The 55,661-nt window shown below is 35.3% G+C and overlaps 5 protein-coding genes across 6 annotated transcripts in view; 3 read left to right on the forward strand and 2 right to left on the reverse strand.

Moving 5' to 3' along the window:
* The window catches only part of LOC116021031, a 9,888-nt gene extending 9,050 nt beyond the window's left edge, over positions 1 to 838 (forward strand). For both annotated transcript variants that reach the window (XM_031261627.1, XM_031261628.1), the window contains one exon: positions 588 to 838. In XM_031261627.1, coding sequence (XP_031117487.1) covers positions 588 to 642 — 55 coding nt within the window. In that variant the 3' untranslated portion in view covers positions 643 to 838. The remainder of the gene's footprint in view (positions 1 to 587) is intronic.
* A 1,926-nt stretch (positions 839 to 2,764) lies between these two features.
* Positions 2,765 to 6,552, forward strand: LOC116018787 (probable ATP synthase 24 kDa subunit, mitochondrial). The gene is made up of 7 exons (XM_031258786.1): positions 2,765 to 2,920; positions 3,997 to 4,093; positions 4,217 to 4,361; positions 4,985 to 5,095; positions 5,547 to 5,693; positions 5,879 to 6,001; positions 6,178 to 6,552. The coding sequence occupies exons 1-7, from the start codon at positions 2,879 to 2,881 to the stop codon at positions 6,239 to 6,241; spliced, it is 729 nt and encodes a 242-aa protein (XP_031114646.1). The 5' UTR covers positions 2,765 to 2,878; the 3' UTR covers positions 6,242 to 6,552.
* A 934-nt stretch (positions 6,553 to 7,486) lies between these two features.
* On the reverse strand, positions 7,487 to 9,583 carry LOC116021064. Its single transcript, XM_031261668.1, has 3 exons — positions 9,132 to 9,583; positions 8,534 to 8,698; positions 7,487 to 8,129 (listed from the first exon to the last, which is right to left on the reverse strand). Exons 1-3 carry the CDS (start codon positions 9,490 to 9,492, stop codon positions 7,792 to 7,794), a joined length of 864 nt encoding a protein of 287 aa, XP_031117528.1. The 5' UTR covers positions 9,493 to 9,583; the 3' UTR covers positions 7,487 to 7,791.
* Positions 9,584 to 21,503: 11,920 nt separating this feature from the next.
* Positions 21,504 to 29,046, forward strand: LOC116020348. The gene is made up of 11 exons (XM_031260827.1): positions 21,504 to 21,570; positions 23,847 to 23,966; positions 24,094 to 24,201; positions 24,297 to 24,386; positions 24,467 to 24,601; positions 24,660 to 24,693; positions 25,296 to 26,035; positions 26,102 to 26,221; positions 26,300 to 27,062; positions 27,297 to 27,517; positions 27,608 to 29,046. The coding sequence occupies exons 1-11, from the start codon at positions 21,504 to 21,506 to the stop codon at positions 29,044 to 29,046; spliced, it is 3,837 nt and encodes a 1,278-aa protein (XP_031116687.1).
* A 22,609-nt stretch (positions 29,047 to 51,655) lies between these two features.
* On the reverse strand, positions 51,656 to 53,390 carry LOC116021094 (3-ketoacyl-CoA synthase 17-like). The gene has a single exon (XM_031261702.1). The coding sequence runs from the start codon at positions 53,192 to 53,194 to the stop codon at positions 51,800 to 51,802; it is 1,395 nt and encodes a 464-aa protein (XP_031117562.1). The 5' UTR covers positions 53,195 to 53,390; the 3' UTR covers positions 51,656 to 51,799.
* Between the last annotated feature and the right edge of the window lie 2,271 nt (positions 53,391 to 55,661).

Here is a 55,661-nt window from a genome sequence, read left to right on the forward strand (position 1 = left end):
TTTTTTTTTTTTTTTTTTTTTTTTTTTTGCGCAGTGGAGAGAAATTTAGAACAAGATATTCTTCTTTTCAACACATTCTACTACTTGCTTATTAGTTATAGTATATTTTTTAAAAAACGGTTAGTATATATCATGTATCATAATGCACATTGTAATGTGTATGGAAATATGTATCGTAATATGTTACATTTTGAAAAAATAAAATAAAAAACAATGTTGTAAGCTCAGTTGGTACTCAAGCAGTAGATTATGGGCAATCCTACATGATTGAGATAGCCAATGTGCAAGTTGCACCTAATGTGGTGAGCTCTTCTGTGGACACTCAACATTGGTTCTCCCACTTAAGAGGCCTCTAATTAAGTCATCGTGATTTGCCTTCCGTCATACTGTTGGGTCAGGTGTGGGAGCTTTTGAGGCAAAAAATTTTACTTTTGTGGGTAATTTTAACAAATTACTACCGGAAATTCATGGTGCAATTAAATAACATATTTATTTGATTTGATAGTGACATTATCATGGTTTATGTTTGTGTTTTCTACTTTATTTTTAGTAGTGGAAGGTTGAGAGTTTGCTTGTTGTTATGGTAGGGCAAAAGAAGGGTATGAAGGAACACTACAAGAAGATCTCGTAGATGATTGCTAAAGAAAAGCTTTTGGTTTTGGACTGATTTGTTTTTAAAAATTGTTACCGTTCTAGTGAAAGTATCGTTAGATGAGAAATAAGATGAAATTGTATTTGTAGATTGAGTTCAGATCAAGGGTTCAAATTTGAGGTTTTTTTTAAAAAAAAAAAAACGCAGTGGCATTATTATAATTTTGTGTTAGTAAGTTTTTTTTTTGTCTTCCAGTGCACATTTTTCCTTCTTCCAGTGCATATTTTATGTCATATAGTTCACATTTTCCCTTCTTCTAGTGCACATTGTTATGCAATACAGTGTACATTATGCCATATAGTGCACATTGTTATGCCATATAGTGCACATTGTTATGCCATATAGTGCACATTTTTTATTCTTCCAGTGCACATTTTTATGCCATGCAGTGTACATTGTTTCTTCTTCCAGTGCACATTGTTCATTCTACCAGAGCACATTGTTGTGCCATACAGTGCACATTGTTCTTTCATCCAGTGCACATTTTTATGCCATACAGTGCACATTGTTGTGCCTTCTAGAGTTTTTTTTTTTTTTTTCAATTGTAGATGACGAATTTTTTTTAAAAGATCAATTAATCTTGATTACTAATTACTAATTTGAGTTGAATATTGTTTGTTTGTTTGTTATTTATGGTCGTTTAATCTTGTGGTCTAGTGGCATCCGGTGTCCCGGTTAACACTCCCACATGGATGATGGGAGTGGGTTCGAGCCTCAGTAGAGGCAACTATTGACTCTTTGTGCTTCATTAGGTTGAGAAAGTACGAGCCTCCTCCTCAGTGGAGGAAGTAGCTATGAACAGTTGAGAAAGAATGATGATCCTATATTAAATTTAATTTTTTAGGTTAAGAAAGTAGTTATGAACAGTTGACTCTTTGTTCTTCATTAGGTTGAGAAAGATGATCCTATATTAAATTTAATTTTTTAGGTTGAGAAAGTAGCTACGAACATTTGACTCTTTGTGCTTCATTAGGTTGAAAAAGAATGATGATCCTATATTAAATTTAATTTTTAATAATTGTTTCACATCTTTGTGCCTCCAGTGCGTATTTTTTGCCTTCTAGTGCATATTTTCTCTTCTTCCAGTGCACATTCTTGAAGTTCGTAGGTGACTATTTTTTTTTTATCTACGGCTGAAATTCTATCTCACTTCTCACCCGGGGCTTCTATCTCACCCGAACCCCTTCATATTATATTTGAATGGATATATGTAATGTCCTTTAGACGTTTGTATCTATTCAATTGTATGGGTCCTAACTCACAGGAATTAACCAACGCTGGACACACAATATCTTATCATGTTTTATAACTTATTATTTATTAATTATTATTTTATTAGTGAATATAATAACAACTCCAATTTAAAATTTGATTATAATTTTTTTTTTAAATCGCATTCAAACCTCCTAAAGTAAAGTATATTGTATTGCAATTACAATTAAATACTCCGTAATTATTACTTTAACTCTCGATAGAATAAGGTTGTAACAAAATATAATCGATAATCTATCAATATACATTAAAGTTAGAATAAAGTTACTATATATAAAAAGTCCAATGTTTCAGCACGAGATGTGTACATACACATTGCCTATTAGTTGAGCAATTATTTGCTCAAATTTAAGCAAGGATAACATCAGAAAACATAATCGATTCAATCCATTTATTCAATTGCACTATATAATATTTGATGTTGTAATTTATATAATTGTATATTGATCCAAATATTTTTAAAATATTACAACAAATCCATTCCGTGCATTGCACGGGTGAAAATACTAGTACAATTAATGAATATTTCCACTTGAATAAGTAAACATAATACATCAAAAAATTAGGAAAAAGTTAGTTATACTAAATGACAAAAATAGGCCAATGAAATTAAACTCAAGAAGTTTTCAAAAAAAAAAATTAAACTCAAGAAGGAATACTTTGATATTTAAGAAAATTTCAAAACTTTATTTTTCGAAAAAAAAAAAGAAGTTATTTGGCTTGAATATTGGACTGGTGGAAACTACAAAATTAGATTGAATTATGCTTATTAAGTGATTTTTTATTTGTTATCCTGAAAATAAGGGGCTTTAGATCCAATTTTACAGCATGAATACGTCGTCGTTTATTATGTCATTTTAAAGGATGCTAGGTCAGAAAGGGCAAACGAAAGTGTTTCAGCTCCGACGCAGAGAGTGATAGACGACGATCCTAAGCAGCTATCCTTCCTTCGCAATGGCTTTCGCTTCTCGATTCCTTTCCAGATCTACCCGTCAGGTTATTCTTCATCTTCATCATCTTTTTCTGTTCAGGGAAACTGTGATCCATCTTTAGATTCGATGCGATTAATGTTTGAATTATTTCATTTCACTGCTTTTGTTTTTTCTTTTCATGTTCCTCATCGGCGTATGTTTTTTAATAGAATTTGGATTTATCCGCTTGGGTTGGATCCGGTTCCGTTACTTGACCTTGAGGGGTTTGTGAATTGGACTTGTGTATTGGTAACGGTTGGATTGGAATACGGTATAGTAATTGGTATAATGAATGAGGTTTAGGTGTGATTGGATTTCTGATTTGAGTGGTTTCGTTTTGATTTTGTGGGGCGAGGGTTAGAGAGTGTGAGTTCTAATGCTGCGAGCGGAGAGACTCAGAAACCAGGAAATATTGATTTGAGGATGTGATGAAAGGTGCATTTGACCAAAATAAATGCCCATCCATCACAAGATTCGTAATGGAATTCTTTTATTAGAAATCTTTGTCATGAGAAGCTCCTGGTTGAAAATAAACTTTCTTTCACAATCTTGTGTTTGTGACCTGCTACATGTTTTTGATGCTGGTATAGTGGCAATAGATGTTTCTGTGTAAATTTTGGCATTTTGTTTTGTTGGGATACCTCACTAGTTGGGCTTATTTGCCCCATAAAGATGATTTTTTGCTGAAAGGGGAAGGTGTTTATGCTCACAATTTTGCTTGATTGGCATTATTTGAATAAAGTATTTTTGCTAAGAAACAAGGTATTTATTTTCTTATATACATGAGGCCTGCTGGGCTCATAAAATGTTGTGTTTTAGGTTAAGTGTCCTTGTGCTCAGTGTTATGTGGAAAATTTGAAAAAAAAAAAAGTGTTCTTTTAATTAATTTCATGGACAGATTCTATTTGTGGAGGGTTTTATCTGTCATGCCACCATATCCTCAATGGTGAACAAGCTAACATTTGTTGACAATGCAATCATTTATTCATTTGGGATATTCATGACAAACATTATTACTATTTTTTGTATAAACATTACATCATTTTGCCCATTGATTGATTCTTTTGAATGTGGTGAATAAATACCTTTCTACTTCTTCAGTTATATAGTAGCCAGATGATCATGCGACCAGATAGTGCCATTCCAATTCGTTCCTTTGCCAAAGGAGCTGGTGCTCCAGCAGCACTTAAGGGTGATGGTAAGTTGAACTATGGAGATCATTAGTAGATTCTTTTTTACCAGCTGATTTATCTCCTTTAATTAAATGCTTGTCTCTTACCATTATAATCGTCATGACTAATTTTCTTGTGTCCATCTGAAGAAATGTTGAAGAATGTCTTTCTTGAGGTCAAGAAGAAATTTGAGACTGCAGTTGGGATCCTCCGTAAGGAGAAGATCACCATAGACCCTGAAGACCCTGCTGCTGTGACTCAATATGCAAAAGTCATGAAGACTGTAAGGGAAAAGTAAGATTTCTAATCAATTTATGAGTCTTCATTTTTATAATATTGGTAGTTGCTTGTAAGGTACTGTAGCTAGCAAATTGTATGGGTGATGGTACAGTTTTTATCTATGATTCTGTGCCAATAATTTGTTTTGTCGGAGCAAGTTTGATGAACATTCTTATAGTAAAGTTTTCATTTCCTTTTTTTTTTTTTTGAAGTTTTCCTGGAACTGTAAATTCTTTACCTAGTTAGGGCATTATGTTACTCCGAATGTTTTGAAAGTGCTATTGATCCCTATGATGTCAGTAATACAAGCTAAGTTACAAGCATGCTTTACTAACTCCTATGGTATTTGAGTCATTAATGTGAAGGCTGTTGTTGATGAATATGATTTGTATGCTTTCAACATTCTGCATTTTGTGCAACACCACTACTTTATTTGCCGAGATTCTCTGTGCGCTATATCTAGCCGAAATTACTCTGTTTTTGCTATTGTACCTTAGAAGGGAGAACCCTCCTTGGTTGGTATTTCTTTTTGATAGAATGGCTCTGTCAAAGTGCATTTTCTCCTAATTTTATATTATGTTATGTCTGTTACTGGCCATTGGATTCATTTAAATTATGTTGTCTTCCAATATCTGCAGGGCAAATCTCCAATCAGAGTCTGAAAAGATCAAGGAAGCTATTGATACACAAACAAATGAGATTCCAGATGCTCGAACTTATCTGTTGACACTGAAGGAGATTCGGATTAAGTATGCTTATTTATGTGCTTTTTTGTTAATCTCTCATGTCCCCAATAATCTTGTCTCTATGGATTCTGGCTCTCAATGTTTTAGGAAAATTATTGTTTTATGGGTAGTAAATGAAAAACCTAAAGTATTCGTTACTTTGAAAGTGGGTTGTTGATTTCGTTTCACTTTGAAGTAATAGACGGGTAAAGTAGGGAAGTTACTGGACAAAGTATAAATCTGCCTCTTTCCCTCATTGAGTTGATACTACCTTCACATGGCCTTTAGGTTGCTTAAAGAAATAAAATGATATTTTGTACTTTTTAGAAATACATACTTGATATTTTTAGCTACGTACATCTCTTTATCTTTTATTTTGTTCAGTCACTCTGTTTCTCTTTCTGCAGTCTGTAAGGCCAGTTACTCCTAGACCATGTCTCTGTGTGGATGCTAACAGCATATTTCTTTTTGGCAGGAGTGGCCTTCCTGATGAGCATGGCGTTGAGGAAAAGATGATGAATGCTTTGGATAAGGTAGAGAAAGAACTCAAGAAGCCACTACTGAGGAATGACAAAAAGGGAATCGCACTCCTCACAGCAGAGTTTGATAAGATCAACCAGAAGTGAGCTTCGGGCTATAACCTGATAATTTCTCTTTTCTTCCAAATTGCTAAATTGCTTGCTGTCCAATCAGTGAAAAAACACTAAGAAATTCATCAGATTTGTCTTCATAATAGCAATTTTAAGTATGGTCTTGGTTGGAAGGTAGTTGACCTTCATCTTGCTTTTTCTTGTCACCATCATCTAGATTTGGCATCCGCCGAGAAGACCTGCCCAAGTATGAAGAAGAATTGGAAATGAAGGTTGCTAAAGCTCAATTAGAAGAATTGAAAAAGGATGCCCTTGAGGCAATGGAAACTCAGAAGAAGAGGTATTTGATAAGCCCAAGGCTGTCATCTTCATCATCTTCTTTTTTCCCCTTTTTGTTTTGGTTACAATCAACTGAGATTCATTTCCTTAGTCTTTCTCCATCCTTTCTCCTTAAATTTCCATGAGAATACCTTTGCCTTTCTTTTATTACATTCTTAAGCATTCTCTTATTTGCAGGGAGGAGTTCAATGATGAGGAAATGCCCGATGTGAAGTCTTTGGACATTAGAAACTTTCTCTAAGAACCTTTGGTGGAAGACTTTTTCTTTGCGCTTTTCTTTCACCTTGGCATAATGAGTTCACAAATCACAAGTGATCTCTGCTACATTTGAAACAATACCATCCTGCTGATATGTTTTCAGGTGCTGGATTTTTTTTGTATTTTTAATAAAAGTAATGACCAGGGAATTGAATGCTATATGTGCTTTAGTCCAGAAGAGAATATACTGCCTGCATTTGTTCAGTGGTTTTGTAATTGAAATGCAATTTAACCTTGATGCTACAAAATTTTAATGGTTGTGATGTGCCGGATCCGGAATCTTGTCATTCAGAATTCTGTTTGTGTACATGATGTGAATGCTGGGATTGTTAACAGCACAGATATCTGATTTCATTTGGGCTCTTCCAATTTGCCCTTTTGTTTGTTGTACCTCAATAGTTATACCATGGACTCGGGTCCACTTGCAAGGTAGACACGTCACAATTTACATATTGAATGTTAACAATTCAAATTGTAAACATTTAATATGTAAATTGTGAATTGAACATTCAGTATGTAAATTGTGTATTTTGAATCTGGGTCTATCTTAAGGTAGACTCGGTCCACAATCCACTTTTGACCACCTGTACAATGGCAAAGTATTCTAACTAATTCTCCATTTAAATGCGACAGATGCTTATGCTAAAATGTAACGGACTAATAAAAATTTTGTAGATTTTATGCGTCCTGCTCTCAACTTGTTTTTTCACCTTAGAATTTAGACAAGACCGGAAAAGCATATCCATTTGTGTTGCGCACCGAAAAGTTTCTATATACAGTGCTAGTTTTGTTAAAAAATAAAAAATAAAAACGATTTGCATATTGACCCGTGAAAGGATGACTACGGTTCAAATCAAACTAGACACTGTAGCAACTAAATTGAAACCAGAACCATTGGGAGGGTTTTGATTATAGATTCTGGTTTTAGTTTATTATATTATATTTTGGATCCGTGAACCGATGGTTTGGAATCATAACTGAAGTGCAATCATATTTACACGACTATTCATGATTTGACATCATTTTAATCCGATGAAATTAGTTTTGCAAAATTGTACACATGATAGTTTACATTTTCTCCAATCCACCCCGCAAGTTAGGTTTGAAGGTAAACATTTCACCTATGGTGAGTCAGGTTCTGGTTGTCCTTGCTCTTGCTTCATCTATTCCTTCTAAATTTCTATTTGTTTCATTGTTAATATAACAGAACATGGAGTGATAAGAAATCTTGATGTTTGCAAGTTTGCAATTAGATAAAAGTAATGCTTACTTCTAACTTATTTAACGGCATTCTTGGTAGGCTTCCATATAGTAAAACAAAGCTCTGATGAATGATGAGTAGAGCATTATTTTGAAATTCATTGGCTATTTAAGAGTGAGTTCTTCTCTTACTGACCAATTGCCACGTTCAACTTCTCAACTTGTATTGGCAATTCCAGCCAGCCAAAATTCTTCAGCATATTCTAAACACTGCACAACATTTGGAATTCCAGAGCTTTGGGGGCAAATCTTTCATAAAGCAAATATAGGCACTCACATAAAATCAGGATGGATATCCTCATCTACCTTGTGATCCTTGATTGGGTTCTCAAGTGCAATGTTGTTCCATCTATCTTTACCACTGGTAAGCCATCCCCCACTTTCAAGCTCCAAGTTATCATCATCATCATCATCTGCATCTGCTGTCATGTATTCACTCCACTTTGACATCCCCTTTGATGTTGTTAGCAGACTCCCCTGTGTAGGTTCTTTGCTTACAAGCTTCTTGTCATTTGCTTTGGCATCCCTGTTTTTAGACCAAGATGGAACATCTTGAGATCCTACTGTGAAATCTTCCCTGTCAGGACCCTCCTTTGCCATCATCCCAATATCTGCATAGTTAACATTGATTAAATTTTGCTCGGAAAAGTGTCAAATAGGCCTTTGGGCTTTACTTGAAAGTGCAATTAGGCCTTTGAACTTTTAAAAAGTGCAATTAAACACTTGAACTTGTTATTTTAGTTCATCTAAACCCAATAGCCAGTTATCCACCTGGAATAATCGGTCATTAGGGTTCCGGTGACTAAAAAATTCCGGCTACCGTAGCCTATCGTCTTCTCCAGTGGAGAAGGCGTCTGGTCTGGTCTAGTCGTCTTCTCCAGTAAACCGGACTTATTTGACAAGTTCAAGAGTTTAATTACACTTTCGAGTAATGTTCAAGGGAGTACCATTTTCCCAATTTTGCTCCTTGACATAAACCATTAAACCAGATGCTTTTCTTCTCAGTTAGTACTACCTTTGCCCTGGAATGTGCTTTGTTTTCTTGTACCCCTTTTCGTAAAAGTTGGCCGGAAACGCTTATTGCTGTCAGATTCAGACTCTGCAGAATAATTGCTGAGCTTAGGCCTTTTGAACACTGCCTTGGGAAGCTTTGTCACAATCCTAGTCTCCAATCCATCCCCTGTGCATTATTCAAACACTTGACAGTTTCATATTACTGCCTTGTATGAAATATCAATATACAATATGCACATCTTCATCAATATCTTACGTTTTTGGTACTCAAATCAAATTTAGGCAAGGCTATATAATATGCCCATTTTCATTTTCCTTGTATAAAATATCAATATTATTATCAAATAGAACTCATGAGAATAATCAAATCGAATTAGGTCATATAAAATTCATAAATTTCTAGTCTACAACTTTCCATATTCTAATTACTAAATTAATCCTTTTTAGATTGTTATCAAATTCTCCTCATGATAAATGCATACAAATCAAATCAAATCAAACTGATGAAGTTCATAAATTTCTACTCGATATATGTTGATCACTCACTAGTTCACTTGATTATCAAAGTCTTGTTATTAATTGAGAGACAAAGAGATGACCTGTTGATTGTTCATCTTCTTTTTCGACCGATTCATCCTCAAAATCGAGGTACTCGGTCCAATCGGTTCTCTTGTTGTTGCGATTGGTGGGGAACCGGTCTTCTTCTTCTTCTGCAGGGTCTAGGGTTTGAGGTTGTTGGTGTTGAGCGAGATCGGAGAATTGGCGAGACATGTTGAAATTCTGGACGAAAATTCGAACATCCTTGGCCATGAAGCCTTGAGCGAAGACTTGGCGTACGGACTGCTTCTGGTTGCACACCACGCAGATCCACTTGTTGCTGCTCTTCTTCCGCTGCTTCACCTGCATGGTGGAGCATTGGCAGCACTGAACGGCGATGAAAACCGCTTGCATTGGTGCCATCTCAGAGTGTCCAGTGAGAGAGAGGGGGAGAGATTGAGAGATCCCTTCCCTGTTGACGAATAAATGGCGGGAAATGAATATTTAAATTTGGTTGGAGATGTTTTTCAAGAATACTAAAATAATACTATGGCTGCAGGGTTTATTTAAGAGTTTATTGCTTATTTTAAATTACTAATACACTATAAGCTCTGTTTGGTAATGTTTTTAAAATAAGCTAGTAGTTTAAAAAGTTTATTTTGAAAAGGTAGTTTTTTAAAAATAAACTAGTAGTTTCTTAACTTACATCATTTACTCATCTCAATTAAAATCCTTTTGGCCTTTTATCATCAATACTAGTTTTATACTCGCATTGCGCGAATGGGTTAATGCCCAATGTTTATATTTAAATAAATATTTGAAAGTATATCAATGCAAGATTATATAGGAGATATTTATACATGGGTAATTGAATGTCGAATTTTTTTATTTAAATATCTAACTCAAAGTATATGAATCCAAGATAATATAGAAAATTCATTATAAATATTACTAAAATAAATGTTTGCAACCTTGTAAAATCGATAGTCTAAATATTTGGTCTAAAAATGATAGTCTAAATAAATACTATTTTTAATTTAAATTTTTATAAGTGTTCTTAATTCTGTTTTGAGTAACATTGTCATTGTCTTCATCTTTACTATTTGTTATCTTCCTTTTTGTTGGTAGTGTGTTATTTGCAATTCGGTTATTTTTGGTAGCATAGATGACAACGTCATGCAATGAAATTATGATATAGGAGTTATGGACTTTCATTTAGGTGTTTTGCTTGGGGTTCATTTGGTTCAACCATTATTGTTGAATGAGTTATCGTGGATAAAGAAATCCCTAGTTTAAGAAAAAAAAATTAAATTAATTAATAAAAATTAAAAAATTTAAAATATTATATATTTCAAAGATATTAAAAGATAGTTTCTCGCTTCAATTTGATGGATAAGGGGTTATTTGAATACTTTCATTGTCAACAAATCCCCCAAGTAGTTAATATGATTCGTTTCAAACTTTTCTTTTTTTTTTTTTTGGTATTAAAGAAATACATATGTATCATTTTTTGGTGTAACTACTAATTTATTTAAGTCAATAAGAGTAAAATATAGTGATTCCGCTTCAATTTGTTGGGTTATTTGAGTACTCTCTTTGTCAACCAATCCCCAAGTAGTTAATATAATTAGGTTCAAATTATTTTAATTTTTTTTCATAGTATTAATAAAATACTTGGTAAATAAATATATAACATTATTTTGTACTATAACTTTGATATTTAATTACAAGATATTGTAAAAATAAGATAATGGACAATGTAATGAATATCAATTGATAAATTTGAATATAAAGAATCTTTGCATGAGAGAAAATAAAGACAATATAACTAATGAAATTATTTCTCTTATTTAATTTAATTTTTTGATAATGAATAATTTTTTCAAATAAAGGTATTGTAGACACATAATTCTAAATTAAAAAAATACATATGTATCATTTTTTGTTGTAGCTACTAATTAATTTAATTTAATAAGAGTAAAATAGAGTGAGAAACTTGATTATGTCAAATTTGATTGAGATGCGGTTCGAACCTAAGACCTTTTTATAGAAATTAATGGGTAAGTTAAAAGTTAACGGAATATTAACGGAGAAGAAAATATTTAACGGAAAAATTAACGGATAATCATAAAAGTAAGGTTAAGTTAGGTAATCTCTATTAATAATATTAATCTGAATTATCTTAACTATATATTTGATTAAATAATTCATTTGAACCATCCATTTGATTAAATAATTTGACCGCCATTTTTTCTACCCATTTTAGGTATCACTCTCTTTGGCTCTTATTAGTATAGTAGATGTTTGGTTGTAATTTCAATTTGACATTGCGCTTGAACATTAATTTTTGTATGAACTAATTTTATGAATTATAAACATTTTTTTTTACTTTATATATTTTCAAATATATGTTCTTACTTTCTAAATCAACACTCTACTCTGTCATGTGCTCAATCTCCAATTCTGAGTTTCTATCTGTGAGCTTGAATTCACAAATTCTATTCTTAGCCTTTTGTATTATGCCTTCCCCCCTCTCCCAGCCAAAAAGCTTCACTCAGTATGTATGTTAGAAATATTTGTAATAAGATTTTGATGAGTCAAAATGTACTTTTGTTGAAAAATTAGAATCCCCGAAATTTCATTTTATGTATTAGTGTCTAGGAGTGGTTTAGAAAGCAAGCTACATGTATTATGAACCCCCAACAATTACCAATAAGTTATATTGGAGCATTGGTCGAGGTTATGCAATATTATCCAGAGGTCAAAGGTTAATGAGGAGATAAATTAAAGAGTCGAAGAGGCAGTAGAGATGTGATTTATGAAGAAGCAAATTAATGAGGAGATAAATTAATAAATTAAGAAGCAGTAGAAGTTGGAGTAGATAGGGATGTCAACGAGGCGGGGTGGGAGCGAGGGGCATACCCACATCCCCGCCCCCGACTTTGTCCCAGTCCCCGTCCCCTTTCCCCACGGGGATTATCCGGGGACGGGGAATCCCTGACCTCATTCTAAATTTATAAACAAATAAACAATATATATACTCGCCAAAGACCTTGTGGTCTAGTGGCACTGATACCTATGATTTTATACTATTATCTGCCACACAATTGAGTTGGTTTTGTTGCTTATTTTCTTTACCTTGGTGAATTTGAGACTCGTTTGTGTGTTACATTTGCTTAAGCTTAATTTATTCACGAACGGGAAGCAAAGGAAGGATTTTTGGACATCTTGGACAAGTTTCGGAAGCATAGGAATCTACCCAAGGACGGAAAGGAGCAGCGGAGCACAAAAGAAGTCAAAAGGCAAAAGGAGAGGGCACCACACGGCCGGCTCACGACCATGTGGATGCCCGTGAGCCCCATCGCGGACAGCAGCAAGGCATTGCACCTCACGGCCACGATCACGGTCGTGCCCCTTGCTGTTGTCCAGTATTTAATGACGCGGTTTTGCTATTTTTTTTGAGAGTACGCGGTTTTGCTATTTTTTGGGTATTCCGAGCCCTAATTTAGTTTAGCACATTTTTCCTTCTCTTGAGAATTTTCCATAGCATAGAATAGCTCAGATTTACACACTTTAATTCGTTTGCAAGCTTGGAATCGTGGATTGGATTGGAATTACTCTTCAAGATTGTTAGTAAAGTCTTTCAATACTTCATTCTTGCTTTGCTTTGATTACTTTAATGATGAGTGAGTAGTTCGTTAATGGGTTTAGATTAGGGATCTATTGATAATCTTGATATTCAATTTGTGATTAGTGCATAAAGGGATTGAATTATTCACCTAGGGTTTATGTTGAATTGGGGATTGAATTCTACTTGTTATTAATTGATGGTCACAATTGATTGCTAGTTTAGGAGAAGGATTCATTACAACGAAAGTTGGGTGAAGAACTCGAGCCTTACCAATTTCAACCTGATTTTTCCTACTATGAGAATAGGGGTAATTTGGGGGCTTACAATGTCTTAGTGCTTAAGACTATGATTGATGCATCACGAAAGTGAGGCAATCTTAGCCTAATTCTATTTATTGATTACGAAAGTAGCTGAATTGAATTTTTGTGTGCATTGCCCATAATTCCCCAGGTTAATTCTTCATTCCCTAATTCTGGTTGTTAGAACATCAAGATTGCAATACCCCTAATCTGACCCATGCCATTATCATACAATTTATTCACTAGTTAATATGCTTTTCTTTTATTTTCCCATTTAGCTATCATTTACTTGGATTATGGTAAATTCAATTACTTCAGTGCCTAGAATTTTTTAGTTCACACAAATACGTGTCATAGCCCCAATCCTCAGCGGAACGACATTTTCACCCTCATATTTACCATCACCACCATACACATCAGGCACCCGGTTGTGCCCCCACATAGGAAGGGGTGGGTTCAAGCCTCAGTGGAGGCGATATTAGTGCGGGAGCTAAGGTTGCAGTAGAGATGAGATTACAATTAATTCAAAGGGATGGGATTGCAATCAAATTAAATCAAGAAGCAATAGTCGTATGCATATTCAAAGGGAGATGAAATTTGAGCTCAAACTATTATTGGTTTCATCAGACTATTTTGCATGAAGATCATTTTGGAGCTCGGATTTCTACTGAAACTTTTAATGTCTCACGCCACATTAAAAGTGAGATAAAGCCTATTTTAAACTGAAAAAACTACAAGCCTAGCTAACAAGAAATCAAATTTGAGATTGTCATTTTCCAACGGACAAAGTCTCAAATGCCTATAAAAGGATGAAGATCTATCTGAAGATGCAAGACAACGAACCAATCTTACAACACAAGAGAGACACGAAGCGCTTTTCATATCTAACAATTGGTTTAGAGCTTACAAAGAAATATTCAAGTGTAGTAATCTTCATTTGAGAGAGACTTGATCTACATTGAAGAATCTACTGAAGAGTCTCAAAGTTGGAAGCAAGGAAAATATTGTTTTGACAAACAAGTGGTTTCTCTACCGGAGTATAGATAGGGGATTGTCACAAAGGAGTGTAAAATTCTGGTGCAGTGCTGGAGGCACTGGTTGATGCGTAACTAGTGTGGGCTTGGTGATCAAAGAACTAGGTTATGGAGATAGTGTTATAGGCACTGGTTGGGGAGTGATTAGTGTGGGCTTGGTGATCAAAGCACTAGATCATAGAAATTCATTGTATCTTGTAACCAAGGAGTGGTGGATATAGTGAATTCCCCCGGAAGATAGGAGAGAGTGTAATAGGAGGATTACACACCTCCGAACCACCATAAATTTCTTATGTTCTTTATTGCTTTACATTATTTATTTATGCTTGCTTGATTCACACGTGAAACGCACACTACACATTATTTTTATTTCGCCGTGCACAAGATACTAACAAAAGTACATTTTTGCTCATCAAAATCTTATTACAAATATTCCTAACAATTTCTCCCTTTTTTATGATGCCAAAATCTATACTAGTCATTTGGCTTAGTCTTTGAAAAATATAAAGTTCAAAATTTTCATTTTATTTCGACTAGCCATAGATGAGTTTAACAATGATTTTTTACTTAGAAGAATTGTTTTTTAGACAAAAAAATTCCTACATGCATTTTTGAGACTACTATTTTAATTCATTTTGAAATATCTCTCAATCATGCATTTATACAAACTAAGTCAAAAACAATTCTTGATACTAAAATTAAAATGAATTCTACTAAAAAATAAACTAAATAACTGTCAACTTCTTCCCCCTTTTTATGTCCAGTATAAAATAAAATCATAGAGCAAAGATATCAAGTGTTTACCTGTTTCCAGTTTGCGATTTGTGCACCAAGTGACTGTCATTTCTTTTCCCCCCTTTTTGGCAGCATCAAATAAACAACAGATATCAATAGAGTTCTTGTTATGTATGTCATCCATGAGATATGTTTCCCCCTTTTAAACTGTCAATGCCGGTGACAACAGATCTCATTTCATTATGAAGATCTCTTATTTGATTTTATTGTTGAAGAATAATTTTGAGAGGTTTCATGCTCTGTTGCATGAAAAATCTTTCTGTATGATGTCTTTTTCTTCTAGTGGCTTCAACGAATATACATATGAGAATCCAAATTTCTCTTAGATTTCTGAGTGATTTTACCTTGTAAGCCACATTGTTTGTCCACCAACTGTCTTAATTTCTTGTAGATAGAGTTATCAGTGTCAACTAGTTCTTTATGGATAGTAAAAACTTTTCCTTCATCATCATACGACTGCTTTTGGTTCATTAGTTTCTTTAATGCTTAACTCTATTTGGGTTGGAGTTTAGTACATCATTTGTTGGACTTGGTGGTTGATTTTTTTTGGAATTAGATACTACTAGTGGTTGGAACATCAACCTTTTATTCTTTTGCCTTGCATTACGTTTAGACATTTTCTTCTTAAAATCCAAAAAGAATTATGAGGTACGAAGGCACATTTCGGCACTAATTATGAGATATGTCACCATAAGTGGTATTACATGCTATGAAGTCAAGAATAGTTGGGGACTTAGTTTGGCAACTCAGGATTTGACGCGCTATGTTCAAAACACTTGTAATAAGACTTCTAGGTAACACTAATAATTTATTAGCTTCTTTTAAATTATACTATTACTATGAAATATACTATCTATCATCTCTTTGTTATTTCGTATTACAAGAAAAATATAAGAAAATATAAAGTTAATCTTAACACTTCATATTAGTATATGAGCATAGAAAATATAAGAAAATATAAAGTTAATGTTACAATTAGTATTTGAATAGTAAGCTAAATATATTAAAATCAAGCTTATCCTAAAAATTAGTATCAGAGCAAAAAAAAAAAAAAGTATAAGAAAATAAAAAGTTAATCTTGTCATTTGTCAATAGATATTAGTATCATATATTTGGTTCATTATTTTTATTAAATAATATTGCTATATCGACCTTTGAGGCGTTGTGAGCACTCTGCGTTGTCGATAAATAAGTTTTTGAGAATTTGGCCACACGCACTTCAAATGGGGATGCATCAAATTATATTCGAGACTTTAACATTTCGAGTCCGTTTGGGAAGCAGGAAAATGACTTCTAAAACATTTTCCTTTCCCGTGTTTGGTTAATTTTCTGGAAAATGAGCATTATTATTATTATTATTATTATTATTATTATTATTATTATTATCCTATATATAAAAAAGCTAGATGTTTTTGGCCAAAATTTTTGGCTCCAATTCCCGCTCAAAAGATGCTACGTCGTTTTAGTGATAGCATNATTTTAGTATGCTGGGACTCTTCGTTTGGATAAATGTTTAGTTTAAATAAATAAAAAGTCGTGTCCATTACTTATCAAAACCTGAGCATTAATGAACCTAATTCAATCGGCAGCCGTAAAATTTCTTAGATATCTAAACGTCGGCCTTAATGCTTTTATTTCATTATTAAGTTACATTAATAGGACTCTAAATGATGGCCTATAAAAGGAGAGAAAGTTCAGTTCATGTATGCCATTGGAATTTTACATACATACAAACACATTCACTAGAGATTGTAGGATACAAAATGCCGCCGATGTACGTCTTGGCCACTGATATATCACCAATGAGAACAACCTGTGCATTGAAGGTAAGATGCATTCGAACGTATGAAGTGAAGGAACGTAGGTCCACTGAAGTTGTGAAATGTCGAGAATGTGTCTTCCATGATAGCGAGGTAATCTTCTGACCTGAAAAATGCATCATAAATATCAAGTTTTATAGGAAAAGTGTCTATATACAGCACATTCAATTGATAGCACTATAATTTTTGTTTATTTTTCATTGTAGGGTAATGTTTTACATGCTCACATCCCACGCGAGCATGTTAAATTTCAAAACCAGTTTGTTGAAGGCAAAGTTTATTGTCTAAAAAACTTTCTTGTGGTCACTAATTTTTATACTTATAAGACGAGCCCAAACAAATTTATGGTCAAGTTTAATTACTCTACGATTGTGAAACAGTACAAGAATTTAAATTTTCCTAGGCACATGTTTCGTCTGAGAAGTTTTAAATCTTTGAAAGAGTCTGAGAAGATTGATGACAAAAAACTCATTGGTAAATTATCAAACTCATTTTCTATTCTATTCTATTCATTTAGTACACTGTTTATATGCTCTATTTGAATTTTTTTTTAAGATGTGATTGGAAGGATCGTTGAGATTTATTCTCCTATAGAAAAGATTGTAGGTGGAAGGCCTTCTCGGTTGATTGACTTCCTCATGATTGTAGGTGGAAGGCCTTCTCGGTTGATTGACTTCCTCATAGAGGATGAAAGGTAAAGTATGCTGGGTTATTTCCATTGTTCTGAGGATGAAAGGTAAAGTATGCTGGGTTATTTCCATTGTTCTTTGGATGAAAGGTAAAGTATGCTGGGTTATTTCCATTGTTCTTTTTTTTTTTTTAATACAAGGTTGTCTTTTGGGTTTTACAGTGTAATCTATTTTTATAACTGCAGTGGTGATGAAATGAAATGCACATTATGTGACAATCATGTCGATAAGGTCGACTCTTGGTACAAAAAAAGTACCGATGTTAATGTCATTATTTTGATGCAATTCTGTAGGGTCAAAAGTGGTTACAATGGTATTTTGATGCAATTCTGTAGGGTCAAAAGTGGTTACAATGGTAAGTACACAAAACAGATCTATGTAAAAAGTGGTTACAATGGTAAGTACACAAAACAGATCTATGTATAGTTTTTTTTTTATGGTAAGTACACAAAACAGATCTATGTATAGTTTTTTTTTTACCAAACAGTCTACATGCTTCAATAATATTAGTTTTTTTTTTACCAAACAGTCTACATGCTTCAATAATATTTTTTTTTTCTTTGTGTTATTTTCAAAAGCTGGGGAAACTAAGCTTTCAAGCTCCTATGATGCCACCCAGTTATTTATCAATGAACCAATTCCTGAAATTATCGAGTTTAGGGATAGGTAAAAACTACACTGTCATATACTTTATATTAAGACCTATAAACATTACTAATCTCTCATTTAAATTCCAAAATTGTTTTATCTCTATTATAGAATATGTGGTGAGAAGACTCCTATGCGTAGTATTTGTTCTATCTCAAGTATGTCTGCTGCAAATACTTTTGACACATTCAACACTGGTTCTATGATTATGACTACCATTAGTGAGGTGTATGAGAAGAAACAGGTAGTTTTCTTAAAATAATTTGATAAAGTGTTATGTCTAAATTGTTTTTAATATATGTTAAGTTTTGTCCAGTACGGCGATTATTGGGTGGTGGCTAAGATCGTTGGTATAGAAGGTGCTTTGGACTGGTGTTATAACTCATGTAAAACACAAGGTTGTAGCAAAAAACTAACCCTAAATACCAAGGGCCTCTATGACTGTTACAAGTGTAATAAGACATGGGCAGAAGGAATTTTGAGATATAGGATTAAGGTGAGAGTTGTTGATAGGAATGGTAATGCACCATTCCTTTTATGAGACCGGGAATGCAAAGAGTTGATTGGCATGTCTGCTGTGGAACTGAGAGACAAATATCCACAGGTAATGCACAATTACTCTGAAAATGACTTTGCTTAACAAGTATAAACTTTAATTTCTAATATATCTAATCTCTAATTTATAGGATAATCAACTTCTGCCCAATGAGATTTTATCCTTGTGTTCTATGACACTAATATGGAAGATTGCTGTGAGGAAAGAACAGTTTGATAACCTTCATAATGCATTCGCTGCTATGAAGGTTATTAACGATCCTAAATTGGTTGATTCCTACTGTCCTGAATTATTGGAAAGCTTTGATAATGATCCTACTTCTAAGCTTCAGTCCAATGACTGTTTTGAATTAGATGAGGTAAAATTTATATACTGTTTAAAAGTGGTGATATCTATGCTGTATTAAAACTAATGATGTCTGTTGTTTTTTAGGAGTTTCTTTCTGAAGGTGAGGCTGAAAGTCCTCTAGCCATAACTGGAAATGCAAAGGATGTAGAGGTTTTAGACTCCGGTGCTGTTAAGCGATGTCTTCTGGATCAGTTTTCCTCAACAAAGACCTCTTCAAAGAAACTTCTCTTGGAAGTCAAGTTGGAGAAGACAACTGATGATGCAGCTTAAGACTTAAAAATATATTGCATGTTTTAAAGATGTTTTGTAGACATTGTTTTGGTCATTTGGGACTGCTACTTTTAAAGGACTTTTTTGTCATGTGTTTGGCTTTTTTGGGGCAAGAAACTTATCTAAGGACTTTTTAATGATCTGTTTTGTGTTCCCTGAAATCCTAAAATTTCAACTTGATTGTTCTATATCTCAATTTCAACTAGAGTTTTGCCTACCATTAAATACAGGTCAAGATGAAGGAGTTAAAAAGGTGGCATTATAAGCTACATGACTGCATAATGTGTTATATTACATGGTATGATTTCTTTTCAATTTACACTTACTATAGGTTACTTATGCACTAATCCTTTTCAAACATTTATTTTGCAGGTCAACAAGGTATAAAGAAACAAAGCATGACCACGTAGATCATAAACTATGAAGGCAGTCGAAACTGTGTAGCATATTAAAATTGTATTTCAATTTTACTTTAACAATACAATGTAATTTACCCAAGTTGACAATATTAATGAATGTTTGAGTTCTTTAAGCACTACAGAAATAAGTATTAATGAATGTTTGAGTTCTTTAAGCACTACAGAAATAAGTACACATGCAATAAATGTATGCCAAATTCACTCAGAAATAAGTACACATGCAATAAATGTATGCCAAATTCACTAAGATATCACATGCAATATGACCCAAAAAATTCTACCAAGTTACTCAAATAACATGTAAAAACAGTATCATATAATAAAAGCTCAAAGATACACTATCATGTATCTAACTTGCAAAAAAAAAAGCCTTTTATCCTAAAGGAAAACTGCTATGTCAGTTAAGGAACAAATCAAAATATGCTGCAATTAACTTTTAGATGAAAGCTAATTCAACAGTAATAAAACTAACCTTTGAAGTCATATCCCATAAGAAAATATGCACACAATTTCGACAGAGACAAAGTCCAGAGGTCCAGAGTCCATTGTCATCATCTTGTCATTTTCCAATAAAATATGGAAAAGATCAGCTTATTCAAGTCCAGCTAAGTCTACTAGAAATGGAAGGGGCCAAAAAAATTGTCCATAAAGTAGTAAATAAAAAAGCAGCAGGACAATTCATTCATGTGAGATATAATTAATTCCATCAATTTTCATACTGACCAACAAGGGAGAAAAAACTCAGCACTTTAACAGAACTAAAAAAAACAAGGGAGAAAAAACTCAGCACTTTAACAGAACTAAAAAATAAACAACCAAACCATGTACAGTGTTTAACAGAACTAAAAAATAAACAACCAAACCATGTACAGTGCTGTAAATTGCTAGCAAAAAGGAAAGTTTGTCCAGTACAGTGCTGTAAATTGCTAGCAAAAAGGAAAGTTTGTCCAACTACAAGCTACAGAAGGTATTTAAGAAAGATCTAAATAACGAATTGAGTCCATTAATGCTAAATTACTTGAGAAGGTTAAGTCCATAAAGTTATTCTCCCATGGAAATTACCAATGAGAAGAGTACGAGGACATGAAGTAGGGCACCATTCAATAAATTGAACCGAGTCATGAGGTGAAGTAGGGCACCATTCAATAAATTGAACCGAGTCATGAGGTGAATCTGTAAAATTGTAAAAAAAAAGAACCGAGTCATGAGGTGAATCTGTAAAATTGTAAAAAAAAAATCCAAAGCAGCCTATTAAGTTGAGTTGTAAACTAACAACAAATATTAGAGTCACTGCAATATCAACATACTAAACACAAAAGAATCATTAATCATAACTTCAAACAAAGTTCATTTGAAGCCAATGGTAATAAAAACAAAGTAGCTATTTCAAGTTTATGGACCAATACATCAAGCCAAAACCCGTTTAACAATTTCTCATTACAGAATGTTCAATTCCAAAGCCAGTTATTTAATGAATGTTTTCATACAAGTAACTCTGAAGAACTGGAATCTTCTAATCTTCCATGTAAGTTAAGACCCCAAATAGTTAACCTGTGTATAAAAATTGATGGTTCATGAAGCTAACATCATCATCTAACCTGTTTATATATACGATTATACAAAATCTAATTTGGCAGTGGTAATGTAAGTTAAATACACAAGCATACTAAACCTGTTTAAAAAATTCATTTGAAAAAAAAAAAACTTAAGGATCTATGTAAAATGCACTAAATATATACCTTGCAGACTTTAAGATATGAGCTGCCAAAAAATTTAATGTTGGTTGGGATATGTGAAGACATAATTTAGAAACTTTACAGTCCCCAATATGAAAAATTAACACATATATAAGAACATCACTCAATCAACAGAATTTAAATATGATTCTAAATTTTGTTCTCTAAGGTATACAAGATTTCGATGAAATGAAGAAACTGTCAAGTTCTACAGTCATTGGAAATAAGAGGAAGCTACCATACTCAGCTAGCCAAGGTTAGTGAACACTTTCCAGTATATACAAATTATATAACTGTTCTTCATTACACAAATCAGTTAGGGTAATTAGGTGAGCATAGAATTTCACAAAAATAAAATAAAATAACTCCACATATATTACATTCATGAATTCAGCATTCCATATATATTCATAGAACTGAAGTTTCACTGCCTTAGAAACCCTAACTACACATATATTCATAGAATTGAACTTCGATTGCCATAGAACAGAACTTCCACTTCCACTAAACACAAACTAAATCCAAAAGCCTTAATCCACAATGCATAGATAAGAATAAGAATTCACTAATTAAAAATCAAAATTAAAAAGCCCTAATGCAAACTTAGCTTTTTTAGATCTACAAGCTTGACCGCCCTTCTCATTCCTTCTTAGATTTTCGGATCTGAACAAACATATAGTAATCCCGTCTGCCAAGATTCGGGGAATTTAGTAGATTGGCCACAATTTCCATTTCAACATAGGTAAATCACGATTGGCTTGAAAATCGAACAAAGATGTTCTTCGATTTCTATAAACAGCTACCAAGTTCACTTCTAGACTCATAAAGTTGTCGCTGAAGAGAATCAAAGAAGAAAGTGAACTGGAAATGGGAAGAATGAGATGAAGCAATGAAGTGTGAAATGGGTGGAGGAGATGAGGCGTGGTTTCTAGAATAAACCACGCCTATCTCTCATTTACGGACAGTAATATTATATATATATATATATATATAAATTAACATAGAAAACCTCATATTAAAATATTAAATATATGTTATATATTTAATTAATTTTATTTGTGGAAATAATTATATGATGGTTATTTAATTTTAATATGAGGTTTTCTATGTTAATTTATATATATATATATATATATATATATATATATATATATATATATATATATATATAAATATAAATTAACATAGAAAACCTCATATTAAAATTAAATAACCATCATATAATTATTTCCACAAATAAAATTAATTAAATATATAACATATATTTAATATTTTAATATGAGGTTTTCTATGTTAATTTATATATATATATATATATATAATATTACTGTCCGTAAATGAGAGATAGGCGTGGTTTATTCTAGAAACCACGCCTCATCTCCTCCACCCATTTCACACTTCATTGCTTCATCTCATTCTTCCCATTTCCAGTTCACTTTCTTCTTTGATTCTCTTCAGCGACAACTTTATGAGTCTAGAAGTGAACTTGGTAGCTGTTTATAGAAATCGAAGAACATCTTTGTTCGATTTTCAAGCCAATCGTGATTTACCTATGTTGAAATGGAAATTGTGGCCAATCTACTAAATTCCCCGAATCTTGGCAGACGGGATTACTATATGTTTGTTCAGATCCGAAAATCTAAGAAGGAATGAGAAGGGCGGTCAAGCTTGTAGATCTAAAAAAGCTAAGTTTGCATTAGGGCTTTTTAATTTTGATTTTTAATTAGTGAATTCTTATTCTTATCTATGCATTGTGGATTAAGGCTTTTGGATTTAGTTTGTGTTTAGTGGAAGTGGAAGTTCTGTTCTATGGCAATCGAAGTTCAATTCTATGAATATATGTGTAGTTAGGGTTTCTAAGGCAGTGAAACTTCAGTTCTATGAATATATATGGAATGCTGAATTCATGAATGTAATATATGTGGAGTTATTTTATTTTATTTTTGTGAAATTCTATGCTCACCTAATTACCCTAACTGATTTGTGTAATGAAGAACAGTTATATAATTTGTATATACTGGAAAGTGTTCACTAACCTTGGCTAGCTGAGTATGGTAGCTTCCTCTTATTTCCAATGACTGTAGAACTTGACAGTTTCTTCATTTCATCGAAATCTTGTATACCTTAGAGAACAAAATTTAGAATCATATTTAAATTCTGTTGATTGAGTGATGTTCTTATATATGTGTTAATTTTTCATATTGGGGACTGTAAAGTTTCTAAATTATGTCTTCACATATCCCAACCAACATTAAATTTTTTGGCAGCTCATATCTTAAAGTCTGCAAGGTATATATTTAGTGCATTTTACATAGATCCTTAAGTTTTTTTTTTTTCAAATGAATTTTTTAAACAGGTTTAGTATGCTTGTGTATTTAACTTACATTACCACTGCCAAATTAGATTTTGTATAATCGTATATATAAACAGGNCTTTGTCTGTGTTGAATAACGGTTAGTATTTTTTTTTTTTTGTAATTACACATTAAAAACTAACCGTATATAAGATCTAATTATATTTTTATTATTTTAGATGGAAATGTTGTTAATACGACTATTCGTAACACGGCGGAAGATTATATGATGGGCCAGACATCTGATAATCGTACTGATAAAGGCACTACATGCAACACTAATTACAAACAACTAACAGGTTAGTAGTCTTTTAATAAGTTAGCCAACTTACATTAAATTATTTACTTACCTATTATGTACATATACTATTTTTAGTGTAACTTTTACTTTTAAGATGCATTAAAATAAAATTACCTTCTTAGCAGGAAGTGAAAATTCAACGTATATTGGAACGATTACAGGTACTCCAAAAAATCGTTTCAATGTTACATTGAGATCCAAAAATTCTCTACCTTTGAGTGATATTACAAATTGTAAGTATATCAATGTAATAGTTGTTAATTATTTTTCCCCGGCAATTGGTGGTTTTAAATTTGTAGTTATCTATCGTACAATTATCAAACTACAGGTAACAGGACAATTCGAAGTAAGAAGATCAAAGGTTCATTGACGTTGACGGAAGTATCAACAATAGACAATAATGTGAATGCACATAAATGTATGTATTTAAATATTTTAGTTTATTAAACTTTAATTTCTAGGATATTCAAAATTCGGATTATTTCATTTCTTTTAAAGGGAGTGAGCGTAGCCAATCATACTCCTTGGGCATTTCTCGGCCAAATATTACTCAAGAATCGGATCCACAAGTTGTAATTTGTCGAGATTTAAGTCAAGATTTTGATGAAGTTATGGAGAGTGAAGTTCAATCTGGTAATTAATTGATGTTATCAAATTTCTTTTAATATAAATTAATATTTTTGTTTTTCAGTGTATCTTAACTTACAACGTATTCTTTTCAAACGGTATTGCAGTTCAATATGATGATTGTGGTGACCCTTTATATAGTTGTGAACATTGTTCGACAACATTTTGGTATAATGAGCGTCTTAGTCAGTCTAGATTGAAATCATTGCCAAAATATTCAGTTTGTTGCGCACATGGGAAAATTAACCTTCCGCAGATGTCCACCCCACCGAAACAGTTGTATGATTTGTTCTTTGAGCACGGAGAGAAGAGGACGTGTTTCCTGGAAAACATTAGGTCATACAATAGTATGTTTAGTTTCACGTCTATGGGTGGTAAGATTGACCACTCAATTAATTGCGGTGGTGCCCCGCCAATTTTTCGCATCAACGGACAAAATTTTCATTCAATTGGTAGTTTGTTACCCACCGAGGGTAGTCAACCAAAATTTGCTCAATTGTACATACACGACACATATAATGAAATTAATAACCGTATTTGTTCTGTAAGGTATGTAATTTTTTATTTACTACAAATGTAAATAATGTCATTTAAAGTTACTACTTTTAGTTATTTTTTTTGTTTATTTATTTTTTTGAGAATAGTTTTATTTTATTCTTTTAGTTATTTTAAATACAATAATTTTAAATGTTAATTGTAGGAAGAACAATGACAAAGATAGCATTCATGTTGAAGTTGTCTCTGATATTAAAAAAGTTTTGGACGAGAACAATGTGTTAGTACAATCCTTCCGCAATGCAAAGACACATATTCAAGCAAATCCACGGGTAGAAATCAAGATGAGACTAATTGGCAAACGTAACAAAGATGCCCGAACATATAACCTCCCAACAGCGTCTGAGGTTGCAGCACTCATTGTAGGAGACTTGGAACCAACAATGGGTCAACGTGACATATTGGTCGAGACTAGATCTGGTCTCTTGAAAAGGATTAGTGAGTTGCACCCATCGTACTTACCGTTGCAATACCCACTCTTATTTCCATATGGAGAAGATGGCTATAGAGAGGATATACAGCGATGTAAAGATTCCAACAACAAATCTAACAGTAGGGTCCGCATAACAGCGAGGGAATTCTTCTCTTTTCGGATGCATGAACGACCCGGAGAGCTCTCGACTTTGTTATTTTCCAAAAGGTTGTTTCAACAGTTCTTGGTAGACGCTTACACCATGGTGGAAACTAGAAGGCTCATATACATAAGGAACAATCAAAAGTCATTAAGATGTGAAGCTTACAAAGGGTTGTCAGATGCACTAACCCGTGGTGAGATTGATCCTAGCACACAAGGGAAGCGTATTATTCTACCATCTAGCTTCACGGGCGGTGCTAGGTATATGGTTCAGAACTACCAGGATGCTATGGCCATATGTCGTTGGATAGGTTATCCAAATCTATTCATCACATTTACTTGCAATCCTAAGTGGCCATAAATTGAACGGTACTTAGGTAAGCGTGATTTGAAAGCTGAAGACAAGCCCGATATTGTTTGCCAAATTTTTAAGATGAAGTTGGATGATCTAATAAAAGGCCTTCGAACTGGAGAATTGTTTGGTACAGTTAGAGCAGGTGAAGTAATGCAAGTATATAAAAAATTCGTTTAAATTTATTTTTTTAAATTACTAATATTTACATTTTTTTTTGTAGTCATTTACACTATTGAGTTCCAAAAGCGTGGTCTACCGCATGCTCACATTCTACTCTTCTTAGCAAACAATGATCGGAATGCGGGGTGCAATTTTATTGACAAAATGATCGCAGCAGAAATACCAGATAAAGAAGTTGATCAAGAGTACTACAAATGTGTTGAAGAATTTATGGTCCATGGTCCTTGTCGAAATGTAAGAAAGCAATCTCCGTGTATGGTGAATGGAAGGTGTTCGAAGCATTTTCCAAAGAAGTTTGTTGACTCATCGACTTTTGATGAAGATGGTTACCCAATATATAGACAGAGAGATGATGGTAGGTTTGTTATGAAAAGTGGTATTCAATTGGACAATAGATTTGTTGTACCACACAATAGGTATTTGCTGCTTAAATATAGGGCTCATATGAATGTGGAATGGTGTAATCAATCAAGATCAATCAAATATTTATTCAAATATGTTAATAAAGGGAATGACAGGGTCACAGCTGAGTTCTATAAAAGTACCTCTGACAGTAATGGGAATGAAGTCATCGATGAGATTAACATGTATTACGACTGTAGGTACATATCAGCTTGTGAGGCTACTTGGCGGCTATTTAGCTTTGAGGTACAGTTTAGAACTCCAGCGGTGGAGAGATTGAGCTTTCACCTACCAGACTGCCAAACAATAATTTTTGAAGATGACGATCCAGTTGACAACGTATTGATGAGGGAGACAATTGGTCAAAGTATGTTTAATGGTTGGTTTGAAGCGAACAAAAGGTTTCCCGAGGCTAAGTTATTGACTTATATTGAGATGCCAACTAAATTTGTTTGGAAAAAGGATATTCGAGAATAGAGTCCAAGAAAGAAAGGTTTTGTCATAGGTCGTATTTTCTATGTACCACCGGGTACGGGAGAGTTGTACTACTTGAGATGCCTTCTAAACATAGTTCGCGGGCCTACAAGCTTTGGGGAAATTCGGTTTTTTAATGGTATACAATATACTTCATTTAGAGATGCATGTTATGCCCGTGGTCTATTGGATGATGATAAGGAGTATATTGATGCCATTAAAGAAGCAAGTTATTGGTCATCTGCTCATTCTATGAGAAAACTTTTTGTGACATTGTTGACATCAAATTCATTTAATAGGCCTGAAACTGTATGGAAGGAGGTGTTGGATTACCTGTCTGAAGATGTGCAATACAATCAACGCATATTCTTATCAATTCCAGGTAAGCGTTCAATAAGTATTTATTTTAAGCACATCTCTTTCATTCGTAAATAATAATTTAAATATATTAATTATTGCTATATCATTACAGATTTAGTTTTAACAAATGAGGAGAAAGAGAATCTAACTCTAATAGAGTTAGAAAAATTGTTGCAAGTATACAACAAATCATTAAAAGACTTTCCTCCCATGCCCACACCACGAGTTGCTTCTACAAGGTTAAATGGAAATCGTTTGTTGTTTGAAGAGTTGTCATATGATCGTGTAGTTCTTGCAGATGAAAGCGATAGGTTTGTTAGCCAACTCACTGAAGAGCAACGTGGTGTTTACGATACAATAATTGGAGACGTGTCATCTAACAAAGGTGGATTGTTTTTTGTTTATGGTTATGGAGGAACAGGGAAAACATTCTTATGGAAGACCCTATCTGCCACATTGCGATCTCAAGGTGAAATTGTTATCAATGTAGCTTCAAGTGGAATTGCTTCACTATTGTTGCCAGGTGGCAGGACGGCACACTTAAGGTTTGCTATACCAATTAACATTAATGAGGACTCCACCTGCAATATTAAACCCGGTAGCGACCTTGCTGAGTTGATTTCAAAGGCAAACTTAATCATTTGGGATGAAGCTCCAATGATGCACAAACGCTGCTTTGAGGCACTAGACAGAACTATGCGAGACTTGCTTCGTTTCACTAATCCTGCAAGTGAGAGATATACGTTTGGTGGTAAGACTGTAGTACTTGGTGGTGATTTTAGGCAGATTTTACCAGTTATACCGAAGGGCTCTAGGCAAGATATTGTTTCTTCAACCATCAATTCATCGTACTTATGGGAAAGTTGTACGGTTCTAAGGTTGACAAAAAATCTACGTTTGGAAAATATGGAAAATGCTGAAGAAAAACAACAAGTAGAACAATTTGCAAAGTGGATAGCTTCTATTGGGGATGGTACAGCAGGTGCATCTAACGAAGATTGTCCAGAGGTTGTGATTCCAAATGAGATGTTGTTGTCATCAAATGGCGACCCAATTACCACTATTGTTGAAAGTACATTTCCCATGTTCCAAAATGGTTCATGTGATAACAGTTTTCTTGAGAGTAGGGCAATTTTGGCACCAACATTGGATGTTGTGAACGCTGTTAATGATTACATGAGTAGCATGCACGAAGCTGAGAGTCGAACATATCTTAGTTGTGATTCTGTATGTAAAACGGATAATGGTAGTGGAGTTCTTGCAGATGTTCACACACCTGAGTTTCTTAATGGCCTTAAGGCATCAGGTATACCAAACCATTCTTTGACATTGAAGGTTGGTTCACCGGTGATGTTGTTAAGAAACATTGATCACTCTCTCGGCTTATGTAATGGCACTAGACTGGTTGTAACAAGACTTTCTGAGCATGTAATTGAAGCTAAGATAATGTCAGGCAATCATTCTGGTACAAGGGTGTTGGTCCCTAGGTTGAGTATGACGCCTTCAGATCCAAGATTGCCATTTAAGTTAGTAGAAGACAATTTCCTTTGATGCTTTCATATGCTATGACCATTAACAAGAGTCAAGGTCAAACACTATCTCATGTGGGTCTGTTATTAAAGAATCAAGGTCAAACACTATCTCATGTGGGTCTGTTATTAAAGAAACCGGTGTTTGTACTATCTCATGTGGGTCTGTTATTAAAGAAACCGGTGTTTGTGCATGGTCAATTGTGTCTGTTATTAAAGAAACCGGTGTTTGTGCATGGTCAATTGTATGTTGCTGCTTCAAGAGTTAGTAATCCAACTGGTCAATTGTATGTTGCTGCTTCAAGAGTTAGTAATCCAACTGGACTCAAGATTTTACTTTGTAGTGAGTTAGAAAGTTGTTGTAAGAAAACAACTAATGTTGTTTACAAAGAAGTTTTCAATAATTTGTAATTTAGATTTATTGTTTACAAAGAAGTTTTCAATAATTTGTAATTTAGATTTATATGAACTCTTTAAAACCAATTTAACATTCTACTTTGATTTATATGAACTCTTTAAAACCAATTTAACATTCTACTTTAATTTATATGAACTCTTTAAAACCAATTTAACATTCTACTTTACAACTATATTGTTCAAATTTTTTATTTCTCCGAACAAAATTTCTCCTAATATAATCGTATATTAGAATTCTACTATAGCAATTCAATTATTTAGTTCTTTGTTAGCATCCTTATATACAAAAACAAATCATTATAATTATATAACATTGAAGACAACGAAATATCAATAACTCATTTAATTATAACATTTATTTTTATACTTCACATTCCGTGCATGCACGGGTGAAATACTAGTTATTATTAAAAAGCCCACACTCCATATTGTGTACTCAAACCAAGGCGTCAAAATTCCTATACAAAATTTTCCCTTGCATCAATGACGAATATTATACAATGGTGATGGCTGGTTGTGAAACAATAGTGGCTTAATAATGACGACGATGACGGGAGCAACGACGATGACAATGATGGTAGCTACGGGGGGCAACGACCCTCAACCTCCGTCTCCCTCTTTCTTTCTTTTTTCAACCAGACGCAGTGGTAGGCGGCGGTGATCGGACATAGTGGTTGGGCAGAGCAGTGGAAGTGGCTAGGCAGAGTAGCGGACATAGGGTTTACCTTGGGTACGTTGTTCATTTTCTGGTGAATTCCTTCTGGTTTTTTTTGGGGGAGCACAGTCGTTTCTGCATTTGGTGTCTATTCACAGGCAGAAGAACTTTAGTATAACTTGGTTCATGCTAGCAGACGGTGAATATTTTAATCGACGGAGATGGCGAACGAAGGCCATCGGTGATTGATTCGCGGTTTCAGGTGTGCATTTTTTGGTAGAAATTTTCAGAGGGGAGGAATGGAGGAGAGGAGTCAGAATCGATGGGATAGGGTTTCTAGGGGCAGTGAGAGCGTGTATTGCATCACTTTTCTTTGACGATAGAAAAATCGTTCAAAGATAAACGATGGACTGTGAATTTTTCAATCAACGGAGATCGGGAACGAAAGCCATCGTCGATTGAGTTTGTGGTTTGAGCTGCGCACTTTGGGGTGGAAATCTCCAGAAGGTCGGAACGACGCAGATGAGTAAGAGGGATGAGATAATGTTTGTAAGTAAAGTGAGTGCGTTTGTGTGTTTAGATGTTTAGGTTAAAAATTTTATTTTTTCTTTATGTTTACAGGTTTTTATTGTTTGGGCTTTGTAAATTATAGTTTGATAGCTTAGGTTTAGAGTTTTGGGCTTTGGTTCTTTAGATCTGGGCTTCTAATTTTGTTTTTTTTTCTTAACTATATATATAATATATGTATTTATTTACATACGTTTTTATTATATTATATAAATATATAATTAAAATTCATATAAATATATCATTATATATTTGCGTATATAGAGGTGTAGTTGTGTTTGTTTGTTTATGTATTTAAATATATCTTTAAAAGTTCATAAAGATGTTTATAAATTTTGGGTTTAAGAATCGTTAAAATTTAATCATTCATATCACTATGAATGTCGTTCCAAATATATTGAATATCTACGATTATATATATAGATATGATATATTCAGATATATGTATAAAATATATAAATATGAATTTGGATATATAACCAAATATGTACAGCCACATAACTACATAAAGACACACACACATATATATACTGTGCAACGCACGGGTGGAGTACTAGTATAAATAAGGAACCTACTGATCATGAAGAACACACTATTTTTTAGATCAAAACCGGAGGGGGACCCCGAGGGCTAGACTAAACTAGGAGGTCTCCCTCACTCTTCGACACTGCGTGGCACGCATGAGGTCCTTGTTGAAGGCCTCANTAATTTAGATTTATATGAACTCTTTAAAACCAATTTAACATTCTACTTTACAACTATATTGTTCAAATTTTTTATTTCTCCGAACAAAATTTCTCCTAATATAATCGTATATTAGAATTCTACTATAGCAATTCAATTATTTAGTTCTTTGTTAGCATCCTTATATACAAAAACAAATCATTATAATTATATAACATTGAAGACAACGAAATATCAATAACTCATTTAATTATAACATTTATTTTTATACTTCACATTCCGTGCATGCACGGGTGAAATACTAGTTATTATTAAAAAGCCCACACTCCATATTGTGTACTCAAACCAAGGCGTCAAAATTCCTATACAAAATTTTCCCTTGCATCAATGACGAATATTATACAATGGTGATGGCTGGTTGTGAAACAATAGTGGCTTAATAATGACGACGATGACGGGAGCAACGACGATGACAATGATGGTAGCTACGGGGGGCAACGACCCTCAACCTCCGTCTCCCTCTTTCTTTCTTTTTTCAACCAGACGCAGTGGTAGGCGGCGGTGATCGGACATAGTGGTTGGGCAGAGCAGTGGAAGTGGCTAGGCAGAGTAGCGGACATAGGGTTTACCTTGGGTACGTTGTTCATTTTCTGGTGAATTCCTTCTGGTTTTTTTTGGGGGAGCACAGTCGTTTCTGCATTTGGTGTCTATTCACAGGCAGAAGAACTTTAGTATAACTTGGTTCATGCTAGCAGACGGTGAATATTTTAATCGACGGAGATGGCGAACGAAGGCCATCGGTGATTGATTCGCGGTTTCAGGTGTGCATTTTTTGGTAGAAATTTTCAGAGGGGAGGAATGGAGGAGAGGAGTCAGAATCGATGGGATAGGGTTTCTAGGGGCAGTGAGAGCGTGTATTGCATCACTTTTCTTTGACGATAGAAAAATCGTTCAAAGATAAACGATGGACTGTGAATTTTTCAATCAACGGAGATCGGGAACGAAAGCCATCGTCGATTGAGTTTGTGGTTTGAGCTGCGCACTTTGGGGTGGAAATCTCCAGAAGGTCGGAACGACGCAGATGAGTAAGAGGGATGAGATAATGTTTGTAAGTAAAGTGAGTGCGTTTGTGTGTTTAGATGTTTAGGTTAAAAATTTTATTTTTTCTTTATGTTTACAGGTTTTTATTGTTTGGGCTTTGTAAATTATAGTTTGATAGCTTAGGTTTAGAGTTTTGGGCTTTGGTTCTTTAGATCTGGGCTTCTAATTTTGTTTTTTTTTCTTAACTATATATATAATATATGTATTTATTTACATACGTTTTTATTATATTATATAAATATATAATTAAAATTCATATAAATATATCATTATATATTTGCGTATATAGAGGTGTAGTTGTGTTTGTTTGTTTATGTATTTAAATATATCTTTAAAAGTTCATAAAGATGTTTATAAATTTTGGGTTTAAGAATCGTTAAAATTTAATCATTCATATCACTATGAATGTCGTTCCAAATATATTGAATATCTACGATTATATATATAGATATGATATATTCAGATATATGTATAAAATATATAAATATGAATTTGGATATATAACCAAATATGTACAGCCACATAACTACATAAAGACACACACACATATATATACTGTGCAACGCACGGGTGGAGTACTAGTATAAATAAGGAACCTACTGATCATGAAGAACACACTATTTTTTAGATCAAAACCGGAGGGGGACCCCGAGGGCTAGACTAAACTAGGAGGTCTCCCTCACTCTTCGACACTGCGTGGCACGCATGAGGTCCTTGTTGAAGGCCTCATCACACTCTGGCGGGTAAGAAGAAAACTCCTTCCAGTCCACCGCTTGGGTATTGCCCATTAAGGCTAACGCATCCGCGCTCCTGCTCTCGATAGATAGTACGAATGGAGATGCTCCAGTCCTTCTCACACCAACTAACCGCTTCGTTCACAAGATCTCGAGCAATGCCTCGAAGGTCTTCTTTCTCACGAATCCACCTAACGACCTCTTTAGCATCGGTCTGTATTTCCAAATCCCTTATACCTTTTTCCCAGGCCCATTGCATGGCCTTAGCGATCGCACGCACCTCTGTAATAGTTGGGTCCGTGGCAACAGTTAAGCCAACGAAACCTCCCTTCCACCGGCCATCAGCGCTCCTGAGAATACCACCAATACCAGCAGTCCTTGTTGTTGCTTTCACGCTTCCATCCACATTCAGCGTAAGTCTATGATTTGTGGAGGGTTTCCAACTCAGCTGTAAAATCTTCTCGGACACTGCTCTAGTTCCCATGTCTGACTCACGCTCAAAGGCCCGACTAATCTCCTTATCAGCTTCGCGTATCCAAGCAGCTTTTCTGAATTGAAAATGCGATCGTTACGCCATCTCCACAGCCACCAGTTGGTAATTGCAAACACTCTCGGCCACTCGTGTTGTTCCTCAGTTTGCGTCCTCTTCATCATGTTCTGATCCATCCATTGGCGCAGGTTCAAATGTCTCCATCTTCTCTAGCACGCTCTGCCCATCAACGTAACCCAGACTTCCTCGGCATGTTTGCAATCCCGCAGGATGTGGATCGTAGTTTCCTCCTCATCGTGGCACACCTCGCAGTCACCATTCATGGTGAACCCTCTTCTTTTGCGTTCTGCATTACCAAGAAATCTTCCATGTCGAGCAGTCCACATGAACAACCTCATCTTGCTTGGCACTTTGAGCTTCCATACGTTCACCCACCCTGGTTCCTGCATATTTGTTCCAACACCTGTGATAATATTATAAGCAGAGTTCATAGTGAACTTACCAGAAGCCTCCCCTTGCCAGGTTGGTTCATCACAATTTTCAGTCTCTTCGAGAGATAGCAGTTCCATGGACTGACGAATATCACTTGGAAAAACGTGGATTGCACTCCAGTCCCACCCGTTGCTGCCTCTCCAATAGTCTCTAATTGTCATGCTCTTGTCAGCGTCATTCCCGCCAACCGGATGGTATCTCGCAAGAGGTTTCTCATTAATCCATGCATCCTCCCAAAATCGGGCCGTTCTACCATTTTTTACAGTAAAACGGATACCAGTTTGGAGAGTAGCAGAACCAGAGACAATGCCGCGCCAAGCATTTGAGCATCCTGCTTTCAATTCAAAAATATTCATACCAGTTTTTCCATGAGCATACTTGGCCCTTATGATTCTTACCCACATGCTATCGCCTTCTGTAAGGATTCGCCACCTAAGTTTAGCCATAAAGGCTAAATTGACCTCCCTAGTCGATCTTATTCCAAGCCCACCCATGGATTTAGGCTTTGTCACCACATCCCATCTAATTAGATGGCATTTTCTCTTATCTTTAGTGCCACCCCAGAGAAATCGACGAATACGTCTATCAATCTCCTCCCAAATACCTGTGGGCATAGTATAATAGGGGATAGTATGTAGTACCGTTTGCACTAAAATATGTCTCCCTACTAGGGTAAGGAACCGCATTTTCCATCCTTCCAGTCTTGCGTCAATTTTTTCCAGTATGTGATTGAACATCTCCTTTGTGACTCTCCCATGAATGGAGGGAACTCCTAGGTATTTCCCAGGTTGTTTGTAATTGGGATGCCTGCTAGCTCTGTTAGGAACTGAGCTTCTCCCTGGCCCACATTTTTAGAGAAGAAAATTTGTGATTTGCTTAGGCTAACTTTCTGGCCTGAAGCCTTGCTAAACTTCTCTAAGCATTGCTTGATTAGCATAATTTGGTCCTGCGAGGCTTCTGCAAAAAGAACAAGATCGTCAGCAAAAAATAAGTGGGTGAGGGTAGCGCTATACTTGCTCAGTCGTATGCCTCTCCAATTGCCTTTTTGAACTTCATTATTGATTAGGTGACTAAGTCTCTCCATGCACATTACAAACACGTAGGGTGAAATGGAATCTCCTTGTCTAATACCCCGGGTGGGAATAATTTGGTCCAGTTGTTTCCCATTCCACAAGATGCTGAGCTTAGAGGTTGTCACACAAGTCATGACATTTCTTACCCAGGTTTCGTTCATGCCAACTTCCGTAAGCGTATCACGAATAAAGTCCCAATTCAGTCTATCGTAGGCTTTCTCAAGATCAATTTTGAGGATCATGTGCCCAGTTCTAGTGTTTCTCGTGCGCATAGAATGTAGAGCTTCTTGGTACACTAGGATGTTATCCGTTATTTGACGACCATGGACGAAACTGCTCTGTTCAGGACCAATGAGCTTCCGAAGAATGGGCTTAATTCTATTGGTCATGGTCTTAGTAATGATTTTGTATATCACATTGCACAGGCTTATGGGCCTGAATTGACTCGCACTCGTCGGGCAATTTACTTTGGGGATCAGGGCAACCAGAGTATCATTCATTCCCTCTTCCATTATCCCAGAATCCATCAAATGTTTTACCTGTTTGTACACCGAGTTCCCAACAAACTGCCAAGATCTTTGGTAGAAACAGGCATGGAATCCATCTAGGCCAGGCGCTTTAAGAGGTCCCATGTCAAAGAGGGCTGCTTTCACTTCCTCCATACCGATATTTGCATTAAAGGTGTTCCAGTCCATCGCGCTCAGCGTAGGAAATTTCCCTTTGAGAGCGCAACCCTCTACTATTTCACCACCCTCAGTGAAAATACTAGAGAAAAAACTATGGATGTTATTTTCAGTTTCTTCCTCGCTAAGCACCTGGGCTTGGTTGATGTCAAGAATTCTGTAGCCCTTTTTCTTGGCATTCTTTATTTTAGTGGCCGCATGATAGAAGCTTGTATTTCTATCTCCCGAGGCAATCTACTCCTCCCTTGCTTGCTGGTACCACATGATTTCCTCTTGGTGGAGAATTTCATCAAGATCAGCTCTGAGTTTTCTTTCCAGCTTGATGATACCCGAATGGTACACGCTATCCAGTTTTCTTTGAATTCCTTCCAATCTTCTTAGAAGTTGTCTTTTTCTTAAGTGAATATTCCCAAAGGTGTCAACATTCCAGTGTTGTAGTATGTTTGCTACGGTTTGTCTGTTTTCCCATACTGTAGCATCAACATTCCAGTTTTCCTTTATAAGATCCATGAATTTTGGGTGACGCGTCCAGGCTCCTTGAAATTTAAAGCTTTTGGTCTGGCCGTGCTTATTGCCATCAGTTTTGATCAAAATAGGGCAGTGATCCGAGTTTATCATAGGCAAGTGCGTCACCTCCGTGTTGCCATACCTTTCAATCCATTCCATCGAACCTAGCACTCTATCAAGTCTAGCGCCCTTAAAAGTTCCGCATTCCTGCCCTCTTTTCCAAGTGAATTTCTGACCAGAGAATCCCAAATCCACTAAAGCTTCTTCAAATATCCAATTTTTAAAGTCACTATTGCGGTGATTTCCCGGGCTTTCCGAATTAGAGATTTCATCAAAACTGGCAACCGCATTAAAATCCCCAGCAATTAACCAAGGTCCAGTAATATTCATTTTAGAACGATCTAAATCGCTCCACAGACGTCGCCGTAGATGCATCGCCGGACTGCCGTAAACAACTGAGAAGTGCCAAGGGTGTTCACCATTTTCCGTAACCTTTAGATGAACGAACTGAGGGTGAGAGTACACCACTTCAATTTCGATTGTATCTTTCCAAAGGACCCAAATTCCTCCACTAAAACCTAAAGCCTCTACTCTGATCCAATTTTAAAACCCCAGGTTCTTGCATACACGGTCAGCATGATCACCAGACGTCCTAGTTTCGAACAGACAAAAAATGTTCGGTTTGTGACAATTTGCAATCAATTTGGCAGCTCTAAGGAAACTCTTAGATGCTGCACCTTGGCAGTTCCATGTTATAACCTTCATAGGAAACAAGAAGAGGAAAAAACGACACGCAAACAGAAAACAAAGACAAACAAGCGCAAAAAAAGCAAAGGAACAAAAACAAAAACGCAGCACACAAGGGTAAAGAGGGCAAACCGAACGGCAAAGACCCTCAGAGCTCCATCTCCATAGCACCTTCACCCTCGCCATCCAGGCTGTCCTCAAAAAGTTCCCCATCCGTAGGATACGACGAGTCATCCTCCTTTTGGTCGGGTGGATCGCCATGATGTTCCGCCATATTTTTTTCGGTCGAGAGAAGCTCCTTCGTGCCTGTTTCACTGTCATTCTCCACCACTTGCGTCACTTTGTCTCCCATAATATTTCCTTTGACGAGAGTATGCTCGTTTACTGCCCCAGCCTGGTTGGCTCCCCTCTACTTAACATTTTGCGTTTGTTTGCTCTTTTCTTTGTTCACATGCCCCTCATTCACCACCTTATGTCTCCCATATTTGTTATTCCCATCTATTTGTTTCTCAGAGACTTGAGTCGTGGGTCTCTTTCCTCTAGAAGCTCCCCCATTTGTCTGACCTTTAGTTGTGCCCCCATTCGTTGTCACATGATTCACCGTTGCGTTTCCTGGATTCCCACTTTGGTCTATTTCCACTCCCTGCTCCTCATATGGTAAGTCATTTACGTGTTCCTCAGCAAGGGAAGTGAATCTGGATCCTGAACTCATTCCCACTTTTTCTTTCCCTTTTCCTTCAGTTCGCATGTCTTTCTTTCCTTGCTCGCTTTCGTATCTCTGATTCTTCTCCGGATTCTTCGTGTATCTTCTTGCCTTGCGTTCCGCAATCATCCAAGATCCGTAATCCTCCGTAACTTCCGGCCTCACATACGATCTTACCATACCAGGACCCTTCTTTCCTTTTCTATTTTTTTGATCGTTAATCTCTGTTTCCCCATACGCCGGTGACTAGTCATCGCCTCCCTCCCCCGTCTGCTGTTCTTCCATGTCATCATGCTCATGATTCTGAGGGCATTTCTCCAGATTGTGACCATACATGCCACACTTAAAGCAAATGAGATGTAATCCCTCATATACTACACCCCTCACCTTTCTTCGTAACGTAAATTTAGACAAGAGAGGTTTCGTAATGTCTACCTCAACGCATATTCTCGCGAACATAGCACGAGATACCAGGCTCGTGGCCGTGTCAACGTTGATTGCCCTACCTATCTTTGCTCCAACCCTCATGAGGAACTTGTGATCGTAATACTCCGCAGATAGGCAAGGAAATCGCACCCAAACTATTACAGTTTCAGTTTTGTCAGTAAGAGGGTCGAAGTTTGGAACCCATTCCTTGACGACCAAATAATGGTCCATGACCATCCAAGGGCCTCCGTATTTCGCAAATTCGTAATCTTCTAACGATGCGAACTTGGCAAGAAAATAACCTCATTCAATGGAGATTAGTTCTATTCTCGCCTTCGGATGCCACAACGATGTTAGCCTTCTCAGGAGGTAAGCATACCCCACATTTCTTCCCAGCACTTTGATAATGAGGGTCTGCTTCCACCTGCTACGTAGGCGAAGTTTCTCCTCCTTCGTGAGTTGGATTACAGGGCATCCTCCATCAACCTGTTCATCAGGGTCTTCTTCTTCATCATCCGAGATTAAATCCAGATCATTCAGGGTGGCAGACGAGCTGCCAGTTTCATTTGCAACAACCTGTTTGAACGACAGGGTGCCCGTCGTTTTCTCCGGTGTGTTGCCGCCCGTCGTCTGCGACGCTTCTCCCATCGGAGATTCCGTCGATGTCTTCGTCTTCTTAGAGTTCCGATCAATGAGATCCTGCTCCTCGCTGGTTTTTCGAGATGGATTTTTCTCCATTCCACAGAGAGAATTTTCTAGCCGTTTTTTAATACTTGTTTTTGAAAGAACACACTATTGATTTCTAACAACTCTTTCTACCTTGGTTTCAATTACTACATAACTACGGACGCGAATGAAGTTGAACACCAACAAAAAATTGGCCAGACATGGTGGGAACAGCCAGAACAACACAACCATTGTTTTTTTTTTTTTTTTTTTTTAAATCTGATCGGAGAGAATTTGAAAAGCTCTCAAAGTTGTAATCTATTCCTCAAGTTGTGTTTGTAATAACTGAAAATATGCATGTATTTATAGGTTAGAAAAGGGGGTGTAACGTATAAAATATTATATTGCAATTGTACTATGACAGCACCCCATACCACCAGTGACCTAAACTCACACGCCACTGGAACCAAATCACATCACTAACTCTAAAATAGGCTATAGCCATTACCCTATAAATCAGACTAAAGAACACAAAAATAGGCGGGAATTACCTAATTTTGAAATGCCTCAGCCCTCAGCTATTTAAACACAAAAAAAAAAAAACAAAACAAAACAAAAACCTAAATCTAAAAACGGTGCCGTATAATTTGGGTCGGAAAATGCTGGCTGCTAATTGGCTGGAACCCTTGGGCTTTTATATATTTATAAATTTGAAAAATCTTTTGAATTTTTTACAAATTACTATTATATATTTTATAGTTGCATATCTTTTTTTTTTCTCTGATACTAATATCAATTGTCATAATAAACTTTATGTTTTCTTGTACTTGCTCTGATACCTTTTTTGTTTGTTTGTTTTTTTTTCTTTTTTTTTTTTGAGTGAAGAACTCATATTAAATCTTATAATCACTACTAGAAAACTACCCTTATAGCGACGGACAAACATTGCGATGGACAAATCCGTCGCAATAAATGACTTTTTGCGACAGAAATAACGACAAACTTGCGACAAGCATATCGCTCTTGTAAAATATTAGATTTAGAGCTATTGCGACGATATTTATGACGATATTGCGACAAACGTATGACGCAATTGAGATGTTGTCGAAAAGTCCAACAAAAATGTCTTGGCGGGAAATATATTTTTGGCGGGAAAACTTGCGACATACAATATTCCGTCGTAATTACTTTGGTGGGAAATTATTTTTCATTGGTAGCTTTGCGACATACTAGTTTCGTCGCAATTGTTTCGACGCAAGAATTATGTAGTTTAGTAAATTTTGTAGATGAGTAATTACGACAAACATTTCGACGAACTTGCGACATGCATAAATAATAATTTTAATATATTTTAATTTCTATTATTATTAATTAATCCAAAATGTATAAATGTATAAAGAAAGAAAGTAATATATATATATATATATATATATATATATATATAGGTATTTAAGCTAATAAAACATTGGATTTAGAGCTATTGCGACGGTATTTATGACGATATTGCGACAAACGTACGACGCAATTGAGATGTTGTTGAAAAGTCCAACAAAAATGTCTTAGCGGGAAATTTTTTTTTGGCGGGAAAGTTTGCGACGTACAATATTCCGTCGCAATTCCTTTGGCGTGTTGTATTTAAACACACGTTGCATATACAATATACTTCAAAGACAATAGTTTTTTTTAAAACTTTGTATTTGTACAACTTTTTAATATTTTTCTTAAATACAATAATTTTATTTATTCGTTGTTGTTTGTGTGTCTTTAAACACACTTTAAATATACGACACTTCTACGATAACGGTTTTAAAAGTTTTTTTTTTTTGGTGCCTCACTGCTGGAAATTAGCATTTTTTCGGCCACCTAAAATATTGGTCAGAAAAAGTAACCTTTTTTTTTTTCATTTCTTCCCGACGGAGGGTTACAGTGGTTAGAAATTCCAACCACTTTTACTAAGTGGTCAGTATTTCTAAGTACTATTTAGAAAGTGTTTTTTATCCGACAATTAAAATTGTTCAAACTGATCTTTTTACCACATTTACTTGGTGGTTGGAATTTCTGACGACTCTTGAATAGTGGTCAGAGTAAAGGTAGTCGGAAATCTCTCTCTCTCTCCCTCTCTTTTTGGTTGTTGTTGTTATTGTTGTGGTTCATTGGTATGAATGCCACGCGATTTATCTTTTTATCCTTGATTATTTTAGTCATACGTTTTTTTTTTCAATTTCAACTTGCATTTCTTCAACCGATCACGATGCATAGAGTTTACTAATGGTATGTTGACATGTTGTGATGTTCTATATAAACAATGCAACCAAATTAGCATAGCGTAGTAGCCATCTCACCATTCTTGTTATGAAAAATAAGACCAATTGCCTTTCCCATATAGATACATGAAATCTTTTTTATTATTTCAACTCCTTAAAACCTTTATTCTTAGCTTGTGGTTTTTCTGCCGTCCGCTGTTTGCCTATTTCTATCAAACTGGCGTAATGTGTTGTATATCATTGTGTACTGTTTTTACAATGTAGTACCTATCATAAGGCTTGAACTTGGTGCCACNCACAAACAATCACTTTCATACCCATTCCTTATGCCTAAACCCGCCAACCAAACACACCCTAAATATGCTAGAAAAATGTATTATTACTGTAAACCTTTTCTCGAGCATATTTAATACTACGTATATTGTGAGGGATATAATATGAACATTTGTTAAATTAGAATAAAAGTTTTAAGGAGTTGAGTTATAATATTTTTATAGAAATTATAAATTAAAAAAAAATCTATAATGGATCATATTAGTATTTAGTATATTTAGTATATAATTAAAATAACAAATTTCTTGATAAAAATTATAGAAAATACACATTTATAAATACTTAAAATTTGAAATTAAATATTTATTGATAAAAATTATAAATAAATAAATAAATAAATAAATATATATATATATATATATATATATATATATATATATATATATATATATATATATATATATTTATATATACATTATGTATGTATATATNTATGTATATATTTTACAAAAAAAAAAACAAATGGCGCCATACCCAAAATTTCGCCCCAAAATTTCACTAAGTGGCGCCATACCCAATTTTTCTTCTTCTCTCTTTCTCTCAAATGGCGCGTTCTTCTCCTTACTTCTCTCTCAGCCGCATATTTGTTCGTTCTCTTTCTCGCCGCCACTGGGCCCTCTTCTACATCAAGCTGCTATGCCGCTATGCTGCTCTGAAGATGGCGTGTTCGTCCTCTTTGGGTGGTCCTCCGGTACCCCGGCCTTCACAGGAGCTTTTGGGGTTTAAGTCGTACTCCGGCGAGGTTTGCGTTTCTCCGTCTGTGCTTTTCTCTCCTATGTTCTTATAATCGTTCACGGCGGTGATATTCCCTGCATCTCCGCCGCTCTTGGCCTATAAGCTCCGATATTTGTTGTTGTTTTGTGCAATCAGTTGAATGTATTTGTCTGATTCCTTTGGTTTTTATATTTTTGCTGTATATTCGAGCGGAATGCTTCAATCCATAAGCTGAAAATTGTTGCAGTGTTTCTTCATATATTACGGACTTAGGGCTTTTGCGCAAGTTTATTTCATGCTTACATAATCTGTGAGATTTCCCTAGCCCCTGTGGCTGAAATCGGAATTTACTTTTGTGAGGTAAGTTTGGTGCAGTTACATTTGATTATATTAGATCTTTGTCTATAATTGTTGTATGAATACAACACATCTCTATGTAATCAATTTTGCAGCCATTATTATGCTTTCAAAGGAAATTCTTTATTGAACTATTATCTAATACCTTTACTCTCATTAAAGAAACTTAATACTTTATGTGGGTTTGCTTGCTTGTTTTCACCACTAAGTCATGGGATGGTCTGGCACAAATTTGATTTTGGTCTACATACAAATTCTTGAGAAATAAAAAACAAACTCCTCATGATCATATATACAAATTTATTTTGTCTAGTCTACCAATTTAATAGCTAAGCATTTTGGAGGCTTGAACAAGAAAAAGAAGAAAAGAGCAATGGTAAAAGAATTAAAGATGGGGGTAGCTGTAGCTTTATGTATCAAACTCCACTTTTTATAATGTTCTTGATTCTTGATTTTTTTTGATAAATAATACACTACTACAGGATTCCCTCAAATCCAATTTTCATTGTGCTCTATTCACGATTCCCTCAACTTTTCATGGTGTTGGTGATGACTTTAGAGATTATTTTAGTTGCTGGCTGGTTCCCATCTGTGAATCGAATTATAGTTCTTGATGGTATTCAGATTGTTCTATTTTCATACTGGAAGTGCTTGGCAATTTTCTTTCATGTGAAATAGTTACACAATTCCATTAGTGCAGTCTTGATGCTGGCTGTCATATGCAGTTTTGGTCACTGAAGCCAACTAAAAAGGTCCCCAAATAATTATGTTCATTCTGTTAGTTGTGTCAGTGAAGTTAGAATTGAAAACCTTTTTATATGTTCTGGAACACTTAGAATAAGATAGCATCAATATATATCTATAGATTGTGTTTCAATATGATCTTTCTAGAATTCCATATTCAGTTTATACAATCATGGGAATGTTGATGCAGGATCCAGGAAGTCTTGGCACGCTGCTTAGATCAGCATTGGCATTTAGATGGGTAATGAAATTTGACTATTTCTATTTTTGTTGCTTGTTGCTCTGCTGCCACCTCCACCAGTATGCCAATACTTGTTTGGTTAATTTTTCCTGGGTTTTTGCAATTTTGCACTCTTTCAGCAATGAGCAGCCTGAATTTTTGCTTGAATTTGGAATGGATCTTCTTCCAGTTCTAATTCAGGTTAGTGGTTCACTTGAAAGCCTTAATTTTGGCAGTGGGTATATATATTTTCTTTGTGTGCTACCAATTGATGTTTATATGCACTGATATCATTTACTTCTGTTGATTGGTGTCCGTCTTTAGTCTTCCTAGTTCTTCTGCTTGTATTCCTAGTTAGTTGTGTTTCTACCCAATGTTCTTGAAGTTTATGAATAATGAATTTGAGAACCTGTTAAGTGCTTACACTATATATTTTCCTAAGTTTATGAATAATGAATTTATAGATGTCTTAAATATGCCTATGATCAATTAGGACACTTGGTGGATATCCTGGGAGGTAATGCACCTTTCTATGATCAGTTTATATGTGATGAAAATTGTGAAGATTTGCATAAAATGTGAGGTGCAATATGCTTATGAGAAACCATGCATATCTGGGTGGCAGATCCGATCAGGAATTAAAGGACGGACGGTAGAACAACAAATTTTAGAAGTAAGCTTAGAATTCATATCTATTGTTTTCATTTAAGGACATGTTATTTGTGGCTGTTCCTTTAGAAGCTGCTTGTCTTCTTTTGAGGTTCTAATTTGGATAAATGTGGTTGGGATTTATGAGGTTATTAAAATAATTTGCAGTCGAATACTGTTCTTGAAGCATTTGGAAGGGTCAAAACTGTTAGGAACAACTCTGTTTAGATCTGCTGGTTTTCTTCTTATGCTACTTGTACACACTTTAATGTTGCTAATGCTCATGTAGTCGTTTTGATAAATTTGTTGAGATACAATCTGATCCTCTGTAGGTAATGAGCAACATTGTGGAACCTGCACCGGGATCTTCTTTTGTAGGTAATTTTTTTGGTTACAACTTTGACAGGCTAAACAATCCCAACATATGTTTTTGGGTTAGCTTGTCTATTGGGATTTATGTTTTGTATTAGTAAGATGTTAGCTACCGGCTCTTAGTTTATAATTTAGATTGCTAATCTACTGCAATTTAGACGAGGGTATTACTTAGCCACCCCACAATATTAGTGGCTTTTTCTTTTTTTTTTTTTTGAGTGATGAGGTCTATTTGTATTGAACTAATTATATATATGATAGATTGAATTTACTATTATATATTGGGTGATACTTATTTTGTATGCATAAGATTTGTGACAGGAAAATTATAGATTATACGGAGTACTAGTTAGAATAATGTGATTTTTGACGAAAATTGTAGTGAACACTATTATGTAATATACAAATATTATCTTATATTTTAATATTAACTACGACACAATTGACATATAATTGCGACAAACAAAAATATATTTTAAAAATTTGTGACATACTACACCGACAAACATATAACAAGTGCGACATCCGATTTGACGAATGGCATTTAAAATTAATAAAGTTGTGACATACATTTCGACAAAAAATTGGAAACGGCGACGAATATGAACAAGTATTTGCAATGGTTGTAAAATTAATTGCGACAACAAATTAACAAAAACGACAAACTTAGAAGCTTAATTGCGACGAACAAATGTATTATTTGCGACGCCTCGCGACAAACTAATGCGACTGATTTTGATTACAAATTGCGACAAAATTAAAATATATTGCTACAAAAATATGGTCGTCGGTGGTAATAATTAATTGTGACAAATAGTCGCAACTGAGCAATTGCGATTCGACCTGATGCGACGAACACGTTTTGTCGCAAAGTATGTCGCAATTTCTCTTTTGCGTCGGAACTGTGACTAATTGCGACGGAATCTGTCCGTCACTATAGCCATGTTTTTCAGTAGTGAATCTTTAAACACTTTTTTTAGCCAAGGTAGTTTTACTGAGACCAGACATAACAAAGACTAAGATGACGTCTAAATCATCTGATCCATCAATCACGCAATCAATTATGTTTTTCGCCTCTTCATCAAAGCCCATAATACCATCTTCTTCAATCATAGAGGTCTCTCTATACAACGTTTTTGGATGCATCATCTTTTTTTTTTTGGTAAATGTAAATATATATTCCAAATAATCAAAGCAATTACATCATTTACTAGGGCATACCCTAGGGAGAATACAAACAGTAATTGGAACACTCTTAATCAAATCAAGCCTAATTCTTAATTTAGTTAGAAGAGCTTTTGAAGAAGAAATGTCTCAATCCTCCAGGTACAATTTTATAGAGGATTCTGAGCACTTGGTAAATAATAATGGATCTTGTTTTAGCCACCACTGCTTGAGTTCCTTCAAATATCAGTGCATTTCTTGTACGCCAAATGTGATAGACTGAACAAATGATCGCTAATGGCCCAATCTTTGAATGGATTCGGGATCCCCGTGCATCTCTATAGGTCAATTTAATAGCGCATTTAATTAAACCCATCTTTCTAGAAATACATAGGCCATTCCTTACTTCTTCCCACACCTGTTTAGAAAAATCACAAGTGAAAAATAGATGATTAATATTTTTCATTTCCTTCCCACAGAATGAGCATTTTTCATCAATCTCCAAGAATCTCAATTTATTCTTTGTGGGTAATCTACCCTTCAGATAGAGCCAAGTGGTGAAGGCATACTTTGGTGGAACAAAACCTCTCCAAATGAATTTAAAAGCAAAGCATTTCTGAGCTCTAGGTATGATGATCTCATACACTTTCGACGTGGAAAACCCATTCAGCTGGTACCATTTGTTATACTTTTCTTGCTCTGATAAATTTTATGTTTTCTTATACTTTTCTTGCTCTGATACTATTTGTTTTTGTTTTTTTTTTTCTTTTAGTTTTTCATTTGTTTTATTTTTTTTTTGTTCTTTTTTATTTTTTTATGAGTGAAGAACTCATATTCAATCTTAGAATTCTTAAATACTTTTCTAGCTAAGATGGGTTATCAAAATCGGACATAACAAAGATTGAGATGACTTATAAATGATCTGATCCCCAATGAGACGATTAATTATGGCTTCGCCTCTTCATCAAAGCTCACAACACCATATTCTTCAACAACATAACCCTTTCTCTCTACACTATCTTTGGATGCATCATCCCGTTATCCTATTGTAGGGCTTGAAGGCCATAGACATTGTTCTCGTGAATCGCCTGCACTTCTTAATCTAAGCCGTCCATCTGAGGACTCAAAATTTTTGAAGTAAATCCAAATAATCTTTTGGATTTTTTTACCAATTGCTATGATCAACTTTATAGTTGCATAACTTTTTTTTTTCTCTAATACCAATTATTTTTTGTGGTTTTAGTAAGACCAAACATGTCATAGATCGAGATGACTTATAAATCATTCGATCTCCCAATCAGCCGATCAATTATGGTTTTCTTCAAGGCATTGTAAGGCTAACAATCTGAAAAAACTCCTTCAAGAGTATGAAAAGGCTTCAGGGCAAAGCATAAATCTTGAAAATCAGATATGGTCTTTAGTGGAAATGTGGGTGCAGGAAAAAGGAGGACAATCTGTGATATATTGGGAGTACAGAGCAGTAGGGAAGATGATAATTACCTTGGTCTCCCTATGATTGTAGGGAGGAATAAAATAGAGATATTCAACTTCATTAAGTTGAGAATCATGAAGCGAATTCAGAGTTAGAATCACAAGTTTCTCTCTAGAGCAGCCCGGGAAGTCTTGCTAAAGTCGATTCTTCAAGCACTCCCTACTTATGCAATGGGTGTCTTTCTGCTCCCCGAACGTTTCATTAAGGATATAGAAGTCACCATGAATCCTTTTTGGTGGAGGGGAGGGGGGTAGCCAAGACAATGGAAACATCAACTTCAAAGCTTGGAATCTCCTTTGTAAACTGAAGCGATGGAGAGGCCTTAGCTTCAGAAATATCCAAAATTTTAACTTAGCCCTCCTGAGTAAACAGTGTTGAAATTTAATGAAAAATCCATATTCCCTGGTGGTAAAAATTTATGGGGCCAAGTACTATCCCGACACAACCTTTCTCGAAGCAAAAGCATGATCCAACCCCTCGTTTATCTAGAGCAGTTTGATGGCTACCCAAGACATAATAAAAAAACACTCCAGGTGGAGGATTGGTAATAGCAGTCAAGTTCAAGTATGTCATGACAACTGGCTCCCGGACACGACTAATAGCAAGGTATCTTCTTTCCCTTTTCCTTTAATGGAGGATGCAAAAGTGGCAGATCTCATTAACCTAGCGAACGACAACTGGGATGAGGATACAATTATATTAATGTTTAATCAAAGGGATGTAGACCTCATCTTGAATATTCCCCTTCCTAGACAGTAATTTCAAGATAAGATCATTTAGGGACCCAAGGTCGATGGTAAATTATCGGTCAAAAGTTGTTATAAAGCAACCTGTGGTGAACTAAGAGAGGAAGATTCCTAGGAATGGAGTAGAATCTGGCAAACTAAAATTCCCCTAAAAGTTAAGATATTCCTTTAGCAAGCTTGTACAATGTGCCTCCCTACAAATGATTTATTGAGATCGAAACATGTTGAGTGCATTGATATATGTCTACTATGGACGGGAATCAATTTTCCACCTTTTTGTTGAATGTGACTTTGTCAAAGCATGCTGGTATTATTTGGGTATCCAGAAACTGCCAAGAATCACAACTTCACTAATTGGATTATCTCTATAATATCATCTTTGACAAAATCTCAGGCATTGCAGTCGATAAGGTTCACAGTACAAAGAGCAACGAATTTCTATACCGAATGGTCGAAGGCTTATGAAGGGAATCAAGAAGCCGTAAAGGAGGACCCTACAGAGAGAAATCAATGGAAAAAACTCCATCAAGGATTTTTGAAGTTAAAGGTTAATGCTGCAATCGACGTACAACAGACAAAGCTGGGATTTTGATGCATTTTGAGGGATGATCTGAGTCACTTTCTTGCAGCCAGAGGATCCCATTGGAGAGGGCTCTATAGCCCAAAGGAAGCAGATGCAGTATCCATCAGAGAAGCTCTTAGTTGGTTGAAGTTCCATAATTTTGATAAAGTAATTGTGGAGACTGATTCACTACAAGTGGTACAAGGCCTCAATTTGTCAGTGGGGGATTCTTCCTTTCATGTAATTTTAGCTGAGATTTTAAAAAAATCTTAATTAGTATGTTTGCTCATATTAGTTTAGTGTTCACTATGCGATCATGGTATCAGGCAGCACATGTGCTAGTTAGGCAGTCTGTTTCTATGCTTGATTGCTCAGAGTGGTTCTATAACCCTCCCACCATCATTTGTAATGTTCTATCTTTGGATATGAATTAGTTTGTTTCTTTAAAAAAAAAAAACAAAACAAAAAAAAAACATATAATTTCTGACATACTTAGAGCATCTACATCATAAGCTTTTTTGAGGTCCTAGGTACAGTGCATGCATACATGGACGATATAGAGTGTAGGAGAAAGAAAGTAGAAGTGCTTCTGTTAATTTGGGGCCCTTGGAACAATGTTGTAGCAGCAGGAAAATATATAATATGATGGAGTTGTGCACGTTTCTCGCACAACAGGCGCGTCAGACAGATTTTAAAATTTTTTTTTTAAATCCAATTTTTTTTCTCCCCCCTCATTTTCTCTTTCTTAATCACACTTTAAAAAAACTCCTCAAAACCTGCAAAAAGACCTCACTATTAAGGATGCTCTTAGAGCACCCCTACCAATGGTTTTTTAATGATTTTTGGAATAGTGATTGGTGATATGGAAGAAAAAGAAAAGGGAGAGAGAATGGAGCAGGTTCTTCTGCAAGGTATGATTTTTTATACTGTGCTTCGCTGCTAAGGGGAGAGAGAGCAACATGCCTGCTGTGCGCGTTTCGCGCAAAGGAGACGCCCACTGCACGCGCCCGGTGGCGCATTAAAGGCTTTTTTTTTTTTTTTGCGTCAAAGTCAGCAACTTTTATTTATTTCTCCATCATTCATCTCTCTCCTATGTGTAACCTAAAAAACCACAAAAAAATCATTACCACTATGGATGCTAGGTACCCAATTCCTTGGCCCAACTTTCCAAGCTCTGTGGGTCCTATCACATTCCCAATTAAAGAATATCTTCTTTTCAATTAAAAGACTAATTCAATAGTTAAAGTGAACATTTATTATTTATATCTTATATGCTTAATAATGGTGTCCGATTAAAATTTAGTTGATCTAATCTTATCTCGTGAGATAATTATACAAGGAAAAAAGAGGAAGAATAATCAATTAATTGTGTGTTGTAGGCTCAACCACACAATTAGTCATTCCAAAACTCTTAAAATAGAATCTTTTTCCATGTCATATAAATTATGATAAGGTATTGTAATTAAAAAAGAAAATAAATTCCTTAGCTTCTCACAAACAGTTATATCTTTTTTCTTATTTTTCAATAGAAAATTTATATTAAAAAGAACTTATTTGTTTATGAAAATTTAGAACCTTTTTTTGAAATATATTAGGTAATTGTAATAATTCTAATTTTTTTCTTCTAATTTTTGGGTACACTTGAAAGTGACAGAAGCTTAACGAACTAAAAAGTGAAGTGACAGAAGCTTAACGAACTAAAAAGTGAAGCTAAGTAATTGGCCCAGATATTCTTGAGATTCTCTAACAGATGTAATACTGGAAAATCACAATCTCGAGGAAAAAGAAATTAAAATTGGATTTGATCCCAAACATTAATAATTTCAAGGAGGCATCCCACACTGTGTATGTGAGGTCTGAAAAACGAAATGAATTCCAATCAGATATTTTATGATCATGTCAGTTCATCAATTGGATATTTGGATGAACAAAACACTATTTTTTTATATATAATTAAGCTACAACACTTTAAATTTTAAATAAATTTTTATAATTTCATATGTTTTCTATACCTATATAACTATATATATACTATTTGAGTTCTGTCAGGTGCTAATAATACCTTGCACAACAAACATAAACCTAATTTTGAAATTTAGGAATATAATGAACATGCATGTCCATTTTCCTTAAAAATCAAGGCCGGTCTTGGCCATGTGCGTCTAAGGCGATGGCACAAGGCCCCCGTTCAATTTTAAAAAAAATAAAATTATACTCCGTATATAACTCATTATTTTTATACTTAATAATTATGTTTCTACTTTCTAGAATTATTTTAATTACAATTAAAAATAAAATTTTAGAAAAATTAAAAATTAACATTGAAGTTTTGTATATAATTATAATATACACAAAGAATGTCATTATTAAGTTAAATTTTGAAATATAATTTTTCTTTATTGAATTTATATGCATTATATTATATTTTGAGAAAAAGTTTTTATTACATTTTTATTTTATATTCGTACTTATATAATAATTAAAAAGAATATCTAAATTAAGCTATTCAATTCGACAGACCCCTATTTTAATTCTAGCAAACGATCGACCTATCTACTTAAAATAAAACTGAGACTGACCAAAAACATGTAGTGTAGCGCACGTAGGTAAAAAGACCAACTTTTATGAGACAATTCATAGCTAATATATATCTTCTTGTTGAAAACTCTTTTAAACAATATACTTTAGCATCTACTATGACTGTATACATGCATCATGCAGTACTAATATCTTCAACTTCTTGATTTGCTGATTCCCCATGCTAAGGTTCTTGATGCCTTTGTTTCTGCTGCGATTGAGTTGAAATGAATGAATAAGGCTTAACTTTCTAAATGGAGAAGGTCGTATAGTTCATCCCGACTTAATTAAGAAGGTCGGGACGAATCTTAAGGCGGGCGAAGACTATTGCCAGCTAAGCCTTTGTTCGGTCCTTAATTTCGCTTAGATCAGGTCGGTCAGCTTTAAGGTCCGTTATGATTGGGAATAGTTTCTCTTGGTAACTTGACCGGATACGTATAGCTAAGTAAGCCCAGGGATATTCCCTATCTAGTAGCCCCTAGCATGTGCATGTGCCCTGTCATCGGTGATTACAAATAAAAAAAGAATATATACAACATCATAAAGAACTACTAGAATTTCCCTCTTTCTAATACATAGGGATTATTTTTTATTTTTTTGGTAAATTAAATTAATTTCACTAATCACTACCACTACTCTACCAGGCCTTTAAAGGGTAATTGTGTATGGTATCATTCCAAGGATTATCAAATTCTTGGGTTGAATCTTGAAGCCATTTCCAAACAAGACTCCCAACCTTAAACCCTGTCCCGAAAGCTATCATCCACATTTTATCTCCTTTCTTAACCCTCTGTTTGGCTTCAAAATAAGCCAGCTCGTAGAACACAAGGCTACTAGACGTGTTACCGAACCGGTTCAGAGTCATCCGAGCCGGCTCCGTCACCGAGTCGCTAAGCCGCAGCACTCTCCCCACTTGCTCGATCACCGCCTTCCCGCCCGTGTGTATGCACATGTGTTGGAAAGCCGCCGTGAAGTCCGGCACAGCCGGCTTCGATTTCCCGCCGGAAACCGCGGCTTTCGCGGCTGAGATGACGTAGCTCGCGAGCTGGCTCAGCGGGAGGACTCGCGGCGCCAGGAGCTTGATGTGGCTGCGGAGGTTGACTCCGGCGACTCTGATGAGATCTTTGGTGAGAGAAACGCCGGTGATGCCCTTCTCGTCCTCCTCCTGGAACGCGGCTCGGTACGCGGCGTCGTCCGAGCCGTGGTGGGTCCTGAGCGACTCCACCAGCTCCATCTTGGCGGCGCGGCGCCGGGTCGGGTCGTTCGTGATTATAGCCGCGGCGCACCCGACCCGGAAGATGCAATTGGTGACCAGCATGGACCGATTTGCCCCCGGGTACCAGTTCAAGGTAATGCTCTCGGTGATAACCACGAGGGCATTTTGGACTTTTCCCCTCCCACCACCGCGCAAAATCCTCGCCGCGAGATCAACGGAAATCACGCCGGAGCTGCACCCCATTCCGCTCAGATTATACGTTTTCACGTCCGGTCTAAGCCCATAACGGTTCACGATGAAGGCCGAGAGCGACGGAGACGGCGAGAAGCTTCCACAAGTAACAATAACGACGTCAATACTCATAGGATCCATTAGGGTTTTAGCCAAAACGCTATCAATGGAGGAGAAGATCCCCTCTTCAGCCTCTCCAACCGCGGATTTCAGCGTCGGAGTACAATCGCTCTCAAATAAAAACGGCGGCGCGTAGGTCTCGTCCCCTAATCCCGACTTAGCGTAAATATTGCGCATGAAATTGAAATTTTCATCGGAAAAGTGTTCGTCGCGGCGGACGAAGGACTCCGCCACCTGATAAGAGCATTTCCGGTGGGGCGGCGGCTTGTAACAGGCGTAATTTAGCAGGAGGACGGGGTAGGGGCGGGAGCGGAGGCGGTGGAAGAAGTAGACGAGGGCGCAAATGGCGCAGGATAGACAAAGAGGGAGGCTGAGGACGGCGGCGTAGGATAAGGCGGCGTGGAGGAGGAAGGTGAAACATAACAAGGCTAAGAAGGATATCTGGAGAGTTTGGATTATCGGCATATCGTATTTTTAGTTGGTGGGAGAGAATTTCAAATAATTGGCGCTCTGTATAAGTTTGTATTGGTTGTTGACTTGTTGTGGGAAATGTGGGAAACATAGCGTTAACAAATCCGGTATTTATAGAAACGATAGTGCAATAAAAAAATTGAAAATAATAGCTATAGTATTTGTTCATCATCCGGTAACTCAGGGCGGCTCACCAAACATGATCAAATGTTGATGTATACTTTTTGCAAATATGGTAACTCGGTGACTCAATAAACATGATCAAATGTTGATATACTTCTCCTAAACACGGTAACTCAGTGGCCCAGCAAACATGATTAAATGATGATGTATACTTCTCTCAAACACAGTAACTCAGTGGCTCAACAGACATGGCCAAATGTCGGTGCGCACTTCTTCCAAACACGAAAACTCAACAGATAGGACCAAATGTCGGTGTACATACACAAAAAATTTGTTCACGGTAACTCAGTGACATAGCAGAAAGGGCTAAATGTCAGTGTGCACTTCTCCGAAACATGGTAACTCAGTAGCTTAGTAGACAAGGTCAAATATCGGTACACACAAAGAATCCATCCATTGTAACTCAGTAGCTCAACCGATAGGGTTAAATGTCAGTGCGCACAAAGAATCTATCCACTTTAAACATAATTCCAAAATTATCCTGTCAAATTTTGAAACTTAGTGTCTTTCTCCAAATACTGTCTATTGAATCACTGAATTAAGCTGGTTGGGGCATTTGATTCATCATCCTCAATATTTTGGTTGTTGATATTTGATAATAAATTCAAGATAGATGTTGTTGGGATATGCATTTAATGGGGAGACTTGGAGTTGCAGTGACGAATTGCAAGTTGCCAATTTGGTTGCTCGAATAACGAAATTGTTTTCTAACAGAAAATATTGTGGGCGCCGGATTGGGAGTTACATATTTGTACGATTAACGAATTGAAGGAATGATCACGAAGGATATTGAATGTTCATCTCGCAGTTATCGTTGAATAATACTTACGTTAGTTTGTCGCCATTTATCAACCTACCTATAATAATACAAACAACATCTTCCAACAAATTGTTATCAAATAGAGCCTGATTTCTTTTATGTAAAATCTCGAATAATCTTGTAATAAATAGAATATAATATATATGTTAAAGAACCTTTTTTTTCTTTGTCACATGAAATTTGATGATTATATTTGAGCACAATAATTATTGATTTTTTAGACATTGTGATTTTTATTTTTTTAGTGGTGAGAAAAATTTGTAATAATTTGTTATTATATTTAACACTATGTATTATCAGATGTTATGGTGTCAAATACAACATGCAATGCACATTTAGTGAGTCTGATCTTGATAATGCAAAATATATTATAAAACTTCACAAATATTAGTGTGATAGAATGCATGGCGCGCAAATACAATATACATGCATGCAATGGACATTTACTCATATTATATAAATTAGGGTGTGTTTGATTCATGAGTTTTTACGCTAGGAATGAGGATCAAAATCATAGTTAGTGTTTGGTTGATAATTTTTTGAAAAATAACTATATGATTTGATTATCCCTTCAATTAAAAGTGGCATTTCCTAATTAAAAACGGGTATCGTTCCATCTTATTGATAATTTGATTTTTAAGTTTGGATTAGTGCTTTTAATTTATTTTTTTTAATTTTTTGTTCATATTTGTGCTTTAGATCTCATTATATATATTAGGACTAATTGTCTTGTTTTTTTTTTTTTTTTTTTTTTTTTTTTTAAAACCATTATTCCCATTATAGGACCATACATAACCAAACATCAATATTAGTAATCATTCTAATTTCACCCTACTACCAAAAATACAAAATACTTTCACCAAAATCTATTAGCATAACAAGTTCCCATCCGATTTTTATGTGCGAACCAAACACACCCTAAGTTTTGCAATGTGAAAACTCTTGAATACGAATGTAATCGTAAATGTGAACATACAATAATAACAAATCCTGAATAGATGAGTTAGGTTGAATGTGTGGTGTAAGCTGTAGAATATAATATAGAGTAATTAAAAATGAAGTTAATTAACGATCCATTGACTATAGCGAAATTAGGAAGTTGGTCTTTGACTTTTTTTTTTTCTTTTGCCTAATGAAGTCCATAACTTTGAAAATCTTAACCAATTTGATCATTCGTTCGGTCAACGGCATAAATCTGTTGATCTGAGGGTATTGTTGGAATTTCACATTACAGCTGTCGAAGGGCTAAATAAACGGAGGACTAAATTGGTTAAGATTTTTAAAGTTGAAGACTTAATTAGACAAAAAAAAATTAAGGACTAAATTGATAATTTCATTATAGTTAAGGGACCATTCGATAATTAAGTCTTAAAAATATATATATATATATATATATATATATATATATATATATATATATATATATATATATATATATATATATATATATATATATAT

This window comes from Ipomoea triloba, chromosome 5 (genome assembly GCF_003576645.1).
Source record: "Ipomoea triloba cultivar NCNSP0323 chromosome 5, ASM357664v1".
NCBI classification, from domain to species: Eukaryota; Viridiplantae; Streptophyta; class Magnoliopsida; order Solanales; family Convolvulaceae; genus Ipomoea; species Ipomoea triloba.

Bases quoted from the DNA above. Each gene is read 5' to 3' on its own strand.
- LOC116018787 (XM_031258786.1), top strand. From the start codon at position 2,879: ATGGCTTTCGCTTCTCGATTCCTTTCCAGATCTACCCGTCAG. The intron at 2,921-3,996 runs GTTATTCTTCAT...CTACTTCTTCAG, and splicing joins TTTCCAGATCTACCCGTCAG to TTATATAGTAGCCAGATGAT. The intron at 5,096-5,546 runs GTATGCTTATTT...TCTTTTTGGCAG, and splicing joins CTGAAGGAGATTCGGATTAA to GAGTGGCCTTCCTGATGAGC.
- LOC116021064 (XM_031261668.1), bottom strand. From the start codon at position 9,492: ATGGCACCAATGCAAGCGGTTTTCATCGCCGTTCAGTGCTGCCAATGC. The intron at 8,699-9,131 runs GTCATCTCTTTG...AATAATGCACAG, and splicing joins AGAAGATGAACAATCAACAG to GGGATGGATTGGAGACTAGG. The intron at 8,130-8,533 runs GTAGTACTAACT...TTAACTATGCAG, and splicing joins AAGCACATTCCAGGGCAAAG to ATATTGGGATGATGGCAAAG.
- LOC116020348 (XM_031260827.1), top strand. From the start codon at position 21,504: ATGAAGAAACTGTCAAGTTCTACAGTCATTGGAAATAAGAGGAAGCTA. The intron at 24,202-24,296 runs GTAAGTATATCA...ATCAAACTACAG, and splicing joins TTTGAGTGATATTACAAATT to GTAACAGGACAATTCGAAGT. The intron at 24,387-24,466 runs GTATGTATTTAA...TTTCTTTTAAAG, and splicing joins TAATGTGAATGCACATAAAT to GGAGTGAGCGTAGCCAATCA.
- LOC116021094 (XM_031261702.1), bottom strand. From the start codon at position 53,194: ATGCCGATAATCCAAACTCTCCAGATATCCTTCTTAGCCTTGTTATGT.